Below are 72,089 nucleotides of genomic sequence, written 5' to 3'. Positions count from 1 at the left end.
AACTACTGCTCACTTGTTCACATGCAGACACACCCACTCTCTCTAGCATTGACTCCATGGCTAAAGCAGGGGAAACTCTAGCATTTAACCATGGCCCCATCCCAGGAAAATTTCCCAAGAAAGGGGAAAGACGCAGGGAGTGAGGAAAACACCGGGGCATGGAGTCCCTGTGCTTGTTTGCAGGGGGCAGAATTCAAGAGAACAACAACAAAAAAACCCTCAATAATTTTAAAAAAAAAAAAAAAAAAGTAAGATTTTCTTTCTCCCTCTACAACTTCTCCTTATTGTCCTTCTCCCACCCTCCAGAAGCCATCCCACCCCTTCCCCCACCCAGGGACTGGGAAATGAGAAGGTAGAGTAGGCACAGGGGAGGTAAAAGCAGAGGGAAAGGAATGGCCTAGAGAATGATTAACAGAGTTCTGGAGAGTTGTTTTCCTCTTTACTGGAAAAGGGAGGAAATTGTGTTCTACGGGCACTTCCGCAAAAGAGAACTGGAACACTCTAGCTTCTCCAGGCCCCGCGGAGCCCTTGCACAACTACCCTTCAGACCCTTTAAGTTTCACAATGGCTTCGCCTGGCCATGGGTCCTAGGACCTCCCTCCTGGTCTGGATAACTGCCTTGGGGGCTGCCAGGGATAGGGTACAGCGTCTTTGGGGGGGCAGGTATTGGAGGTCAAGGGGCAGTGCTGTGCTGGGTCTTAGGGATGCCAAGACGGGAAGGCAGGGTCTCTGCCTGCCGGTGCGGACTGTAGCAGAGAACCTGAGACTTGGAGGTTAAAGAGGGGTTTACAAGTACAAAAACAGGGAGGACCTTCCGCCAAAGGGAACAGCATGTGTGAAGGAGCCCTGAATGTTCTGTCCGCAGGAAGCAGTTAAGTGTTGCTGGATTGCGAGGCTCAAGGTGGGAAGGGGCAGGAAATAAGGCCAGGCTGAGAGCTTTGGACTGTGACCTGAGGATACAGAAGAGGGACTCGGTGAGCTGTGTAATCCAGGGAGAGCACTACTCAAGACGATGCAACCAGGAAGCTGCAAACCTAGAGTTTGAGTGTTTGTGTCTCCCCACCTGACCCCACCCTCAGAGGCATACGTGAATCCTAATGCCCAACGTGATGGTATTAGGAGGTCCTTAGGGCATGAGGGTGGAGCCCTCACAATTACTGCAAAAGAGGCCCCACAGGGCACTCTCGTCCCTTCCACCAAGTAACGATTCATGGAGAAATCTACAGCCTGGAAGAGGCCCCTCCCCTGATCATGCTGGTCCCCTGATCTAGGACTTCCAGCTTCCAGAACCGTGAGAAATAAATTTCTGCTGTGTATAAGTGACCCTGCCTATGGTATTTTATCATAGCAATCCAACTGGACTAAGACAGGAGTCAAGGAGAGAATGCAAATCTAGAAGCAGCCCAGGGAGGTGGAGGTCGGGGGTTGGCAGTCCAGGCCACTGGACAAGTTCCTCAATCTCTCTGGGTCTTCCCTGTGAAATGGGCATAAAAGAATCTGCACTTCATGGTGCTGTGATGCTGAGACATGGTGCCGGTGCCTGGCTGAGAGGAAGCCCTCGAACTATCTCTGCTCAGCATTCCCCCACCAAAAAAAAGTGCAAGAGGAAAAAAGGATTTCGTTTTACCTATTGTGCTGTTGTAAGGAGGGCCACCAACTCTCTGACATGCCTCCCATTGGTAGGTGGGTTCCATGTCCCCTCCCGGGAGTTCGGGCAGGCTCTATATAGCCACACAGTGGAACAGCGTTCATCCTCAAAGGGGTGAAACACGGACAGATGCTCCCCGTGGATGAACCTTGAAAATCCCATGTGAAGCAAGAGAAGCCAGACATCAGGGGTTTCATGTTGTCTGATTCCAGGGATGTGTCATACCCAGAATAAGAAAATCCACAAGGTCAGAAAGTGGGTTGGTGGCTGCCAGGGGCTGGAGGGAGAGGGAAATGGAGAAAACTGCTTGATGGGTCTGAGATTTCCTTCTGGGGTGATGGAAACTCTGTGGACCTCCACAGAGGTGGTATTTGTATGTCACTGTAAATATACTAAAAGCCACTGTGGTGTTCACCGTAAACACTGATCAGTTGGTTAAAAGTGACTCATTTTATGCTATGTGAATTTCACATCAATGGAAAAACAAATGTAGCTGCTTTTGTGGAGTGTGACAAAGTATTTATCACAATCTGGGGATCTTTTGTTTCCCCCTCCTATAGGGCTTCCAAAAACATTTTGCATTTGTCAAAAATGACACATGACACATGACTGAGTGCAGAATATGAGAATAAGCCATTTTGACAAATTCAATAGCTTTCTAAGTTTTATCAAAATGCTAAAATGATTTATATCATATTAATTATTGGGATGTACCCAGAATATTGGGATGTACCCTGTAGTTTTAAATATCTTATATGTAGAAAAAAATATCCCCTAAAAGTAAACCCTTATAATTTGGGGATTCCACTTAAAACCCTGCAGAGAACTGATCTCTTATTAGGAGCATATGGATTAAAGGAGAACATTTTAAGGAACAGACATCCCACACATTAATGCTTTCAGGGGGAAGGTGGCGAATGGGAGCAGGGAACGGGAGACGTTTGCTCCTAGAGCTTGTACATTGCATTCAGCCTTCTCAGCGGTGCTGAGAAATGATGCGTTGGGAGGGAGTCACCAGGAATGCTTTGGCGATGAACTGGGTGAGTTGAGGGGGAATTCGGGGAATGGGGACACCATGGAGATCTGAGGCCCGACTCTCATGGTTTTGTGAGGGGTTACAGCACCAGGGAGACAAGTGCTGGTGCAAAGCTTTGAGAGGACAGGGCTGCCCTAATTCCAGAGAGCCAATGTCCTTTAAAAACTTGCCCTAGATTCGCCGATCAGTCCCTAGAGCAAGGTTAGGGCTCTCAGAGGTGGGACTAAAAGATTTCTTTGAGGATTGCCTTGGTATTTTGGGGATCACACAACCTATTTCATAAAGGCGGAGGTAAATGCAAGGATACAGGCTATGGGTATAGGAATACTCCAGTTCAAGGGTCAGGGGACCTGACTTACAGTCCCAGGTATGTCACCAACTGTACACTGTCAAGCAAGTCACTGAACTTCTAAGAAATGCACAGTTAGGTTTTTTGCGTCATCTGTAAGCTAGAAGCCTGGGAATGAGCATGTTTTATAAACTATAAAGAGTATGCAAAGATAAGGAATTTTTACTGGAGCTTGAAAACACAGGTACATTTAATTCTCTTGGCCAGTAATCATGTATGGGCAAGAGATCTTGAGTCAGCTCCATGCTGTGTACTGAGGATACAAAGGAAGGAGGAGAAGCCCCTCTTTGGAGGGGTCTGGAACTGAGAGTGAGAGAGAGAGAGTGAGCGAGCCAAGTGCCATGACAGCCGGCGGCCATGTTGGGGTTGCACGTGCACAGAGCTGGGGGGTAAAGGGGGGCGGTCATCCATTCTGAGTCTCCAAGGAGAATATTCCAGCCAAGTTTCTTTTGGCTTCAAACAATAGAGATCTCTTCACTCTAGTTCCAGTGAAAAAGAAGCTTTTCCAGCAAGGATTGAGGAATGTCACAGAACCCCAAACTCAGGAGATGAGTTATGGAACCCTGGGTTCCTGAGCTGGAACAAGACACTGGAAAGACTAGAGGCCCAGTGGTTCCCCAACCCCCTCTTTCCTCTCCTTCCTCTCCTCTCTCTCTCTCTCCTCTCTCTCTCTCTCTCATTTCTCATTCCCTCCATGTCTCTTTGTCATTCTCTGTAGAGGCTTCTTCTGCCTGCTCCTCCGCTTGGAAATGACCCCGAAATGGTGGTCATAGACCTCAAGCCTAGAATCTAGATACACTTCTACATTTTTTTGTTCTTTGTCTTTGTGTGTTTTTTCACTACCTGGCCACAACTTACAGAATTAGTTCAAATGCTAGAAAGAAACAGCAATCTGATTGGTCCAGCTGAATTCTTCCATCCAGGACGCCGAAGTCACTAGCCAGCCAGTGGTTAGCTGTTCTGGGCTCTGGTGACCACTTCTAGTCCCATCGGTGGAGCGATGCAGTCTTTGGGGTTCCCTTTTCCAAGGGCCATGGGCCAGGCAACTTCCCCAGGAGTGATGGGTTGGTTTGCTGTTTAATCTAGCGGAGGTGGGACAAGAAAAGAGGTGGAAAGGGAGGGAGGGCATACCTGGCAAGGAAGTAGCACGTAGGAAAGCCTGGAGGCGGGACGGGTCATGGTGGCTGGAGGCTCCCGGAGAGGCTCAGTTAGGGCCACCTATGTCCCCAGGTGCTCTCTGCACTAACCACATGTCCCACCACTGGTGGGGTGGGGACACCAGTCAGTCAGAACAGGCAATGGGTGTGAACAGCCGGGATGGCAGAAATACCTGTAGGTCAGGCCAGCCTTTACCTGAAAACCTCCCTGTGTGCGTTCGGACAGGAGGCTGTGGCCCCCTCTTAGCCTTCCGTGGCCTCACTTCCTCCCCTAGGAGAGGTACTGTCCCAAGACAGGGGAGGAGGGTTGGCTCTGTGGGGCTCAGCCAGGGCTGTGGGTTCCCTGTGGACTGGGCAGGGCAGCTGGCCCTTCTGGGTGCCTCCTGGGTCCTAGGGGACTTGGTTTGCCCAAGGAAGTTTAGCAGCTGCTCTTGCCTTTCTCAGCCTTTCTGAGAATTAAGAGAAGGAGGAAGCGGAGTGTTTCAGCCCCACTGAAGGCTACGGAGAGTTCTACATAAGTACTACAAGCGTGGGAAGTTTCCAGAAAGGCTTCTCAGCCTCTAGACCGGGCTGGGGCGAGTCACCATGATTCTGTGTCCGGATGACTCATCTGAGTTCTTCTCTGCCTCGGTGGGGGAAGCCCGCCTAACCGCAGCTGTGTGAGGCGGGGTGGGGGCGAGGGGAGTGGCAACTGGACCTGATCCAGCATTTCCTAGGTTCCAGACGCTGTGTGTGAGAGCGGCCATCCCAAATTCCCGGTGAGGGCTCTGTCCTGACGCTCTGCCTCCACAGGCCGCATTCAGCCCCACTGCATGAACGTACCCATCCCGAACATCCCCAGAGCCCACCTAATGCATAGGAAGATCTGGGTACCTCAGGAAAACAAACGAACAAAAAACCACCATCCAATACTTGGAAATCAGGCAGGTGAGGTGGACGGCTGCCTTTCAATCCTTTGAGTACCCGAGCAGGTCAAAGACCATCTGAGGATTGTGTAGAATTGTGCTGTCCAGCACCAAGGCCATTTGCCAGGTGTGGGGAGGGAACTCCTCAAATGTGGCTGGTCTGAACTGAGATGTGCTGTTAGTGAAAAAACTCAACAACAGGTTTCGAAGACTTAGTTGGGGAAAAAAAATTGTAACATATTTGATTGCTAATTTTATGTTGATTACATGTGGAAATGATAATATTTTGAAGGTACTGGGTGAAATAAGATACATTATTACAATTCGTTTCACCTGTTTCTTTTTTATTTCTTTTTCGAAATGTGGCTACTAGAAAATTTAAAGTTAAATGTGGTTTGTATGGGGCACCTGGGTGGCTCAGTGGGTTAAAGCCTCTGCCTTCGGCTCAGGTCATGATCCCAGGATCCTGGGATCCAGCCAGCATTGGGATCTCTGCTCAGCAGGGAGCCTGCTTCCTCCCTCTCTCTCTGCCTGCGTCTCTGCCTACTTGTGATCTCTATCTGTCAAATAAATAAATAAAATCTTTTTTAAAAAATGTGGTTTGTAGGGGGCACCTGGGTGGCTCAGTGGGTTAAGCCTCTGCCTTCGGCTCGGGTCATGATCCCAGGGTCCTAGGATCAAGTCCCACATGGGGCTCTCTGCTCAGCAGGGGCCTGCTTCCCCTCCTCTCTCTCTGCCTGCCTCTCTGCCTACCTGTGATCTATCTCTGTCAAATAAATAAATAATTTTTTTAAAAATGTGGTTTGGATTACATCTCTTTTGGAAACATTGGTGCAGTGCAATGTAGTCCAACTCATTGTTTCCTTTTAATCAGTAGTCCCAGACTTAGAGTGAGGTCACCTGCTAATTTGTATATTTTTATCCCAGAGAGATGCAGGTAATTTCTATGGACTAGAACAGAAAATGCCTACCTAACATCAACCAGTCTTATATCTAACCAAGCAAATGTATCCTAATAGTCTATTGTTAATTTGCCTATAAATAGCTTAGCTTTTCATACGTCCTTTGTGCTGGTCATAGTATCTTATTGGTTCCTTCATTAATTAATGAGCCTTCAAAAATTCTTGATACATGTTCATTTTATATCTTCTGAGATTTGTGATTTTTTAATCTTTTAGAACAGCACCAATAGAAACAGAATGCAAGCTACACACGTAATTTAGAATTTCCTAGCAGTCACGTTAAAAAGTAAAACTAATCTTAAAAGTGTATGTTATCTAAGTTGATATGCCCCAAAGATGATCATTTCTATCTGTAATCAAGATTAAAACATTATCAATGAAATATTTTATATTCTTTTTCCATCCTTCAAAAATCTAGCCTGTCTCAGTTCGGACTAGCTACATTTCAAGTTCTCTCTCTCTCTCTCTCTCTTTTTTTTTTTAAATTTTTATTGTGTTATGTTAGTCACCATGAAATACATCATTAGTTTTTGATGCAGTGTTCCAAGATTCATCGTTTATGTACAACAACCAGTGCTCCATGCAAATATTTGTGCCCTCCTTAATACCCACATTTCAAGTTCTTAATAGTCGCACGTGGTGAGTGTCTGCCGCCGTACTGAACGGGGCAGGTTGTGACTCTCTCCTTAGAAGTAAAAGAATATGGCTAACCAATGAAGGCAGCTCCGGACATTCAGGGTTCGTGTGTGAGCGGGAAGCAGCTCTCTCTGCGCAGACAACATAGGTCCACTGGGAGTGGGAATGTACCTGGAACTATATTCCCGTCCTCAGGAAATCCTTATCTCACCTTTGGGTTCTTGCCTCTGCTCTGTCCCCTAGCTGCATGACCTTGAGCCAGTCACCTCCATTCTCTGGTTCTGTTTCCTCATTTGTAAAATGAAGGGATTGAACTTGAAGATCCCTGAGGGTCCCTCCTAGCACCCTTGTGAATATTCTCTGAAAGTGCTTGGGTAGCACATTCTGGGGAGGGAAGCTCTTGGAAGTTTTCAGGTACTTTTGAGTCTTCTTCCTGGTCTTGGGTTTGCGATCCACGATCTCTACAATACACGGTGTTAGAGAGGCTGGAAACTGGATCAGGGGCTGCCTGCTCAACCAAGAAGGGGCTGCTCCCTTTGGGCAGGTGGGGAGATCAGAGTTACCACATGTAGGGCTGGAGGTCTGCAGGCTGCCTGTGATCTTCCTCTGTGGCCTCAAAGTGTTATTTTGTGGGGCAGGGGATGGGGGATCTCTTGCTTCGTGGAGTTCTACAGTTAGTCTTAAGCAATAGAAGATAACGGAAGTTAATTCCCTTCTGAGGATCCCCAAGAGAGTGTGCAGGAAATTAGAAGCGAGTGTGTAACAAAGAAGAAAGAGAAACTGCATAGTGATTGCTCCCTTAAGGAGCTGTAACTAAGTCTTGACTTGTGTAGGTGAAAGTCACTGGAGCCTTCGATTAAGACAATGGATTAGTCTGCAGATGTTCCTTTTGAATAAATCACCGAGGGGAAACCACACTGGATATGCCATCCCCAGCCTAACAAAATGTGTGTCCCACGGGGACTCCACAATGAGATAACGGACAGAGCTTCCCGGGAGTACTGGGAGCCTGGCCCCACACATGGACGCACGGATGGTAGAGAGATGCAAGAGACGAGGCCGGCCTCCGCAGATGGGGCCATGGCAGGTCTGATAAGCGACAGAACTTACCTTGGGCTTGTTTTGGGTGGGGACCGATGAGTAAACCTCTGCACCAGCCGGCCAGATCTTCAACATTGATCTAGAGGACTTATCTGGGTTCAGTCAGGGGTATCTGTGGGTGTTCTCACCATCACAGCGCTATCTTAAGGCCATGTCCGTGCAGCAGCCTCTGGGAGCAGGACAGGCAGGAGGAGCCCACATTGCAAGGTCATGGGAGGGGGTGAGGAGCCTCTGATGGTGGGGGTCCCACTCATGGGTCAACCAGAGGTCGTGTCCTCTCCAGGACCCCTCACGACAGCAAGAGAAGTACAAAGTGAGTGGCATGATCTGTGAGCTGCTGGGTGAGTCACAATATTTCTCCTCCACCGCTGCCTGAGATCCCACCATTGGGGGGTGCATTCAGAGCCCCTTTGTGTCTGGAAGGAGAGTCTCATTTTAGGAGTTCTCTATCACAGATATAAATCTGGGGGCACAGGCCCCCTTGGGCTTCTCAGCTTGTGCATGGAGGCAGAGGGCAGTGGAAGCAGATGCCTGAAATAAAGAGCTGTCTTTCTGCCCTGAAAGTTCCAGAAAATGCTCCCTGGAGCTTAAGGGATATTTGTGACTCCCCCTTGGAAAGTCCAATGCCCTCCACATCTTTTAGGGTCCCGGCCTGCCTCTCCATGCCCATTGCCTGCCCTCTGCTTCCATGCAGGGACCCTGGTTTCTCCAGATATGCCTCCCACATTCCCCTCCCTGACTGTCCCGTCATCCGTTCCCCTTCACCTGCTCTCCCCCTTCAAACACAGGCTCCAGCTCTGCTTGGCCAGCGGGGATATCTGGTTTGGAACAAGCCAGTTAATTATCTAAACAGTTTTTTTCAGTGTCAAGATGGGGAAACTATTATCAGCCCCATTAGGCTCATAAGGTGGTAGTGAGAAGTTCCCGATTGTCAAAATAGTTTCAAATTTCAAAGCCCCCGCGCAAGTGTAAAGGATTACGGTAATACTGATGTTGAAGGACCAGCAAACACAGGCACATCCGGTAATCCTGAATTTTTAAAGTCTGTTGTGAGGGCTTAGAAGGAATTTGATTTGTGGGATTGCTAATTCTGTGCTGGTGTAAGAGGCATCTGGTCGCTTTCTCACAAGGCAGGTGTGTTAAATGTGAGACGATGTGAAGGGCCTTTGGTACTTTTTCCCTGTTCCATTTTTATCATGAAAATCTAATACTAGTTCCTCTGGACTTTGGAGGATAAATCCACAGTGGGTTGTTTTTCTCCTTCTTCCAGCCTAAGAGTCTTTGATGTGGAAAACATCACACGCTGCAGTTCTAGAGAGATGACATGAATAAGCAATGACTTTTTTTTCTCTTTTTATTTATGTCTTCAGCTCCTACACCTGAAGGACAACAGAGGCTCCAAACAGCGGTACTGGAAGCCATCAGCTGCCTGAGCCCTCCCAGCCACGTCTGCGCGATCCCAGCTTCTTAAAAATCCCCTTCCTCTTCTGGAATTTTAACGGATAAGGAGACTGAGCTCAGAAGCGAGGAAGTTGTCACTCGTGCAAACGCACAAGCAAGCAGTGGAAGGTGGGCTGAGGCCTGATCTCCCCAGTGGCCCAGGACGAATGTTCAACACCAGATAGATTCTTTCCAAAGGCTGTTTGATTCACGTATGATTTATACACATGGGAGCTTAAAAGAATGATACCTAGGTCCTACCCCAGATACTGATAAGTAGTAGGTCTTGGGTGCTACTGGGATGATTCTAATGGGCAGCCAAGTTTAGGAAGCACCGTTCTAGAGTGTTAATTCCTTAAGACTCTAAGACTCGGGCGCCTGGGTGGCTCAGTGGGTTAAGCCTCTGCCTTCGGCTCAGGTCATGATCTCAGGGTCCTAGGATCGAGTCCCACGTCGGGCTCTCTGCTGGGCAGGGAGCCTGCTTCCCCCTCTATCTCTGCCTGCCTTTCTGCCTACTTGTGATCTCTCTCTGTGTGTGTCAAATAAATAAATAAAATCTTTAAAAAAAAAAAAAGACTCTAAGACTCATTGCCAGTGTGGGAACAGTTGGATATTGCTTCTCTCCACACATGAAACTACTTTTTCCAAATCAGAGCTGGCAAACTTCTGCTGGGTCTAGCATCTCCTTCCCTCTGTCTGTCTCTGTCTCACACACACACACACACACACATGCACACACACACACACACGGACCCTAGAAGTTTCATTTGTATTTCTGCGTGTCACCAGGTAAATGTGGCTCTGGTCCCAGCCTGACCCGGTCATACCTAGAGATGAGCTCTACATTCTCAAAGAGGACTAAGTCCCAACAGAATCCTGCGACCACAAATGAGCATCAGAACTACTGCAAGCACGTGAAAGTAGATATAACACGCTAGTTGTAGGTTAAAAAGAGCAAAACAGATGCTGGTGGAGGTCAGGGAGCAGAAAAGGCCACAATTCCATGCCTCCATGTGAACAAGAGCAGCCCCCACCAACCCCAAGGACGGACATGTACAGTAAAACTGACCTTGGACTAGAAGCCAAGTGCATTTATCTCTGAAGTCCTCTCCAAATTAACCAATAACTCAAAGGGATGCTACCGTTATCAATATCCCTATGACATTTTTTTAAATATTAAAAATGAATTAGCTGTAAAATACAAAGCAAACGATTCTAGAAATAAGGTTTTGGGAACAGATCACCACACGTGAGATTCCTTCTCTCTAATCCAACATTTTTTTTTTTTTTTTAGCACCTATTCTGAGTAAGTCACTATATGAGCTATTTACAAATTCAGAAAGGGAAATCTTTGTTAGCACAGGTGTTAGAAGGGAGTCAGGGCTTATGCACACACGTTTACTAGCTTATCTGTTCTGGGCCAGGTTGTATGCGGAGAGCTGAGAGCAGAATGATCAACAGGGCACAGTGGTGCTCTCTAGAAGCTTTGACGGCAGTCTGTAGTACGTATAGGATTTGGCTGGAGGGTCTCCGGAATGCCTCCCCGCAGTAGGCACAGCATACTTCATCCCCGCGTCCTCTTGTGCATGCAGGTTCTGGCTGAGGACGGTTTTTCCCATCAGGAGTTTCTGCTGGAGATCAGGATAGTTGCGGCTGGTGGAAGAGGTCTGTTAACAAGGGGAGTGTGGTGGTTTAGCAGTGTGTGTTACTTGTATAATTTTAAACCAATGAAAGTGTTGCATAATATGTCCTCCATTTTCTTGAGAAACTATTTTTTTTAGTAGCATCAGTTACGGGACAAAGAGATGTCATGTGCCTTCTTTTGCAAGGGCCTAAGGACCTGGCGTCACGTCAGGAGGATGCCTGGAAGAAGGGCATAACCTGAAACTAATGGGAAGACATCAGGATAAAACAAAACAAAACAAAACAGAGGGACATTCTACAGAGTCTACAAATTAATGAAAGTCAAAACTGAGAAATTGTTCCAGATTAATGGAGACTGAGGAGACATTGCAACTACATGCAGCCAAAGATCCCGGACTAGAACTTAGACCCAGGGGAAGTTTTCTTTCTTCTGCCACAAACGGCACTAGTAGGACAATCGCGGGTTGAATAAGGTCTGTAGATTAGATACTAGAATCCCATCAGTGTAAATTTTCTGGTTTTGATAATTATATAGTTTTATATGAAACTATCTTTTTAAGAAACACCAAAATACACACAGGTAAAGAGGACTCATAGCTGCAATTTACTCTCAAACGATTCTGGAAAAGATACTTGTATATAAACAGTAATAGGGTGTGCATATATTAGGAAATCTGGATAAATTTCAAAATTTATAAATAAATTTCCAATAAATTTGGAAATTTATCCAGATTTGGATATCTGGATAATTTTGGAAAATCTGGGTAAAATGGTATATATAATTCCTTGTACTATTTCTGCAACTTTTCTGTAGGCCTAAAAAAATTTTTTTTAAAGATTTTATTTATTTGACAGAGAGAGAGATCACAAGTAGGCAGAGAGACAGGCAGACAGGCAGAGAGAGGGGGAAGCAGGCTTCCTGCTGAGCAGAGAGCCCAATGTGGGGCTCGATCCCAGGGATCCTGGGATCATGACCCTGGGATCATGACCTGAGCCAAAGGCAGAAGCTCTAACCCACTGAGCCACCCAGGCGCCCCAGGCCTAAAATTTTTTAAAATAAAAAAGCTTACTGTTTGCTACCATAGTTTAGAATATGCAACCAAAGAAGGCCTTTAACTGCAAATCACCTGAAATTCCACGACGTTGAACAGCCTTCTTTTGAAGAGAAGCCGCTCTCAAGTATTTGCTATATGATCCAATCAAGTTATGTGTGTTATAAGACACACAGATTATATTAGATGTTAAAATATGAATTTTTATTTCTTAATTAGAGAATGATGAGACTGTATTCTCAGGATAAAGCTGTTTTGTATCATGTCCCTGGGACAGGTAGACTTCCGCATGGTTAGGGCTTTGCCATAGAGCACCTTGAAAGAAAAACCGACCAACCAACAAGTAGGGAGTAGGAGTATGTTTTCTTAGTTTACAGAACTGGGTTTCAGTTTTAAATTGGATTACCTGCCAGATTATTCAGTTACCTAGTGTCACCTTGCTTTTGTTTTTGTTTTTTAGTGTCTTATTTTTTTCATTTTGGCTTCCATTCTTTCTTCCAGGCTCTTCATCCTATCAGACGTCTCTGTGTTACGGTTTCTCTCAGGAGGCTCTTTCACTCGAGTTCCCAGTGTGTTACTCCTTCGGTTTATCACCTGCAGACCGGCTGCGGTCACTTTCCACTGGGAGCTGAGATTGTTGACAAGTGAGCAGGGCTTCCTGTGACAACCTCTCCTCTCCGTGGTCCAGGGGCTGGGTGCCGGTGGTGTCAGCCTCCTTCTCCACTGCCTCACCTCCTCCAGTGGCTGACGGCATGGCTCTGACCGAGTTGCATTCTGTGGGGGCTGGAAAGGTCTAACTTGACTGGAAGGGAACTGGGCCGTTGTTCTCTCTGCCCTGGACAGATGTTAAAACCAACTTTCTCAGTCACTCACCGATCCTGGGAGGCCAGTCACCAATTCTCTCTCTCTCTGCCAGCTGCTGCTTGACTGCCCCGTAGACTCCAGTGTCCAGGCAGCCCTTTGAAGCCAAGTTTCTGGTCTTGCCCCTTGCCGGCTAGAAACTTGTCTACATTCTTTGCCTCCACAAACCTTGAGAGGGCAGGCCATTTCTAATGAAGTTACTTCTCCCTGCTCTGCTGTCAGCAAAGTCAGCTGGACAACAGCTCTTGACTAGAGAATGTCCGATGAGCCTAACTAGTGTCACTCTGGGCCACATGGGTTAGATTCTGGAATAGTCTGTGAAGTGTCCCCATTGGAACAGCATCCCCTCCTTCACTGAGCAGTCAGGTGATGGTGCAGAGGATCTCCAAAGCCCAGCACTCCAAAGCTTTCTCTAAATTCTTCCACTTCTAAATTTTTGGGCTCAACTTTGACCCCTTATAAAGTTCTCTAAGAATGGACTAAGGTCTCTAAAAATGACTTTCTGAACAGCTCCCTTGCAAATCCTGGGAAAGAAAAAAAAAAAAAAAGAACCAACAACCATATTATTTATATTTTATCTAGTACTATTTAAGGATTATAAATAGATTCTGTACTTTCAACTCTCATCGTCAGTAGACTTTTCCTACAGAAACCAGTTAAACTCTTGAAGAATCCCAGAGGAATGGGAGAAAAAATAGTGAGAATCTTGACTTGGTTATTCAGGAGGTGGGATAGTTATCTCAGCAATTCAGGACTGAATGCAGTGCATTTCCTCTAAAGGTTTTCCTCTAAAGGTTGAGAAGCATGGAATCTTCAGTCTGAATTCGCTGACGTGTTTTGGCTGCTGGACATAAAATTCTTTAGGCCCTACAAAGATAGGCTATGTGCTACCCGAAGTTCTTACAGACTCCCTGCTCCTTCACTTTGGAGACCTATACTTTTTTCACTTGTTTCAGTGTTTCCTGATAAAGCCTTCCCGGCTGTCCTCCTCTGACCAAATCTCCAGTTCTTGCTCCCTGCTTCTCCAGAGTCAAATGGAAGGGACAGTAGGACAATTTCAGGGTGTAATGAATAGGACAGCAATTAACCATCTTGTGTGCTGTTACCAAACTTGGTGACTACTTTTCGTATTTTCTCTCCTGATCTTATTACCATCAAGCAAGCCTTTGACTACTGAATTTATTGGCCCCCTGTACTGTTCCCCTTTAGTTCTTTTCCTTTCTTTGTGACCTCTAGTGCCCCGAGCTGGATTAAACATAATCCTTGTATTATCCCTGTGCTTGAAAGGATTGCTTCCTAACAAGTATTTGTGAACTTACCATCCCATTCCCACGATGGTCACATTACCTAAAAACTACATTTACTGATGTCATCCTGCCCTAGCCTGTCTCCCTGCTTCTCCATAGGTAACCTCTAAATTTTCTCAGGAATATCCATGGAAAAGAGAAAGTTTTATCATGTGTATGTATGCCTAAGCTTCTTGTTCATTTTTTAACCTAGTAAGGACATCATACTGTATTTTCACTACATATTGATTCATTTCCACTAATGAAGATTATGTCATTGGGTAAAATAACTATCTGTTCTTTCAATGGACATTTGGATTGAGTCATTTTTTGCTTAAATAGAACAGCTGTAAATTTCCTGGTGTATGGTGGCAAGTGTTCCAGGAGATACATTCAGGAGAGAATTGCTCAACTATAGGGATGTGAATGTCAACTTTATGATAATGCCAAAATTATTTCCCAAAGGGATGTAGTAATTAAAACTCCCATCAGTACTGGGAGGTCTCAAACCACATCTCCCAACATTTGGGTAAGACCAGACTTTCAAGCAGTATTACGTGGGGGTAAAATGGTGGTATCTGTGGTCCTGGTTTGCATTTCCCTGGTTAAACCTCTCTTCACATATCTACTGGCCATATATTTCCTCCTCCCCAAAAATGCCTGTTCAAAAGCTTTGCCCACTTTCCTATTTTTTTGTTTACGTATGTACACCAATTTTTTAAATTATGTGTCTGTTACTTTTCCACTTCCAGTTATCTGAATTTTTATGTAGTTGTATTTATATTGAGGTTCATACATGGAGTCTGAGTTTACATACATTTTTCCTAGTTAGGCTGTGTCCATTTTGAGAGATGTTTTCTCACAAACTTCTTATCACCTACATCTTCTGAACATTCTAGTTTTAACTCATTCTTCTGGATTTGATTTTTGTGCATGGCACGATTTAGAAGTGCAAACAGCATTTTCTTAAAGCACACACAAACTTGTTACTTTCTCCTCTTGACACAGTTGAAGTTATATGGTACCTGCTTCCAAACTAAATCAGTCATTAACAAGAAGAACCTGTTAGGACAGGTAAACTTTATCCTTAATTTCCTTGCTTTGGAATCATCTGCCGAGCAGAACCATGAACTTGTCTTGCAGACCAATAGTTGTTTTAGAAATAGCCTTGACTCAAAATGTAATGTTACACTACTTCGTTTTGCCAAATATTGGTTCCCAACCCCCTATAGGCTTTGGCAGCAAGGACACTCAATCTTACAGCACACTGGGAGCCTATTTCTTCTTTCTACAGAGTCCCTCACTTGTGAGTGCATGCAAGTTGTCAAGTTCTCATAACTTGATGCCTTTGCACATGCTGGAACCTCCGTCTGGATCCTATTCAGTCTTGACTCAAACATAAATCCGAGAAGCCCTTCTTAAACATTCAGAAAAGCGGCTGGCCCAAACCAACATTCATTAACAAAAAATGTCAAGCACCTACTTAAAATACTGATGGGTTCTAAGGTCTGGAAATTCATACTTAAGTCTTTTAAGAACATTTGACAGGTTAAGCTTGGGCTTTCAGAAATTTCATAGAATGAGCTCAAATACGGAAAAAAGGTATTATCAACTGAATCTCTGGCATTACCTTGGGTTGGTAATAGCTGTGCCTAAATATATCCACTTTCAATTTGGTTTCTATATCCAATTTGGTTTCTATATCCATACGCTTGCTTGTCCAGATTGACAGTTAGACATCCTTATAAACTGAGTAATTATGGTAATGATACGGAGCAGGTGCAGATGTCTTCCAGAAAGTTAGCGTATCAAGTCTTGCTATTTCAGTGACTTTCAAGTTCTGAAACACTTGGGGGTTGACAATCATAAATAAAGAAGACTTGAAAGAATCCAGGTTGGTAGAGTTTAATGTACTCAGCAACATTTTTATTTTTCAAGTTTTCGAAGTCGATCTATCGTGGTGAGATCTTGAATACCATTTTGTGAAGAGTACCGTTTTCCTAGAGGCCTGTTGTGAAGTTTCTTAAAACAAGTACCTACACAGACCCAGCAGTATCTTTGTTTTTAGGCCTTTAGTCTAAAAGGAGAGCTACAATTAATCAGTAAGACTGTGACTGCTGTTAAGCCACACTACAGAGAATGGAAGAGCAATTTATTGACATTAATTTCACATTCAGAAAAAGACCCAAGTCTAGCCATCTTCCAAGTGCCATTTCAGTGACCACCTTAAAACTATAGATGTTTCAATTCCACCGCTTATTTTCCCACATACAAGAAAATAAAGCCATTTGTGGTTCCTCGATCTTTCTCTGCAGGAATGGGTAAGACTCTGAGCACACAGCACCAGTTAGGAAGTTCCTAACACACTGTAGGCTCTCATGCAGTGATGATGATGTACTTGCATCCAAATGAAGTGCCATTCTCCCCTAATGTAGACCTAAAACTGTTTCAATGATACTGCCACTGCTGGGAAGTCTCCAAAATTCTTGGATTTGCACCCCATGGCTTTTCACTGTTGGTAAGAGTTCCTCAATTACCCAATCAAGGTTTCACTCTCAAACTGAGGTTTAACCACAAATAATCCAAGACTGCAGATTCCAAATAGGCCATTACTAGCTCCAAGTATGTTTTGGGCCAAGGCAGAATTACTATTTTGTAGGGAAGACAGGAAGGAAAAAAAATTGTAAGTTAAACTACTTGACATTCTTTTTAATTCTCTTATACTCCCCCATCACCCCACCCATATCTATGATCTTTGTGGCGTGTAGTAGCAGCAAAATAATTAAATGGAAAAGCTAGGACCGTAAGTCAGAGCTGCAGCCAAGTCCATACTTTCAACTGACCTCAACGGTGGCTCCTCTCTCAAAGGACAACTGTGAAGTGGACATCTTTTTTTTTTTTTTTAAACAATCCCAATACTCCACACGAAGAAAATACATTATTATATTCTCCAAATTCCTGGAAATATCGTTATATTGACAAAAACAGACATGAAGCCTGGATTTGGGACAATTAAAGAAATGTTATAAAAATTTATTATTCAAATCCCAAGGCAAGAATCTTCCTTCAATCTATTGGGCACTAGTACGTAGAAACATTAACAGCTAATATTAATGAAGTATTATCACAATTTATTTCAGAATCAAACTAGAAGACTAATGCACATAAATAGGCAAATATGACAAGCTTTAGGTTTTATTTATAATTTATACTTGAATGAGATCCATCTCCTCAAGTTTAGCTTAATGCGCCTTAGCTATAAATGATTACTTCATGTCCTTGGCCTGGGGGTCAGGAGAAATGAGTAAAAAAAGAGCCATGAAGAGGATTATTTTGCCCTAATGCATTAAGAGATTTTTTTTCTCCTTGAAAGAAAGACCCCAAGGCCTCCATTGCACTTTTATTTGAATGTAGTATCTAGGGGACAACTGTGCCAAAGGCCTGATAGTTCCCAATTTAATCTGAGGTCATAATAAAACAAGCAACAAAACAGTTATTTGGGATTTCCGTTTCTCACCCTTATCATTAAGACTCACTGCCTCCCATCATCAATATTTATTGAGCATTTACAGTGTACTAGGCACAATAGAACATACAGAAAACATTGTCCCTGCTCTTGAGGAGCTTACATTCTAAAAGAAAAAAAAAATACACCTCTTTTAAAATGGTATTTTTGTTTGGTGTTTTCTGCAAGGTACTGAGGAAATAGTTTGGGGGTGAGCTTTGGGTATAACTTAGCCCCATCATTATTTAAAGAGAGGAAGAGGAAGGATTTTAAAGGCAGACAATGACAGACCATTCAGGTAGGTAGGGTTTACAAGGAGATAAACACAATCTCATCAACTAAGGAGAGATTTGCTGCAGTAAATAGGATGAGGGAAATAGTTTGTGGGATGCAAGCAAAGGAAGCAAGGTATCATTAGACATTGAGTGGAGCCAGAAAGATCATGCGGCCTTTTTTTCCAAGTACACACGGCCACCAAGTAGGAATGGTTGGTGACAAGACAGAAGGCTAAAAAAGGTAATCCTGTGCACCTGACAAATAGAATAAAGGATCAAAATTGAAGGCAGGCTATAACAATATCAAGAAATTCTTAAAAACAAAAGTGATTTGGAAGCACAAAACTTAGTTAATGCTACCCAATATCATGATGGGTCAAGAACATTGTGGCTTCCTAAGTTAGAAAATGCCATATACCAAAACTTTAAATGGAACATATTACTTTTTTCCAATCAATCCCGTCTCTGAAACAAACAAACAAACAAAAAAGACAAAAACAAAACAAAACAAAACTATTTTTTTTTTTTTAGAGGAGAGGAAGAATAATGGGACATGGTTGGGAACAGTAGTAGTTATATTAGTAGTATTTTGTTACGATAAACTTTGTATTTAAACTTGGTAAAAGCCCATTAGCTGCCAAGAGGGAATAAGGAATAAATTTCCAAAAATGTACAATTTCCTTTAGAGAAGTTTCAGAACCAAAAGACTAATTTACATGAAAAGCTGTAGAGAAAGTAGTTGAAAAGTCCATTCATAAAACTTTTATTCCACTTACATGAACTTAATACACGTGTTCTTAACAATTATGCTTGGATTGTTCATGAAAATTTCTTAAGACATTAAACAAAGCTAGCCATCATCTGAAGTTATTTCCCTGTTAACTATTTTTTACAGCACATGCATGTTATTAGGCAAGTATCAAAAAAAAAAAAAAATCACAAAAGCAAAACCAAAAAATACCCCAAAACAAAAAACAACAAAAAAACCACCCAAACCAAAAAACCCCAAACCAAACCAAAAAACCCTAAAAAAAAAAAAAAAAAAGAAAAAGAAAAAGAAAGAAAAAGAAAAGTTAAATACATGGGATTTTTATTTTGCTGCTGTGCTTGATACACATAAAGTAATGGATACCAAGCAATTCATTTTTACTGCATCTTTACTTGTACATTTGTTCTTAGGTTGCCTAAAACATTTAAATACAAATAAAAGGAGTGTAGCAAAAATAATGAAAGCAAACAGCAGGTAACTTTACAAATAATGGAATGTGAACCGTTTCTGCCCTTATCCAGAGTAAATTGGGTCACAACTAAAGGAACACTTCTGCAACTGTAATCAAAGGTGTGCACACTGAGAGTTGAGTATTCCACAGATTCTCATGGTTCCATACACGGTATCTACAGAATACCCATTTCTACTACAGCCTCTTAAGTGCTCCAAACCTTAAAGTACCCACAAAAACTACACCTGTATCTGGAACCAAGTATCCCTTTTATTCCCCACCAGGACAAACCAATATGTAGGCAGTTTTCTTTGCTTAGACATGGAAGCAGTTTTAACACTGGCCCTTGTGAAGCCACAATGTACCAAAAGTACTATGCCAAACATTTATAACTAGTATAAAAATTCCACATCCCCATATTGGCCACCTCAAGATGAAAACAGATAATTCCCTAAATGTTAACTGGCTCTACTCCCCTAATATTCAACATAAAAACCACATGGGAAATATAGAAATTCAAATAGAAGTAACATAAACCTGTCATAAATCGTAAACAAAAAACTATTTGTGGGACAGCATGGATGACAAATGGTCTACTGTGTAAATTTTAGAATGAGGCAGACAAAAGTTGGAAGGCCGGTTAATTTTCCCCTCCTTCTCCTGCTTCAGCTTCATCTCCTTGGGTGTCCGATGTCCACAACTGGTAAAAGAAGGAAAGATTTTTCAGCATGTTTCAGTTTGAAAAAAATCTTAATAAATTTGTCATGGTACCAGAATGTAAACACAGCTTTTGCTGAAAGCTTTCTTTAAAAGATTACAGCAATGAAGACAGCTTCAAGATACAGAACACCCTCATTTTCTCCCTAACCTTTGTGTGGTAAACACTGTTAAGTACAAAACAAGTGTTTTCAACCAAGTTGGATACAAGAAACTTTGTTACCATAGAAAAGAAAGCAAAATAAAAAATACCAAAGTGCTACAAAATACTAAGCATTAATAAACTATGGGAATATCAAAATGCTCCGAATAGCCCCAACACAAGAGATGGATGTGTAAGTTTAGTGTACCCAAACTAGAATCATCTTAATTTAACCCAAGCTCAAGCTCAAGGTAACTACTTTCCTTTCATAAAACATTAAGACTCCTACTCCAAAGACAATCTCACATTCCATGAAATTCGGGAGTGAGGATATCAATCCTGAATTAAATTGCAAATTTAGCTTTTCTAATGTTTTTAGCTTAGGAAAACATACCTTTGTGAAACTGCAGGACAGATGAACAGAAAACAGTATGGTCAAAACCCAATCTTGTAAGAGGTAAAAACTGAATTGTCCAACAGTGGTAAGACTATGGATTCTATTATATTTTTTCACTAATGTTAATTTATTGGCAGTAAAAAAACAAAAAAAAACCACCTCAAAATTATTTCAGCTTCTTCAAAAATTAATTTTTTTTACAAGTCTTTTAACACAGTCCATTAATGACTTTCAGATGTAATTATAAAAGGATTACTGCTTATATAATGAAAAATGAAGGGGGAAAAAAAACACAGTAATATTTTTCTAACTCCCAAATCACCCATTAGCTTTATTTATTAACCAAAGAGATCTCTGCCCTGGAAGCAAGACTTCATCCAAGGTCATACATTTAAGCTAAATGACCTTTGCAAGTCTGTGTTCCTGTTGAACAGGGGTTTTGTAAGATGAAACTGTCTTTCAACATCTCTTCCCAGTTTTAACCTTCAAGGATTCTTGAATTTTCCATAAATACCTGAAAATACTTGACACATTTTTCTACTAGAGTTGTATGTTGGCAATATTAGTCAACCAGATTCAATCTCAAATACTAGGTAGTTATGGCAAAATTTCTTAACAGATAAATGATCCCGGGCACCTGAGTGGCTCAGTGGGTTAAGCCTCTGCCTTTGGCTCAGGTCATGGTCTCAGGGTCCTGGGACTGAGCCCCGCATCGGGCTCTCTGCTCAACAGGGAGCCTACTTCTCCTTCTCTCTCTGCCTGCCTCTCTGCCTACTTGTGATCTCTGTCAAATGAATAAATAAAATCTTAAAAAAAAAAAAAAAACCACAGATAAATGATCCAATCCACCTATAATAACAGGTGGTATTACCAAGGCTTGGAGAAGACACACAGTAACTAGTGATAGAATCAGAATGCAATCCTTGGTTTCCTTTTCACCCAGTTGTTGGGAGTATCCTTTTTCATGCTATACTAACCAAAATCAGCTGTAAGTATTTATTTCAGGTCAGGCCCTCTCAAAAAGTGATGACAATGTTAACAGTAAGCAGGCCTCAATTTCTACCTTTTAGGAATGACAACTATCTCATCACTTCAAACCAGAAAATATGAAAATTTATATTAAAAACAGCTAACAAAGTGAAGTGCTTCTTTCATTTGACATAAAAATTCATTCTTTAAGAAACTACAAGGTTATTCTCTTGACTAAAATAAAAATCCCCCAAGGTTGTAAGTAGCCTCCAGTTACACGTCCTAAAATAATTTTAGGTGTTTAATAATAACCAAGTACACAATGTGGTTCAAAAAACTCTTTGATGATAACTCAACACTAGAATACAGACCTGGTTCAGAAAATTGGCAGTGAATTAGAATAAAGCTGGAAGCGAAATATATAAAATGATTTACAGTTCTCAAGCTCTACACTGCAAGTCTTCACTCCTAGCTCATTACCTGGCATAGAAGGCACTTGATAATTTTTATACCTTAAGACTCAAAAACTTCAATTATTTATCTGAAGGAGAATGGGAAAACCTATGGGACTAAAGAGACACAACCACTTTGCAAGGTGCAGACTTTATTTGGATCCCAATTCACATAAAAAAAACTTTAAAAAAAAATTTTTTTTAAGATTTTATTTTTTTGACAGAGAGAGTGATCACAAGTAGGCAGAGAGGCAGGCAGAGACAGAGAGAGAGGGAAGGAGGCTCCCCGCCGAGTAGACAGCCTGATGCGGGGCTCCATCCCAGGACTCTGGGATCATGACCTGAGCCGAAGGCAGAGGCTTTAACCCACTGAGCCACCCAGGCGCCCCAAATAAAAAAAACTTAAAAAAAAAAATAGACAATTAAAAAAAACCTAGGGTCTGAGTACTATTTAGATATTAAACATTATTAAGAATTACTGCCAATTTTTTCCATGTGTTAATGGCATTCTGGTTCTTTTTCTCAGTCTGGAGAATGTTCAGGATAAGCATGAGATTCCGTAACAAGGCTTTTTTTTTACTAAGAGGCTAACTAGGCAAAACATTTTCATTTGAATTCCACAGAGTATCTGAAATCTTGTAACTGAAGTTACTGATGGGAGTACTACAGCTATCTAAATATGGAAGCAAATTTGTGATCAAGAAAACCACTTTTTAAAAAAAGGTGTTATTTATTTGAGACAGAAAATGAGCAAGAGACAGAGAGCATGAGCTGGGAGGAATGGGAGGAGAAGCAGGCTATCTGCTGAGAAGGAACGTGACATGGACTTGACCCCAGGGATCACGACCTGAGTGAGCTAAAGGCAGATGCTTAACTGACTGAGCCACCCATGTGCCCCAAGAAAACCATTTTTAATGGAAATTAAACATGAAGAGAACTTGCATAGTTTTGATAATAAAAACTATTCTGTGACTAAAATGGAACAAATGGAAATAACCAAATTGAAATGGAAAATGAAAGAGCCTATGTGATTGGAAGTCCAAAATCATAGCTTACAAAATTATTTTAAGACTAAAACTCTAACAATAGATATGCAACTAATTAAAGTACACATTTTTGGTCCTTGATCTAATATTTCAGTTTCTATAAGGTGGTTTTTCTTCACAATTTTAATAGCAAATACAATTTTATATTTAACACAGAGTCCAGAAATATTCTTAGTAATAATCTATAAAAGAACATAATTTCAACCACACTGGCCATTCATGATGCTGTTATGTACTTACTGTCAAGTTGTCTCTCAGTAATTGCATTATTAGCGTGCTGTCTTTGTATGACTCTTCACTTAATGTATCAAGTTCAGCAATGGCTTCATCAAAAGCCTATGATACAAAAAAGGACATGTCAGTGCTCAAATAATAAGGATTACTAAATTTCCAGAAAACAGGTAAAATACATACTGTCTTTGCAAGAGAGCAAGCTTTCTCCGGGGAGTTCAGAATTTCGTAATAGAACACAGAGAAGTTAAGGGCCAGACCCAATCTGATAGGATGTGTTGGTTGCATTTCCTTTTTGCTGATTTCAAAAGCTTCTTGGTATGCTTGTTGTGACTGATCTACAATCCCTGGAAAATAAAATGTGCCAAAACATATTGAAAGTCTGCACTTCATCTTCACTCCTCAAGCCAGACCTTTAATATCCAATGTATGCTCTGAAGTATTAAGCTGTAGCAACCTTGACTGAATGAGAATCTTAAAGATAAAAAACCTTCTCAAAGGAACACCACACTAACCATTAGTCAATGTCAATACAAAAACAACTCTTGCGATCTCAGAATTATTATATTTTTAATAACTAGTTCACACTGCTCTACAGTTATGCTGTCATCATGATCTCTTAAAATTGTGAGGAAACATTCCTATGCACAAAATTGGTTTTTCAGCAAGCAAGCATTTTAGAATACCAGTATTAGGCAGTAGACACACATTTGCAGGACTTTAAAAAAAGTTAATTACTGGAGCATGTGGGTGACTTTGGCTCAGGTCATGATCTCAGAGTTGTAAGATCAAGCCCAGCGTGGAGCCTGCTTAGGATTCTCTCTCCCTCGCCTTCTGCCCCTACCTCTCTAAATAAGAGAAAAGTTAATTATTGCTCTTCTTAGAACTAGTGTTCTAAGCAATTAAACAAACAAAAAACTACAACTGTTTACATTTCAGAGAGACTACTTCCATACTACTATTTTACAAAAGTTCAACAAACATGTTGAAAAACAGTTTACCTTTCTTGTCATCACCAGCAGCAACCTCCGCCAAGTAACGGTAGTAGTCTCCTTTCATTTTCAAATAGAAGACTTTGCTCTCTGCTTGTGAAGCATTGGGGATCAAAAACTTTTCCAAAAGAGACTTTGGAAGAAAAGAAACAGTCACAGTAAGAAGAAAATACTTACAAGACTGAAGGAAAAAAAAAAATCATTTCTTAACAACATATTGTAATATAGCCTAAGTTATAAAATTCTAATACCCAATTATTGCCAGTAATACAATAGCTGACTGCAGTAGGCTCATGAATTTGTGGTTTAAAAGCAGAATGCTTTGGATAGCAATACTTAAAAAGTGAAGTTAAGGTTGAGTTCATTACTTAAGGACACATTTTGAGTGTGTGACTACCCTGCACAGTGCTATCTATCTACATCCTGATAACGACCACATGCTTCAGTGAATGTGAAACAATGAGAGCTCCTGACAAGCTTTTTCTAACAAGATGACAAACTTTCCATTTTCAAGGTAGTCATTAGAATGGAAAGCACACAAGAGATGAAACTTCTGGGACTCTGGAGGATTATGCCTCAAGCAAAAACCAATAATGTTAAGAGACACTACCAGGGTCCCAAACCGAGAGAGCAGAATAAAATTAACTTTATTTAGAAGAACACAATTCAAGCAAAACCTCAAGAGGTAAAAAGTTGTTTGAAGTTTCACTGTTCCTAATTAAAGTAAGACGGTGGTATGGGGCACCTGGGTGACTCAGCTTAAGCACTGCACTCCTGGTTTTGGCTCAGGTCCTGATCTCAGGGTTCTGAGATTCAGCCTTGCACCAGGCTCCCCACTTAGCAGGGGGCCTGCTGGAGATTCTCTCCCTCACCCTATCCCTGCTCACTCTCTCCCTCTCTCTCAAATAAATCTGGGGGCAGGGGGTGGGGAGAGAAAACAGTGGTAGATAGGTTTATGAGAATTACAGATCTGAAGAGAGAACCTTTAATTTCCTTAAAGTGATTTTTAGCTAATAAAATGCATATTTACATCCTGTATAATTAATTCTGTTTGAAACTATTAACAATCTAAACTAATTTAAATCCTAACATGCTAGTTAATAATAATTACATTCTACAACTGATTTAAAGCAAAAAAATCAGATCATTGTATTAAGGGGAGAAGGTACAATAAACTAGTGGGTTTTTTTTTAAGACGGAAAAAGAATTCCAGTAGTACAATTAGGCAAATATTAATAAAAATACTCAAATAACAAAACCATTCTCACCACCCCCAATTTTCCTCCTAGTTAAACACACCCCAGGAATCAAGGTAAAAATCAGTTTTCAACTGGGCTTAGTCCCAAACTAGTCCATTTTTACAAGAAGAGTTATCGAATTCTTGGTTTCTATCTTTCTGGCAGTTACGCAGCAGTTTTAGTCTACTTTTATGCAAAACAGTTTGAAGCTACAGATACCACATGAAATGGGTAGGGGCCAACATGGCAGTAAGGCCAAGCTGCACTGCATTACTGGAAGGGGTTCAAGGTAAGAAGTCAAAGTACTATGTTTCCTGTGGTTACTAACCAATATCTGAAACTAGTGGCCTAAAATCAGATGAACACTTTGGTTAGGATAACAAAAACTTTATATTACACCACACCCATACCTTCTTATTCAAAGACCTATCAGCTGCAAGTGTTTTGTCCTTTGAACACTACACTCTTTAGGATATAAGCAGTTTGAACACTGACTATGGCGGCTCTTTTGGGATCTGCCTCAAAAACAAAACACAGTGGGGCACCTGGGTGGCTCAGTCATTAAGCACCTGCTTTTAGCTCAGGTCATGATCCCAGGGTCCTGGGACCGAGCCCCACATCGAGCTCCCTGCTCAGCAGGAAGTCTGCTTCTCCCTCTCCCACTACCCCTGCTCTTGTTCCCTCTTGCTGTCTCTCTCTCTGTCAAATAAATAATTAAGTCTTAAAAATTAATAATAATAAAAAAGAGAACATAGTTCCATTTAATATAAGTGGATTTTTCACTTAAGTGAGTATTAATTTTTCACTTAAGAAACAAATGAGTAGGCCTTTTCAAGTTTTTTTTTTTTTTAATTTTATTTATTTATTTGACAGACAGATCACAAGTAGGCAGAGAGGCAGGCAGAGAGAGAAGGGAGGAAGCAGGCTCCCTGCTGAGCAGAGAGCCTGATGCGGGGCTCGATCCCAGGACGTTGGGATCATGACCTGAGCCGAAGGCAGCGGCTTTAACCCACTGAGCCACCCAGGGGCCCCTTCAAGTTTTATATCCTAATACAAATACACTATTCAGGGGTGCCTGGGTGGCTCAGTGGGTTAAGCCTCTGCCTTCGGCTCAGGTCATGATCCCAACGTCCTGGGATCGAGCCCCGCATCGGGCTCTCTGCTCAGCAGGGAGCCTGCTTACCCCCCACCTCTGCCTACTTGTGATCTCTGTCAAATAAATAAAAAAATCTTAAAAAAAAATGCCTTTAAAAAAAAAAACAACAAATACATTATTCATTCAACTATGGAAAATGGTATAGCCTAATGGCTTTGGAGTCAGTCTAGGTTTAAATGGTGGCATTCCATAAGCCAAAGGGTAAATTCTATTTCTGACTAGCTAAGGTAAAGGTTAGACTACAAAGTCTAACTAAAGAAAAAGTATAATGTGATTAACCAGAATTCACAAATAACTTCAAACAGCAAGAGAAAAATACATAAATTTAAAGAAGGTTCCATATACAAGTCTCTGGCTCATTCACATATGTAAGATTATATACTAAAATATCTTCAAATAAAACAACTAACAATAACTAAGCCCAACCATGAAAGTTATTTTTCACCTATGTATTCCTATTTCATATTTTACTACTTCAATGTATTTTCCACATTCACTTAATTCTCTAAATACTTAAATGCCTATGCTAGACACTGAGAATATAATGGTGGATAAGATAGTCTCTAACTTTGTCCATAAGTGGTCTAGCAAGCAAGAAAAATGAGACTGAGAATAACATTGCCTAGTCACGTCCTTCACTTTTCAATGACTTTAACCCATTTTATGTCAAGAGGAAGACCACAAACACGTGCGGTCAAGAGTGAATCACTTAAGATGTAAAACTTTAAAGTACATCAACTTGTAGAAGTTACTAAGGCAAGGTGACAAGAAATGTTACAACCCATCCTTGGTAACCCATCTTTTTTTTTTTTAGTAACCCATCTTTTATGAGAACGAATTCTGTATCCCCAGTAACACTGTTTTACACTACAGTAACTCAAAAGGAAAATTTTTTAAACAGTAGTTAAGCACCTCACCCCCCAAAGTGAACACTGCATAAGCCGTAACACCAAAAACAGTAACAAAAACAACTCTAAAAAATATTAACCAGAAACTATAAGTAACAGGAAGGCAAGACAACAGTAACCAAGCAGCTTACTGCCCCAACAATAGACCAAAAGGACCAAGAATTAAGTATCAACAGAGGCAAATAAATGTTTCTAGTGAATGCTGACTGCAAGATGAGAAAGCAAGTTCATTAAACTGTAACACCACAAATACGTGAAATTCTTAGTATGTTAGTTACACCTCAATAAAGCTGTTCAAGTAAAAAGCTGAGAACAGGATAAATGGCAAACTTTTGTCTATCACATCTTCTGATGACACACCACTAAGAACCATTAAAACTTAAACACAAGAAGACAAACTAGATATTCAAGATTAAATAAAGGGCTAACACTTGGTTCAATAGGCTAGGAAAGAAACAGCCTCCAAAGATAGGCTCCACTAATTCCCTTGCCATTCCTGTCCACATATGCCATTCCTCCTCCTGTCAAGATATGGAATTTACTTCCTTTCTCCTGAGTTGGGGCTAACTTTGATGATTTGCTTTGACCAAGAGAATGCAGTGGAAGGGACTGAGTTCCATTTCTGAGCCTAAACCTTAAGAGGACAGGCAGCCTCCCCTTTTGCTTTTGGAACTCTAGGCCAGCATATAAAAAGTCAAACTACCCTGCTGGAGAGAAAGGCCAGGCTAGCCCCAGGAATGTGACGTGTCAGGTAACACCATTAGGATATTTCAGCTCCAGCCAAATGCAGCAATGAGTGACTCCAGCCAATACCATGTGTAGAGCTGCAGTTGAGGCAAACCACAGGATCATAAGAAAGAATAAATCATCATTTTAAGTTACTATGTTTTGAATGGTCATGCAGCAACAGACAAAAGTTTACAAAGCTATTTCAATAATAAAGATGACACTTCCAATATTTAAATTATTTAATTTGATCCTTTCATAATCCCACCCATGAGATAAACTAAATTACCCTACAGAAGAAAATGAGGCCCAGCTACGTTATGCAATGTGCTCAAAACCACAACTAATGTGTGAAGGTACAACTCCAACTAGGCAATCTGACCTGTACTACTATAATTATGCAGCATTTTTTTCTGCCCCAATAGGGTGCCATGCCTACTAAAAAGGATAATGTGATTCTAAGATATTACTAATACAATTAGGAATCAAAATTAAGGAAAATGATTCAGTTCTATAATGTACTAATGAGACCAAATCTACAGTATATTCCTTCTTCAAAAAAATGTATCAAGACAGGCATTCACAAACTGGAGAAGAGCCAGGAAAGCAAGCAAGAATGGTAGAGAAACTAGAAACTTGTCATGATGATTTAAAGGATGGCTCTAGACAAGACTAGTTAAGTTTAGCAAGAGGCAGACTTCTGCTCAATAAGAAGAGATTTGTATGAGTGGTCCAAACTTGGAATAAGCCACCTAGTCAAATAGTTCCATCTACTCTTACAGAGATTTTAAGGAAAAATAAGGTGATCACTTGGGGTATTTTATAGAGATTCACACATCAGATGTCATTTCATTCAACTCTAACATAAGATATGGAAGAGATGGAGTTTATTCAAGTAAGTTAGTTTTAGTACTAAAGAGGTGATTAGGGGCGCCTGGTTGGCTCAGTGATATAAGCCTCTGCCTTCGGCTTGGGTTGTGATCTGAGTGTCCTGGGATTGAGCCCCGCATCGGGCTCTCTGCTCAGCAGGAAGCCACCTCCTCTCTCTCTGCTTGCCTCTCTGCCTACTTGTGATCTCTGTCAAATAAATAAATAAAATCTTAAAAAAAAAAAAAGAGGTGATTAAGTATGTTAATTTGTCAAACTGACCAAAGAGAAATAAAAGCTACATTTTCCAGATTTAGAAGCCACAGGAAAGACCCAAATGTAGGGAAAAGACCAAGATGGAAAGAATAAGAACAAAATGAAAAAAGGAAGCAGCACTTACCAGAAAGCAGCAGTTGACAAGGAAAAAACTGGAGGTGAACAAACTTAAAAGTGAAATGGAAGACAGGACCAGTAGTAGCTATTTTCAAAACATACAGAAGCTTAAAAGAATATCCTACTTAAATACATAATGCAACCTTCTAATAAGTTTCATTCATCTATTATAGTATACTGAAAGTGATGATTACTCTGGGGCAACATAGGATTATGTAAGTGGTAGATGAGACATTACAACTTCAACCATGAAAGAAAGGGCAAGCTGACCACTGATGTACTTCCACTTACAAAATTCTTCATATAACACAGTACATTAACTTTCTAATACAAATGTAATTAAAATGGAAAAGGATATTTAAGTCAAACACAAAATTAAAGAACATCTTACACTCAAACACTGAGGCTACATAATCTGTATGAATCTTGCTAAAATATAATTTGATTTAAAAATTCACAGTATTGCCTCGGTAATTTAAAAAATCTGCTTTTGATGACAACCACTGTATTTTAAAGATGCCAGGGCCAACATCTGCAAAAATATCTATGATTAATTTGCAGAATTAGAGTTAACACATATTCTGACTTTATAAAGTAGTCAACCTAGTAAAGTGGGACAGGAAGCAGAAAGATGCTACCAGAAGCCCACATCCAGTATCTTTCTGTAAATGGTTCATAATCCAATGCTAAATGATATGTTCCTGAGAAGGCACTGAAATTTAATCTAATCAATGAATAAATTATGTGACCCTTAAGATCTTAAGAGATAAAGAGTTTTCTCTTTACAGATACAATTAACCTCTTAGGTTGTAAAAACACTTAAGATATATGGGGTCAACTTATGATCCCCCCTCAACCTGTCAATTTACCAAAGCAGAATATATAAGCAAGTTTCTAACACATGCTTTGATCAAAGGATGAGCTACATACCATCAATGCTTTGACTGTGGAATATGACTGCCCTTCCTGGGGTAGCTTCAACCTGCCTTCATTAACAAGAACTTAAACATTCAATCCTGACTGTGGTCAAATATTTCTAATAAAAGGTTTATAAACTGAAAAAACTATCTCTATTCTACTGATACACCGTTATTACTGGTCCTTTAGTATGATTACCTTCTGAAATTAAGAGGAAGAGTAAAACATCAAAACTTCAGGCAACAAATGGACTAGAAGCCACCCAGATCATCAAAACTACTACCTGAACTGGTGCAAGACCCTAACCTCTGGGTATCCAAGCACTTCCTAGAACATCAGCTTGGTGTAATAAAGCATAAACTCTAAAATCAGACAGATTCTGAATGCCTCGCTCATCATTAATTTTGAGATACTGGGCAAATTTATATCTCAGAGCTAATCTATAAAACTAAATGAAAATTTATATAAAATGATCTACATGAAAATCTACTTCAAAAGGCTGCTATGAGGTTTAAATGACAGTGTAAACAAAAAAGCACCAATCACAGTTCCTGAGAGCAGGCACTCTATTCAGATACAACATATGAGATTTTGACATTCAAATAATCTCATTTTCGGGGCGCCTGGGTGGCTCAGTGGGTTAAGCCTCTGCCTTCAGCTCAGGTCATGATCTCAGGGTCCTGGGATCGAGCCCTGCATCGGGCTCTCTGCTCAGCAGGGAGCCTGCTTTCCCCTCTCTCTGCCTGCCTCTCTGCCTACTTGTGATCTATCCCTCTGTCAAATAAATAAATAAAATCTTAAAAAAACAAAAACAAAAACAATCTCATTTTCAACACTCTTGAGTTCAATAATCTAAATTTGTGTAACTATTAAGGGGGTGAAATAATACGCAAAAAGCTTTCATTTTAAAGCAGTACTGTCATATCAAAGGAAAGGGATCGGGGCACCTGGGTGGCTCAATGGGTTAAAGCCTCTGCCTTCCGCTCGGGTCATGGTCCTGGGGTCCTGGGATTGAGCCCCGCATCAGGCTCTCTGCTCAGCGGGGAGTCTGCTTCCCTGTCTCTGCCTGCATCTTTGCCTACTTGTGGTCTCTATCAAATAAATAAATAAAATCTTTTTTTTTTTTTTTAAAGGAAAGGTATCATTTTCCTTAATTATTCTTTTTACAGCAGACTTGTGAACTATGGAGACAGACTGCTTACTGCCTGAAGTCAAATCCCAGTTCATGGCTTACTAGCTGCATCACCTTGACAAAGTTCTGAAATCTCCCTGGGCCTCAGATTTCTCAACTGTAAAACTATTAGTAGATATAATATACAAAGGTGTTGAGAGGATTAAATGAGTTAATATATAGAAAGCATTTAGAACAGAGCAAGAAGGGATACCCTTTGGAGGACAGAACAGTATAATCTGATCCAGCATTCTCCAACTATTTTCTTTCAAGTACTGTCTAAACTAATCAAGTGTAAGTTATCAAAGGAAATACTTGGGACTATAGATAATTAACTTTAAAATGACACCTTAACCAGCCAACCCACCAACATCCCAGAAACCCACCTTAGTTCCAGACTCCCCTCCTCTCAGGTGCTCTAATTTCCTTATGTTTCAAAAATGCTAACTTACTCCTTCCCAAAACAGTACTTACTATTGCTCTCTAAACTTACACTTTCGGGGTACCTGGGTAGCTCAGTTGGTTAGGCATCTGCCTTCAGCTCAAGTCACGATCCCAGGCTCCTGGGATTGAGCTCCGCATTGGGATCCCCGCTCCTCCCTCTCCCTCTGCCTGCTGCTCCCCCTGCTTGGGCTTTCTCTCTCGAAATAAATAAATAAAATCTTTAAAAAAAAATTAAAAAACAAACAGATACATGTTCTAGGAAAAAAACTAAGTAATAACAATAAATGCCCCCTAATTTAATGTTTAAAGACTTTTGGTTTTAGGACTGCTTTATACTCATTAAGAAAATTAGGAAGGCTGTCAAGATCATAGAAGTGGATAGGAGTTTTCCAAAATTCTTATTTATGCTTCAAAGCTTAACTTTTATCACTGGTCACAGATATCATTTGTTTTCATTAAAGTGACAAGCTCACTCCTTCATTTTCAAGATGTCTGCCAAATACTCAAGTATGCATAACCATAGCTTGCCTGTCTGTCGTTCTTTGAAGAGTATTCTGTGGGGGAAAATAAGGGAGCAGCTAGTTTAGCTCATGATTCAAATAATCACAAAAACTTTTCCTTGGGGCACCTGGGTGGCTCGGTGGGTTGAAGCAGAGGCCTTCAGCTCAAGTCATGACCCCGGGGTCCTGGGGTCAAGCCCCACATCGGGCTTTCCGCTCAGCAGGGAGCCTGCTTCCCCCTCTCTCTCTGCCTGCCTCTCTGCCTACTTGTGATCTCTGTCAAATAAGTAAATAAAATCTTTAAAAAAAAGCAAAACAAAAAAACCCCAACTTTTCCTGGAAATAACTGCTAGACTTCCCATTATGCCTCAGAATATTAAAAAGATATCTACATAAGGGCTAGTAATGATTTTATAGCTTCAAGAACAGTAAGTAAAGCCAGTATCTACCCCCCTCAAACTAGATGGGTGGTGGTGAGGGATACATAAATTATTAATACAATATGGTGCCACTATCTTTATTAGTATTGGGACTGGCACTTTTTCCATCAGTCCTAATATCCACACAGTGGAGTCAATGGTGACTCAGTATTATCATGAAGATAATTGTGACCTCACAGACCCCCTCTACAAGGAGCCTATGCATCACTCTAAAGAACTATTGATTTAAAGTTATCTGTGTTAAAATACCATCCACCTTTCAATATCCAGCTCTAATTCAATGTTCTCCCTAAAGCTAATTCTCAAAAACTATCCAGTTAAGGCCTATGTTTTCTATACCTCTAGTGTTTAGTGAAGTTTTTTGCTGTTGTTGTTTTTTAAAGATTTTATTTAAAGATAGAGCAAGCAAGCAAATGAGCAAGTGAGCACAAGCAGAGACTGGAGCAGAGGGAGAGGGACAAGGAGAGACTGCACCGAGCAGAGCCCAACATGGGGCTCAATCCCACAACCCTAAGATCATGATCTGAGCTGAAATTCAGAGTTTGATGCTTAACCAAATGAGCCATCTAGGTGCCCCAAGAGCTTTTAATTAAAGAAAAAAAGGAAATATCCTACTTCTGTCAATAATAGACTAGTTAAATAAATTATATGACACCCACATATAATACTATGAAACATCCACAAAAAAACGAGGTGTGTCAGTATGGAATGAAGCATAAGACACACACCAAAGTGCATGTATGTGTGCAAGTCTGTGTATGCACAACTTACAGAATTATTTTCGAGGGGGGGGGAGGTTCCTTGGTTTTGCTTGTTTCTTATTTTTAAGCAATCCCCACACCCAACATGGGGCTTGAGCTTACAACTCTAAAATCAAGAGTCCCATACTCCACTGAGTCAGCCAGGTGCCCTCAGAATACTTTGTGTATAATACTAGCTCATGAGTCTTCTTCAAGGATAGAATTGTTTGCATAGGAACAATAAATTCCCAGAAGGATAAAAATAGGACTAGGACTAATATAGATTACCTCTGAGCAGGTAGGACAAAAATCAGAAAATCTTTATTTTTTTACTTCGTATCCTATGTGCTCTGTAACACCTAAATTATTATCCAGAGTAATTATAATTTAAAATAAAAAAAATTTAACTTTATACCTTCGACTTTTCACATACATATCTATTCTTAACCTACTTATAGGCTCTTTAAAGACTCAAGTTTTATACATATTAGGCACTTAAATATTAAATCCCCTGGCTGAATTACATATGCATAGTTCAAACAGCTTCACTTTGATAAAACAGAAGAAACCTAGAATAATCTTGAGTAAAGGAGGAAATAAACTTAGTTTAGCAACCTGAAAACTATCAAGAGTTCATCATCTTACTGAACTTCTAGTTAAAATATGAAAGACATATTTTATATGTCTATCGTTGGTATAATACCAATTCTTAAGGTTGCTATTATACATTAGATAATGATTACTCTGCAAAAAACAACAACAACAAAAAAAAAACCTATATTGTTCTCTCTGAAGACTTAAGACATTGCTCAAAAATGACGTTTCTGGGGCGACTGGATGGCTCAGTGGGTTAAGCCCCTGCCTTCAGCACACATCATGATCTTCAGGTCCTGGGAGTGAGCCCCGCACTGGGTTTTCTGCTCAGCAGGGACCCTGCTTCCCCCGCCCCCCGCTGCCCTGCCTACTTGTGATCTCTGCCAAATAAATAAATAAAATCTTTAAAAAAAAAAAAAAAGACATGTTTCTCTTTCTTATGATTTTCTTAATAACACTGTATTTTCTCTAGTTTAAGAATACATTGTATGAAACATATAGCATACTAAATATGTGTTAAAAGACTGTTTATGTTACTGGTAAAGCTTCCAATCAACAGCAGGCTGTTAAGTTTTGGGGGAGTCAATAGTTACACAACTTTCAACTGTATTGGGAGGTGGTCTGCACCTCAACCCCCACATCATTCATTCAAGGGCCAACTATATTCAGAAATAGCAGCCAAGGGGCAGGCTAGGTACATATATATCCTAATATGCTTGCGGGACCCCTGGATAAGCTCCAGGGTTCTATGTAATAATCCTGAAGGACACTAAGGGGGACAAAAATCCAGAGAGAAAGTCTTCCTGCTTTTCACTCTAACATTAATTTCAAAACCAATTTTATTCCAGGGAAACTTCTCTAACGCACTTCCTTTCCCACCACTATTCCTTAGTTTTTCTTTAAATTCAATTTTACTTTTTCTTCCTTTCTTTCCTAAATGAGAACCAGAATTTATAGACAAAGGGTCCTTAGACTAAACTCTAAAAATCAATGAACACCCGTTATCAAGTATTTATACATTTATTCAGCCCTAAAGAACAGTGACTATGCACTTCAATTAAATCACTGGCCTATATGCTGTGATCTGGGCTTGCCAATTAGAATACATGAAGCCAGCTAGCTAATGAACTATGTATTTCAAAGTAAAATTACAAGTTATAGAACAGAGGTATCTTCCCCCTCTTCAAAGAGGAATCCATCAGAAAATGACACCATCCATTCAGAAAGTACTTTGGCAAAATACATTCAGTTCATAACCTTTGACAGAACAATCATACAACAGGGCATGTATCTTTAAAAAACTCAACTGAGGGGCACCTGGGTGGCTCAGTGGGTTAAAGCCTCTGCCTTCAGCTCAGGTCATGATCCCAGGGTCCTGGGGTCAAGCCCTACATTGGGCTTTCTGCTCAGCAGGGAGCCTGCTTCCCCCCCTCTCTCTGCCTGCCTCTCTGCCTACTTGTGATCTCTGTCTGTCAAATAAATAAATAAAATATTTAAAAAAAAAAAAAAACAACTCAACTGATTTCTACAAGTCCTCAGTGGTTTAAATTAGTATCCTATCTAGATGCACTGGTTAACTAACAGGACAGTATCATATGCCTCCTAGAGGGCACAATATCACTTCTAGGAAATGGAATTCTTCCGCAAATGCACAATCTGAATTATAAAAACTCACCAGAGAAATCCAAATTGAGGGAGAGTCAACAAAATTAAGACCAGTACAGTGAATTAGGAGGTTATAAGTGGTTATTATCTGTGAATAAACTGTGTAAGTTATAGAGTTTATTTCATCAGTTATTTTACAAAATGCTAATTTTGACAATTATACTGCGGTTATATAGCACATGCTAATATTTAGGGAGTCAGGTAAAGGGTATATTTTTTTCCCCTAAGTTTGAAATTATTTCAAAATTGAAAGTTCAAAATAGGGTAACTGGTTAGAAAGAATTTAACTACCACAGGTTAAAAAAAAGTTCTTTTTCCTTCTGGTTATTTAATATTATATAAAAGTAAGTTTTTTTAAAAAATTCTTTTTAAGAGTGACTACTTTTAGAACATGACAATACCAGTGAGTTTGTTCTCCACCTTTATATCCTTTTTTGCTAAATTGTGTTTTTCAAACTTCCTTATTGGATTGGTAAAAAATTGTATTTAGGAGAGAAAAAGCATGAAAACAAGTGCTGATACATTTGTAAACAAAAATATGAGGGACAGAAAGCAGGCTCCCACTTTTTCTTAAAGAGTATTCCCCTAATAATGCTAAATTTAATTTCTATTAAGATAAATATACATAAAGTGTCTTTAGCAAATACTAAATAGCCCCTGAATATCAAAGCAAAAGAACCCCTAGTGAGACATTTATAGACGGCAATTTGAAAATATACCTAGAGTATGTCTCTTTTGACTTAACCTCACCAAATATGTGAATGGGAAAGATCAAGCTTTCATAACCCATTCCTGTTTTAGACTGTACTACCATGGCCCTCTTCCATGAAAACAAATAAAGAGAGGTTAGGATACAGATATTCTACTTCATACAAATCATGCATGAAAAATGCCAGTGGTTAAAAGAAAAAAGGGGGCAGGAAGCTGAGGCACAAAGGCTTTCACAAATGAAATTCTCATTACTTTCATTTAGGTACAGAATCCTAAAATACAGCCTAAAACTGAAGCCATTGTTTTTAATTAAATTGAAGTTGTTAATTTTATCCAGTTATTCACACAATCCTCAATCCCTCCTAAAAGCTTATGCATTTACCCAGAGTAAACATCATGTCTCAATCTACAAGTAAGGTGATACAGGAAAAGACAAAATACTATGTTTATGGTATGACCTAATGTAAGTCACTGAACCTCTGAGCTTCAGTTTCTTACCTGTGAAAATAAAAAAATCTAGAGTGGATGCAGCTTCAAGCCTAAAATCAGTGACTCTATAAAGCTCAACTCCCAATTTATTTTACTAATTACAAAACTCGTAACATCCTAAAGTCATTTTTAATAACACCTTCAGTAAGAATTTTAATTCCAATTTTAAGCACATCGTGTAAGTTCAAATTTCTAGTCTTGCACAAGTTCTTTGTGCAGAGAATTTTACCAGAATTTTCACTTTATTCTGCAGAGCCACTGAGCCTTTTATCATTCCTACATCTAAAATTCTAAAAAGCAAGCAGGCTTTTTGTTGCATTTGGGGCCCACCAACTTGGAAATTAGTCTCTTGCTCCCCCTTGTGGCTGGAATGGCCTCTTTCAACTGCAACTTCATTTAGTTGCTTCCAAACCACCAATGAGAAAAATGCTCCACCAGAAATGCTAATGAATCAGGCCACTGCCAAAAATTAATTTGCAGACATTTTGACTTAAACTCATCCTTCTATGCAATGTTGGCCTACAAGAGTAAAATTTTAGGTGTCCTATAAATACGGTCATCTAGAATGAAAAGACAGAGCCGCTTAACTTCAAGGATGGGATCACAGAGGAGTGTAACCACTTAGCTGAATGCATTTTCCATTAATAAATAAATGGCAATCTTCGCCATTTAGTCTCTAAAAAAAATCAACACCGAATTTGAGAAAACCAAGATATATTAACCCTGGTGTTAAGGAATGTTAAAGCAAGCCTAAAATATTCATCCTAATTCCTGTTGAAAGCTAGAGTAGCTGCTCCTTAAATTTTCCCTAAAATGAATCAAAAGGTACCTGCAGAAAACTTAAAGCTGATAAAAAGCCTGTTGTTCTAAAACATTTTGTACGTATGTCTTAAAAAAAAAAAAAAAAAACTGGGTGAAAGGACTCAGTAAGTGGGATGAAAAACTGCTAAATTAAATCAGGTTCAGAGAACTGCCTACCTTTGGATCCTTAATACTAGGCAAAATAATCCCAAGGTAATCTATATTTTACCTCACATTCAAAATGTAGCTCCTAATGATAAAATGGTAAATTGTAGAAAGTACCAAAAAGAATTTATAGAGCACCAAAGGATAACTGTTAAAATTGTTCTACCATTCTCAGGGGCTCTCCTCCTCCTTCCCTGACACAGAACCCTTTTTATAGTTGGCATCAACCAACCAAGGCCCCATTTCTCAGTATTTCCACCACAAAACACTTTTTGTTTAAAACACGTCATTTTTAGTGTTTTTTTTAATTTGCATATGCACACTATTATTATAAACTTCCTAGTGGGACTAGATTTATCAGTTGCCCTTTTTTTTTTTTAAAGATTTTATTCATTCATTTGACAGAGATCACAAGTAGCTGGAGAGGCAGGCAGAGAGAGAAGAGGAAGCAGGATCCCTGCTGAGCAGAGAGCCCAATGCGGGGCTCGATCCGAGCACCCTGGGATCATGACCTGAGCCGAAGGCAGAGGCTTTAACCCACTGAGCCACCCAGGTGTCCCGTTCCTTTTTAAAAAAAAGGTGAAGACCAGCTCTTTCATAGTCAACCAAACGTGAAGTCTTTCTGTTACATTATTTGTATATGTGCCCACTTCCCTAAGTTACCAAGATTTTTTTTTTTAAAGATTTTATTTATTTATTTGACAGACAGAGATCACAAGTAGGCAGAGAGGCAGGCAGAGAGAGAGAGAGAGAGAGAGAGAGGAGGACGCAGGCTCCCAAATAAGCAGAGAGCCCGATGCAGGGCTCGATTCCAGGACCCTGGGATCATGACCTGAGCCGAGGGCAGAGACTTAACCGGCTGAGCCACCCAGGCGCCCCTATCAAGATTTTTTTAAGAGCAGGGGCTTTTAATATTTTACTAAATATATATTTCTTTTATTTCTATACATGTATATTACACATCATATATATTTTTCAAAAGCACAGGGAGCTTATGAAATAAATATTAATAAAAGGAATTTAAGCAGTTAATTAAAATTCTTATGTTTAACCTCAAAATTAATAAATCAAACCACAATGAAACAATTATCAGGTACAAAGAAAGGTAAGCCGTATATTCACTATTTAACATCACCATGGGTGTGTGTTAACTCATTAATTCTCAAAACATCCTTGAGGTAGGGACACCTGGGTGGCTCAGTGGGTTAAGCCTCTGCCTTTGGCTCGGGTCATGACCTTGCAGTCCTGGGATCGAGCCCCACATAGGGCTCTCTGCTCAACAGGGAGCCTGCCTCCCCCCCCCACCCCCCGCCTGCCTCTCTGCCTACTTGTGATCTCTGTCAAATAAATAAATAAAACCTTTAAAAACAAAACAAAAAACATCCTTGAGGTAGATACTATCAGCATTCCCATTTTGAAGATGTGGAAACAGTCACAGAGATGGAATAACTTACCCCAAGTCATAAAATGAGTAAAAATTTCAAACCCCGAAAGTTTGCATAGCCTGTGCTAGATTTAGATTCTATCATCCCTTTAAAGGTAGTACACACTTTAGCTTCCTTTTAGAAAATTACACAAGATTATTCTTTAAGTCTTATCCCTGTGATCTTACAAGTTTGTCTGATGAAAAGCCCCTCTATCAGATGAAAACAACCAAAGGGGAAACTGGAGGGAAAATTCATTACTCATAACAAAGAACAGGATCACTTTAGGAAGTCCTATTTCTGAACATTTTTCCAAACACAGTAGTAAAATACTCAAATTACTGAATTGAGAATTTGTTCTAAGTATACTACAGCCTGCCTATATGTAATACTGCCCTCAACTGTCAATTTCACAGCGTCACATTTTACAAATAAATCATTTGGGGTAGGATTTCACCGAATGTCCCTGGGTTAAATGTTAAAATGTGGTCCAATTTTATGTCTATGTCCTCCCTAAATCTGGGCAATGGTGTTTATTATATGTTTAAAGAAGCAAAAAAGTTATAAGCAGACAGTTCATGAGTCTTGGATCAACAAGTAGGTTTTTCTCAGAAAAGCATTTGTAATTAATCCATTAAGATGAGACCCACTCAACTCAGACTAGGTTCCTTGGTAATACTGCTAATTTAAAAAACGAACAAAATCCTCTTAGATCCCAAAATTTGTTTTCTAAGATAGGAATTAACTTCCACTAAAAAACATTTTTAACTACTTATTAAACAATTCAAGTAAATGAAATCCCAATAAAACAAAATTGAGTACTCCTTGCAAATTAAATGCAATAGGGTCTTTCCTACATTTAAAAGAAATGAACAGGCATACAGGTCAACCCACTGAACAAAGTCTTACTTTTGGTCTATTCAACTCTACATATTAACATCTGACAGACTGTCCTTACAGTCTTACCTTGCCATCCTACCTGTGGCTAACACCACTGTAAGCGTATTTTTATTTGGGGGAGAAGGGAAAAATGCTCATAACAAATTCTATCAAAAGAAAGTCGCAGAAGTTTATATGCTGTAACCTTTTAGTATAATCTATTCGAGTGTAAACAAATGTGCATGTCTACATCATAGGATCATACTGATACCAAATCAGCTATATATCCATGCTTTGTTGCCTCAGGAGCCACACTGTAGCAATAAATAAATAAGCCAACAGAAAACAAAAGTGAACTGTGGCAAGATATAAGACTATTCTATAGAACGCCTGAATGGTTCAGTTGGTTAAACAACTGCATCTGGCTCAGGTCATGATCCCTCTTCTCCCTCTCCCTGTCTGCAGCTCCCCTTGCTTGTATTCTCTCTGTCAAATACATAAATAAAATATTTAAAAAAAAAGACTATTCTATAACACGTTATTACTTATGTCACATTAAATGCATAACTAAATCAATGACAAATGACAACTGGTACTACATTTTTGCAGATACACATTTCCGATTCAGAAAGAACAAATTAAGAATGACCTGTTGCACAGAAATGTGCTAATACCATGGAAACTGCTGTGATACAGTGGCTAAACACTCCATTCCTCCCAAGCCAAATTAAAATCTGTGTTACCTAAAAAATACGAATATGCTTAATATCAAAATTAAATACCACAAACATCAAAGTTCCCTTCTGTTTTCAAGGAGGATGAAGGGATGGAGTCAATCCCCTGAAGTTGGGGGGGGGGGGTAATGAACAAGATTAAAGTAAATTTTAAGTCAGAGGAATGAAGCAGAAACCCTCAGGCCATAAAGACAGGAATTAGCAGTTGCTTGTCTCAGGGACGGCGGTAAGACCAAACTACAGCCAAAGGCTCTGTATATGGGATTCTGGCAAAGCTCGAACAGAAGGACAAGGGAATCAGTGCTTTACAGAAATAATTAAGAGCTGTATGCAGCACAGAATTGCCAAAATTAAGTCGACCGAAAGGACAGGTAACTTCAAAAGAAAGATGAACTCTGGCTTTTAGCATACTGAACTTACAGCAATTCTAAATCCCCTAAAGTGCACTGTTTATTCTCAATGTAAAACTATCATACTAAGGAAAGTACAAGAACCAGAATGAAATCACAACAGGGACCTTCATAATTCTAGGGGGAAAAAAATTCTAATATATATTGTAATTTCAATAAACAAGTTTTTTTTTAATGTGGCTGACATTAGAACATCTATAATTTTAACTTTTAGAAGAGAATTTCTCATATCCATATGCATTCTTCACTATGAATGTGCCAAAGATTATTTACTTTCGGATCAAAAATGTATAGTCAAATGAATCTCAATAGCCCAATAACATTTAACTCAATATTATAATGGCAAAACTATGTCATATACTGGGCTCCCTTTATATGCTAGAACCACTCACCAGATATGAAAAGATACTATATATTCATGGGGGGGAAAACCCTAAGTCTTTCATAGGTTAAACCCCAAGTAAAAAAACAAGATTAGTATATAAACACTGATTAATATATATATCTATTATACAGGCACTGAGAATCTATTCTGATATTAGTAAAAGAAAATGAGTCCAAAGAACCAGATTGAATCTTTAAAAAATTTGTAAAATTCTAAAAGCAGATTTTCCTTATAAAAACAACTATTTTTGCATGTCTACCAATCAGCTTCTAAGAGGCAAAATTTGGTGTCACCTTCCAGGGCCTGCAAGTTTTTCCATGGCCTCTGAAGTCCACCACTCCTTAGTTGTTATACCATTATAAAAGGTATGTCTAACAGTGTAGTATGATCTAGCCAGTACCCAGCTCTCCTAGTCCCATCTCTTGCAAAAATTGAGAAAAAGCCTTTTACAGGAAGCAATGCCCCCCCCCCACGTTCAAACAGAATGATCTAGAATGCAACAACTCTTCTACAAAACCCTTAATATGCTAGATTAACCAAATTTCACTTAATTGATAACCTGGATTACATTGCATTCTCCACTCCTAGGTAAGCAAACCCAACAATACCCATGACTTAGACTAAATGCTTGAGGATACACTTTTCAGTTACTCTCTGGAATCCCCCTCAGCTTCTAACAGCAGTTACTGATTATTTATTAAGATACCCGATTAAGAGTCCGATATTTATTTCCCAAACCATGCCACTATATTGGCTGTAATTACTTAAAGTGTTATGTTAAATGTTAGAATATACAAGGGCGAAAAAATATGTTACTATGAAAACTAAATGGAGTGCTTTGGAAGAACTAAGGTTTTTTTGGGGGGGGCAACTAGTTTTTAAAGGGAGTTACCTACAGAAAAACAGCTTGGGTTGAACAATGAAAAAAATTACACTTTTCTAGAAGGATTCTGAAGCAAATGCTTACCACACATTTAAGTTCTCACTCTACTATGCAGACTCAAACTATATTTTGTAAAGGATACATTGATAAGGGTAGTTAAGCAAATTATTTGAAAAGGCTTGGCCTCACATTAGAAATGGACAAATGAACATATACATGAATTTTTTTTTAATTTAAAGCAAATATTTAAAACAAGTTGATCATATAAACTACTTTTCAATTAGCCAATTAGGATGCTTCTATTGTACCACTATTGAGGTGTTACCACTAGGATTTCTTTACTAGTAAAGTTGAGTGTTCTTAAAAGAAAAAATGAAAAGCAAAATTACTCTTGGTGAGATACTATAACTCAGCGGTAGCTTATTTTCCACCTTTCTAATTCAAAATGCCTCTGTGGGGGCCACATACAATGTCCTCCTTTTTCTCGGGTAGATTAGGAGTTGAACCATTATTTTCTATGTGTGTCTATACTTCATATTCTTGAGATTTTAACTCAGGTTTTGTCACTCTAATTCTAATTTCAAATCCTTTCAACTCTTCCTCTTAGTTCACTTTTACCACATTAATCCCATTTTCATCATCATCACCATCACAAGCTCATCACTAAAACTAAACATCTCCTATCATCTCTATCTCTTACTGTAATAGGCAGAAAGAGATTCTTAGTGAAGTACTGCTATACTGAAAAGGGATAGGGTAGCCTGTTGCTCTTCGGTTGTTGGTTATTCTTCCCCTTCCCACCAAAGAGCAAACACCTACCTTTCTATTTTCATTCCTCTATTTCCTTTCATTTCCACATCATACACCTTAGACTTTCTAACTGTATAAAATTGCTCACCAGGTGCAATATTTACTGCTTATCATGACAACTCCTCAAAAATAATGAATTTTATTGTCAAAAAGACTCTGTCCAATGTATTCCTCCCTGGAAGACTGGAGGTATCTACTATGCAACAAAAGGACTTTGTATTTTCAAACATACCAAAATCCATTTGACAAAAACATGTAAATATATTAAGTTAAGATGAGTATAACACTGTAGAATTCTTTTGAGAAACCGTATTCCAATAAATAAACTGTCTAGTGACTGTCAGCTTACAATTCCATATAGCGGTTTTTAAAGTCCAAGGCACGTAATATATTCAGGCCAGCAAAGCTCCCAAAGCTACCTGGTTTCCTAGCCTGTTCCTGCTGAACAACAGTTCTGTAGGCTACAGATAAAAATGAGTGCCCAGCAACCACACCTTAAAACTGCCTTGGGCAAATAAAAATGTAGAGAAGCATATAAAATGGGACCCAGGTTAACTAAGTAAGTATTACTATTATTACTCAACTACTGCTGCCAACTATTAGATGCTAGATACAAGATTTTACTGCTTCACCTCTTGTAAGCTGTTTTTTGCCTTATACCAGTGGCTTTCAAATTTTTTAATGACACTTTGGAAAATTCACTGGTCAGTATGGACCCTCTGCCCCACAAAAATAGTTTTTAAGGCTTCCTAGATCTTTTAAATCCCATTCCCAGACTCAAGTTAAGAAACTCCTCATTTTCATTCTCTGTAACAATCCTATGGAGTAGACATTACTGTCATTTAATTGAACTCAGTTTTCTCAGAGAACTGAATAATTTCCTTAAGCCTTGCAATTATTAGATGGTAAAAGCTGGTCTGACTCAGAACGTGGTGTTCTTTTTACACCACTACATTCTTCTTTGAGCTGGAATTGGGTTTTCTAGTATGTATTTTGTCATTTCACGTTCAAGACAAAACTATCCAGTTTTTGGCTGCTTCTTGTCTATTTATGCAGAGCAAGTAGTAGACATCACTACTGTTTACTCCCTACCCCACTACCAAGAGATTTTGGTTCACATATGGCAAACTTCAAATTAACAACATAAGGACGAACCAAGTTCTCTTGCAAAAAGAGAAGTCCATGTTGTGAATGCCTATGACAATTTCCCACAGTAATGTTCTACAACTCTTGCACAAAGTAACATGACTATCCTTTCTTTGTTTAGTAAATGATATTAATTAAACACTTGATAAATGCTTATAACAAGAATGGCAGTAACCACTTAATAAAAGACTAAAGAGCTATTCAGAAAAACTGAGCTCCTTTTTATGGAAAGAGGTCTTTGGCCATATGATACAGATGCTCAAAAACTCAACAGAATAATTAAGTCTGGTTCATCACTGATGCAACTGATCAGTAACTTTAATTCCGAAAAGGGACTACCTGCTTATTTTTCTCAAATGGCCAGCGGGATGATATCAACGCTTAGGAAAAAACTATACTAAAAATTGTATTTTTCTTTCTTTCTTTCTTTTTTTTTTTTTAACCATGTAAGACCTTAAAATATTATTAAGGCAGACTTTCACTAATCATCAAGTACATCAAAAAGATTTTTCTCTAGGAGAAATTTCAGTTCTGCTGTATTTTATTCTTCCATTTTACTCAAAGGGGGAAAAGGGATTTTACGTGATATTTTTCCAGAGCCAACATGACCTGTTTGAAAAATGATGATAGGTCTACTTGAAGAACCACAATATCTGTAAATACCGAATTTTCCCAAGATGAAACAGAAAAGGCCTTAGAAAATTAGCAGTGCTGCTGGACCAGTTCTATTATCCTCTTTTCCAAAAGAAGACTTTTTGTTCATTTACTCAGCAAATACTTGAGTAGATACTTTATGTCAGGAAGCATGAACTACGCAAAGATCACTAACAGAGCAAGAACTAAAAGATCAGCTTTTAGATCACTAAAAGACCAAGGGTGGAAGCAAAAATCTGTTTAGCTTTGGTATAGCAAAGGAATTAAACTTTCATTTATCAATACGCTCAAGGTGGAAATTTCATTTAGACTTAGCAAGAGGCCAGTTCTATTCTGAAGAACATGGAAAGTCACCAATATCAAATCCCCTTAATAATCATATCAACAAAGAAGCTATTTAGAGATTATCTAGTTATTACCATCCACTCATTTTATGCAGTAATTTTTTTTTTTTGATAAGGAAATCAAATGGAAACAAAGTAAAAACTGCTACAATCTTTGTATTTTGTGTAGGAAAAACATGCAAATACCTACCTGGAATAGCAAAGAAAGTTGTTAGTAAGTAATCCCCTTTTATTCCTAAGGTTGGCTTTTGTCTTAAATTATAACTCAAAACAAACTCTTTTAAACCAAAATAAAAATTATCTGACCTATCAAGTGTAATAATTGGGAGGAAAAACACCGGAGTGAACAAAATTCAGTAACATGTACACAGGTATTAGTCCGTAAAGAGAGCAAGAGAGAAAAATCCAACACATTTTATTATAGAAAGACATATTTTTGAATTTTAAATATTCTTATTACCTTAGCAAATCACAAGATAAACATTTGTTATTTAGCCTTAATAAAAACACAGAAAATCCTTTCCCACCTTAGAAATTACTCCTATTCATGATAAAAAACAAAAACAAAAACCACAAACAGATCCCACCCAAGACAGACACTACAAGAGAAGATTTTGTAAGCCCATGTAAAGATAAAAAATATTTTTCTTTAAAATACAGCTTATAGAAATTATCATTTGAGGATAATTCAGGACTTAAAGCTATCCCATTAGTAATTAAAAACTTGTGTAAAGGAATCTTATTACCAGCATAACTTAAACAAAAGCCCTAAACCTAAAACCACATCAGAAATAATCTTATATTGCTCGTTAGAGTAGCCCTTCCATGAACAAGTTTCAAGGAAGTGTGCACCTGGATTTTATTCTGAAGCCCAGAATCAGTAACCTGTCCAGAGAAAATGAGATACTCAATACTGCCATACTGAGACCCAATGTACAACTTGGAAGTCCTACAGGTAATCATTTAGTAAAATCATTCCTGGATCATTAAAAAGGAAAAGTATTAATGTATCTATGTTATATGCTAAATGACTGAATCTCCTACCAATTTATCCTAAGATTTAAACTTTTCCGAATAAAAAAGCTATCATTTAAAGAAGGTTGATTACAATTAGCTAAAATGCAATGTTCTGTTCTTTTAAGCTTCTTAGAGAAGCAGGGCTTCGACACAGTAGGTACTAACTTCTTAAAAATATTGCCTGATTGAACCTAGAAAAATCAAGTTTGAGTTATTCATAATCTTTGTCTATGTACAAAGTTAACTTCTAACATTTAATGCAGGAAGAGGCAAAAGGCAACTCTGAAGCCAGTCTTCTGCATAGCTAAGTGGCTAAACCAGGGAGGATATTATGTCTATAATGAGTCTCCTATTACATCTTTCTTACATAAAACAAGGTACCTAAAATTCCTGTATCCACAAATGTACCCTTAAGAAAATGAGCTCTATAACTACTATAAATACCTTAACCACAACTGAAATTGTAATAGTTTTTCAATTAGTACAAAATACACTACCAGTCTTTCTTCGTCTACCTGAACTGATAATCAGTACTGCATTTATTTTATACCAATTTAACTACAACTGTTTAATACCTTTTAGTAATGACACCCTGAAGACTTCAAAATTTAGAACATTCAATTTTTTAAAGGAAAAGAAAAACCAAAGAAGTTGAAAGTAACACTTGATATTCATTATAGGAGCCCTATTTTATAATGAAGCTAGTCTGAATGATTCTCACCAGTACATCATTGCAGATATCTCTTAGCTCGGTCTCAATTTTCTCTCTGTATTCTCGAGCCATCTGCTGTTTTTTCTCAGCACCTTCCGTCTTTTGCTCAATACTCGAGACGACCCTCCAAGATGACCTACGGGCTCCTACAACATTTTTATAAGCAACTGAGAGAAGATTCCTCTCCTCATTGGATAATTCAGCTCCTTGCTCAGTTACAGACTTCATGCAGGCTGCCATGTCATCATATCGCTCAGCCTGCTCGGCCAGTTTGGCCTTCTGCACCAGCTCATTTTTATCCATGACTGGATGTTCTGCAGGGAAAAAAAGCAGCATTTAGATTTTTCCATCGAAATAAATAGACTCAAAATTATACCTTTTGTAAATAAGTTATATTAACACCTCAAACTTAAATGCCCAATGAAGCATCTTCGCATGAGGAACTGACTGCAGCCTCACAAAAGGATGGCCAGAATGGGGGGGGGGGGAGGGGGGAGAGGGCATACTCAGCATTCAGGGGACAAATTTAAATACATTAATATAAAACAAATGAGAAGCAAAACTAAAATTGCACTACACCATCTTTGTTCACAAGATCCTCGTTTCACATAAAGACAAAGCACATTTAGTAACGAGGCTACCTTAAAATCCAACCCTTACCTTTCTTGGCCAAAATCTCAATTCCAATATCGTAAGTGATCCAAAATTAAGGAGTTTTTTTGTTTTGTTTTGTTTTACTGAGAAAGCACTGTCGGCGAACAACATTACAACCTCTACCATACTTCCAGAATCATGATTCAGGTCAGTTTAATGTGATTCAGGTCAGTTTAATGTAATTCATGTATTTTTACTTTAACAATACCTGCTATTTTTGTCAGAAGTTTAAATTTTATCCGTATTACCTCCACCCCAAACCCACTGATCTCTGAAACACTTGCCAGCTGATGACAATTTTCTGGGAGAACAGATCAAATAGCTTGATTTAAGGCATCCTGAATATAAAACAAGCACCCACAATCGCTAACAGATCCTAAAGCCTCATTACCTGTATCTTGTTATATGCATACATGCGTAATACATGCCTGAGTCCTACAATTTACCATAATAAACACTAAAATGTATAATATATGAAGTGCATCTAGTGTGACCAGTGTTTTCTGTCATTGCTCCAGTTTAAATATAGAATTACACTGTTTCTAGTAGTCAAAATTTAATTATCACTCAAGCTGCCTTTACCATTAACTTATCACCTAATCCTTTCTCTCATTTTTAAGCTCCCTAGACCTTTCTAATTTAAACGTTATGCTTTTCCTTAAAGATACCCTTTTGGATGGTGCTAAAACAGCACAGAATGATACTAAGCCATACACTGATCCAACAGAATAAGTGATTTTAAAGGTAAATATACAGTCTGAAGTGCTCTAATAAAAGGTGAACAGAAGAGCCACTGCCACTGTCTAAGAACTGACTCCCCAGTATCACATCCTTTACCTTCCTAGGGAAATCCCAGAACACTTTTTTTTAAAAGCCAAATCGAACAGGGTAAAGACGTAATCAGCTAGCTTATTTGTGAGGTATACCGTGTCAATGCAAAACTATTTAAAATTTATGATCTCATACCCTCCCCCCAACACACCCCTGAAATGACTGATTTTTCCCTTAGAAACTCAAAACGCTCTCAGGCTAATGCTGCTTCTAACGAAAAATTATCAAACATCAGTACAAAGGTTTCCCTCCGCAACCCTTCGGGTACGAGGGGAAGTGCATTTCTCACAGAGTAGTACTCCAAGACCTCGCCTCTGTATTGCGGAGAGAACTCGCCGCACCCATTTTAACCCTTAACCGACGAGACGTAGACTGAGGTGAAACGAACACGAACAGACCTTGACTTTTAAAGTGCAAATCCTAGCATGCGCGCTATCCGCAACCACCCCTCCTTGGCTCCGCCCAAGTCCCCGATTCTCCCTCTTTGTCATGGCGGATCTGTGTCAAGGAGCCCAACCTACTGCCGAGTGTTAATTCCCCCCACCAGAGCAAGAGGGAGGAGCAGCGCGCCCCCGCCCGAGCCGGGGGAAGGGGGGGAGCCGCTCGCCCGCCCCGGGGGCAGAGACGCCAGCGCCGCCCGCAGAAGCGGAACCACGACCCGCGGGGCGGCGGACACACCCCACTCTCCCACCCGCGTCTCCTCCGCCACCGGACACCGCTGGTGCTCATTTAGGCTGTAAGGACCCGACAGCTGCAGCAGGTGGGGGAGGGGGCAAGAGCCACACCCAGGCGAGCTGGGCCACCGCCGGCTGTTAGGCTCAGCCTCACCCGCTCCGAGAGGGGGACACCGTCTAAAAAGCCAGCACGGCGACCCTCCCGTTCAAGCCCACCGGGCAGGCGAGCCACACGCCGGTCCACCGCCTTCCCCCATTCTCTTCTCTATCACCACCAGGACTCGGAGCCCCCCACTCACCATGAGGTGAGAAAAAAAAAAAAAAAAAAGAAAGAAAAAAACCTGAGCCCCATCCCCCACCCCGCCAAGGAACCCAGGAAATTCGGCCCCAGGTCCCAGGCCCAGCCCCACCCCAGAGCCGGCTCCCCCTCGTGCCAGAAACGAGGCCTCGCCCTAGAGTACCTGGCGGGCGCCTCCGGGCCAGCCTCGGCTCGCGGCCCGGTCCCCAGGCCCGGCCCTGCTGCCGCGCCGCCGCCCGGGTGGGGGAGGGCTGGGTGCCGTCGCCGCAGCGCGGGGCGCGGAGGCTGCGCGGAGCAGCGAGCGGGAGAGGCAGGGGGAGGGGAGGGCCGCGAGGGGAGGGGGCGGCCTCACCTGCGCCACTGCAATGCCCGCAGTCGCCAAGTCATTATCTCGGGCGGGAGCGGGGCGGCGACGAGGAGGGGGCGCGGGTGGGAACCGAGCGCGCCCAGAGGAGCCTCGGTCACCCCCGGGAGCCGGCGACCGGGCGGGTCCCCGGGGATCTCGCGTGTGGGCGCCCTTTCCAGCCCGGGGACGGGGACCGGGAACCGGCGCTTATCGGGGCCAAGACATCGGTCCGGAAGCAAGTAGCCCTAGGCAGCCGCGAGCCGCCCGCCCGAACCCAGCGGAAAAGCCGCCGCCCGTCTCCGCCTGAGGAGACTCCGCCTCAGCCCAGCGCCGCTACCGCCGGGCGAGTGGGGCTGAGGGGCTGTGGAGCGGGGACGGCCCTCAGGCTTTTGGAAGGTTGGTCTGGGAAAGGAAGGAATGGGACTAGGCGGTGGCGGCCGGGTCCCTTACCTGTGTCCCGAGTGGGTGGCGGCAGACGGACGGGGGCTCAGCAGTCTCTGGACGGCAGCGGCGAGGCTGAGACTCTGTCCGTAGATCTCGCTGCTCACAGGCTACAGCGGCTCCGCAGACACGGGGTTTCCTCCAATCACCAGCTCCGACAGCAGGGGCACCACACGCACGATGACGTCAAACGCTGCTATGGCAACCGTTGATTGGTGCCCACAGCTCTGGGGGCCCAGTGCAACCGCCGCTCCCTAGCGCGCGCGTCCTGCCCGCCCGCGCTAGAGGGCGAGCGGAGGAGCGTACCACTTCTCCCGCTACCAACGCTCCTCCCCACCCGCTCAGCTCCCAACTTCTCTGCTCTTGGGAGAGTGAGCCTGGGCAGGAAGCGCCTTCCCTTTTTTTTTTCTCCTTCCTACCAGTACCTTCCTACCTCGCCTTCTCGAATCCCCCGCAACCTCTACAGGCTCACTCTTCCTCTATACCAGCAAGGAAATTCCTCCCCACCCCCACCTTAGCTTTCCGTGCGGCCCTCCTGCGCCTGCGCCAGTCACTCCCTCTAAAGGGGCTCCGGTTCAGCAACATCCGGGACCTTTCACATCCCCCCCACTCCCTCCCCGCGCCCTGGCCCGCCCCGCCCTCCGTGCTTCGCGGTGGTAACAGCCTCCTGGGCCGTCCCGGGGCTGCATTACGCGAGTGGCTCCGCCGCTCTGGCATTGTGATCAGGATTTGGGGGTGGCGGGGGAGGGCGCGGTCAGACGGTCGAGGAGGGGCGGTGTGGCGCGCTACCCCCAGTCTGCCTCACCCCGTCGCCAGGCGGGGCCAACCTGAGCGCGCGGCCCCTCCCTTCCTCCCTTCCTCCCTTCCTCCCTTCCGCGGCGGCTTTACCTGCTGGCTCGAGGAAAGCGGCCTTAGACCTTTTAAGGCTCGGAATAGAGAGTGAGGAGTCTGGCCCCGGAGTATGGGCTGAGTGACGGGAAAGTTTTCCAATCGGGGACTCCGGATCCGTGCGCAGTGACAGCTGCGAGGGGGACAATGGGGGCGCGAAGTGGGGGTGAGGTGGGTCGGCTGGGGCGGAGCTGGTGGGAGGTGAGGCCTGGAAGGAGAGGCCGCCGCTTTCAGCTCCCGCGGGGAAACGGCAGCCTTCTTAGACGGAGGGCTCCGGGGGTGATGGAGACCTGAGCAAAGAACAGGTTGGACTGTACCGACTCGTTTCTCGTAGATTAGATTTTTCTATCCAAATAAAGCATCCACTGGAAGAGTTCATGTTGCAGTGATTTAAAACATAAAGATCATTACCTGTTTTCTCCTGAAGCAAGGTTTGAGGGGTGTGGTATTTCCTAGGGCCCCCGTTGACCCAGCTGGCAGTGGAGCCAGGAAGAGGGGGAAAGAGAGGAGCGGAAATTGCAGGTGCCTACCAACGGGCCAGCCTAAAACGGTAGAGCCTCCACCCAGTCAACTTAAGGAAGTTCAGAGAGAAACATGCACAGTGTAAAATGCCTCTGCCTCTTCTCCCTTTGAACGTTAGAGCTACGAAAAGATTAGTGACCTGCGAAACCAGTTGCAAAAGTCACCTAGAGTTTACATAGTCAGCAATGAAAACTCAGAACTGTTCCTACTACCTCTTTGCAAACGCCATTTTGGCCTGAGTTTTCCAACAAATCCTTTTTAAAAATCATTTCCCCCTTATCTCGGTAAGTGTACTCTTTAATGCCCATTCCCTCTTTCCCCCATCTCCCCATCTACCTCCCCTATGGTATGTATCAGTTTGTTGTTCTCTGTAGTCAAGAGTATGTTTCTTGGTTTGTCTATTTCTCCCAACATACCTTTATTGAGCACCTACTAGGGGGCCTGCCTAAAGCACAGCTGACAAAGGAGCCTCACTAAAGAGTTCAGCCTCAAGTTGTGCAGAGGACTGAATTCATCAGTAGCAGACACATAAAATCCGTCCCCACTTTTCCAGCACCTTGTCTGTTCTGTATGTTCTGTTCTGTTGGATACAGTATTTCTGCCCCAGACCATTCTGCAAATTATGAGGTTCCAGCTGGCATTTAGATAGTAAAGTATAAACCAGGAAGAGAGTTTTCCAGTGACCAGTTCAGTTTCAGGGTGTTTTATTTTTTTCCCAACTTCACATTAAAACAGACTCATACTAGACTTAATTGATCAGGGTTTTATTTCTGAGATGTTAAAGTCACCGTTCTTTGAGTCCCAAATAAAGTTTTTTCGAGAGTGACTCATTTAAAATAATATTTCAACCCCCCGCCCTTTTTTTAAGTTGTCTTTGGCTTTGTGCTAGACATGGCAGCAGAAATTTGACGGAAGATACTAAGTTAGGGCTGGCTCAGTTGGAAGAGCCTATAGCTCTTGATCTCCGAATCATGAGTTCAAGTCCCACATGGGGTGTACCAATTACTTAAATAAATAAAATAAAAAAGATAGTAAGTTAAATCTTACTTAAAATGGAAATCGGTGTTTCTCTAATCTCAACTATGTGTCTAGATAGAATATATTCCCTTTCCTTTTAGAGGAAGTGTAGGGATTTCTCTGCATCAATAAATAAATTGTGGATTTACTTTAGGAAACAGCTAAATTAGGTGTTTACCTCGTGTTTTAAATGGAAAGGCATGTGTGTGTGAAACAATAGGAATTATTAGGTTTACATACTCAAGGAATTTGAGCTCATAGAATAAAAGTGTAATGCAGTTGCAGGGAAGCAAGAATACAGAGAGTCACGAAAGCCTCAAGTGGTAAGTATTTTGAGGAATAGGAATACATATGGCAAGGATAATGACAAAAAATAAAGAAGAACTATGAACTTGAACTTGGGAAAAATTACTGGGAGAATTTCATGTAGCCTGACCTGTTCTATTTTCTTCACTGCTCAACTTTGTTGCCTGAGTCAATTTACTCAACTTTCTATGCCTTAACTGCCACATCAATAAAATACTGGTAATAAAAACACTTAATTTATTAAGTGGTATTGAGGATTAAATGAAGTTTTATATATATATAATATATAAGATGTAAGTATCTTATATAATAACTATTATATATAAGATATGTCTTTCATAATTATAAGAGATATGTAAGTAATAATCATGTATATTGCTTAGCATCATTCGTTGCACAAAGTAATAGAACTATTATTCATTAATAAGTGGACATATCTGATGTCTCTACTGTTCAAAAGGTTATGAAGATAAAATGAATGATATATTTAAGTTGTCTTTTAAAAAGTGAGATAAGGGGCACCTGGGTGGTGCTTTCAGTTAAGTGCCAGATTCTTAGTTTTGGCTCGGGTCGTGATTTCAGGGTACTGAGACTGAGCCCCGTATTGGGCTCCGCTCAGCATGCAGCCTGCTTGAGATTCTCTCTCCCTCTCCCTCTGCCCCTCCTGGTTGTGCTTTCTCTCTCTCTCTCTCTCAAATAAATAAAAATCTTTAAAAAGGAAAAATAAGGTATAAGGATGTTCCCTCTGGAAACAAATCTGTATTAGTTTGTTAGCACTAATGAGAATTAAGGGATGAGACAGTGAATAGGCTCCACTCATGTACAAGGGACTCTTGTGACCTCTTCATATGTAAGCTATATATTAAAATAAGAGTTCAGGGGAATTTGCACAGGTGCATGATTCAAATTGGAAAAACCGCAAAAGATGGACTGTACTGATGAAGCAACAGTTAGGTGATCTTTTAAGTTTAATCGTCAGGTTATAGTCTCACTTTAACATTATGATTTAATTGGAGAAATGCAGCATAGTGCAGTGGGCTTTGGAATCAGAATTGGGTACAAATCTTGGTTTGTCTATCAGAGCTATGTGACCTTAGGCTACTAAACTGCACATACTAATACTCAATTCCATCAGATTATTGCAAGCATTAAGTAAGAAAGTAAGGAGAGAGCTGCACATAGTGCTCTAGATTATGATTATCTATTGTTGGAATAATCTGGAGTTTGTGCCAGAGACAGACTCATCAGCTCTTGACCAAACCCATTGTGCTCTCTCAGAGCCACAGCTGGACTCCATTGCCTGGGTCTCTCTTGCTGTTTGGTGTGGCCATGTGAGTGAGCACTAACTAATGGCATATGACCAAAGCGACACGCTGCACTTGTGGGCCTGTCCCATAAAATCTTCCCATTTGAACCTCTGTTCAGTCCCTGAATAGACCTCTTTCTGCCAACTGAATGGAGAGGATTGCAAGGCTTTAAAGGAGAGTGGGAACATATATATATTATATATATATATTATATATATAATACATGTATTACATATATATGGTCAATATATAGATCATTTTAGACTTTATTGAGGGGTAACACTTATTTTATCTTTTTAATTAAATTTTTTTAGTAATCTCTATGTCTAGTGTGGGAATCAAACTCATGATCCCGAGATTAAGAGTCATGTGCCCCTACTGACTGAGCCAGCTGGGTGCCCCAAGAGTACACTTATCTTAATGAGCACTAGTACTATATAGAATTGCTCAATCACTATATTGTACACCTGAAACTAATTTAATACCACATATTAATTATACTGGAATGAAAATAAAATTTAAAACAATTTACTCTTGATGCCATCCTCATTCCTTTGTCACTTTAGCTTTGTTTTTCTAAAAAAAAAAAAAAAAAATTGTATTTTTTTCAGCCCATACCTTTTAAATTCTAGCCTCACAGCCCAGACTCTGGCTCTATGTTCTATGATACTTTGGTCATAGATAGGGTTTTTTGCACAATGATTTAAAAATCAAAGACGTAAGCAAAACCAAGCCAACTGTGACCTCTCATTTCATAAATTCATTAAGCACTTAAAGAGGTCCCACTGGTTAGGGGTTATGTTGCTCACTGGGGATAAGAATGTGTAGCTCATGGTCCCTCCCTGAAAGAGCTCACAGTCTTGGACAAGACACAGACACTAAATGCAATTACAGTGAAGGACGGTGAAGTAACAGCTATGTGTGGGGGCGGGGGGGATCTGAGCTGTAAGCACTAACTGTCCATAGAAAGGTGAGGAAGATTCCCTGAAAAAACTCACACTAATTCCTATGAATTACTGACTTGATTATCAACAGAGTCTATTTTGCTTTCTGGCTTCCAATGAAATTTTTAATTCCCCAGTGAAATTTTTAGTTTCTTTGCATTCTTAATTGATGGGTCACTATTTGATAGACATCATGACTCCTCGTATTCTATTAAGGACACAGATATTTTCTAGAGTATTCTTTACCTACAGTAAGTCATTTTCAAATACGTGCCCTTCATTGGAATCTTCAGATAGCGTTCTGTTTCCTTGAACTGTAGAATTTTTGGTCGTTCTTATGTTGTGGTGATGGTTGTTTTCCTATTACATGTCAAGGAGGGAAGTTTCTTCCAGTCTGAGTTGGCCAACAGATAGATGAAATTTCCTCTGCTTCTCTTTACCATCCTCTTGAAAACTGTTGGGTCTGAAGCTGTAGGAGCGTGCCAGTACATGCTCCCTTGGCCAAATTCTGGAATCCAGCAGGCGTTTACATTTATCGCCTGCTGAGCAGCCACTGTGACAAGATCTTGTCCTGACTCACCGTCCATTTGCCCACGATGAGAATTTGCATTGTCAAGATCTCCGTGGTTCTTTTTTAATCAGCTGTGATAAATGTAAAAACTGCAAAGATGAATACTGTGGGCTCTCAGTGTGTTTCCACAGGCTGCTTTATCTGCAGCTCCTTATTTCTGGGGCCTAGCCATCACATTCTGTAACCTGCCTCCCCTGCCTCCCTAGCCCTCTGTCCTTTCTTGGCTCCACCTTTGGGGGGTTGTAGACTCCGACAGAGTAACAGTTTGAAGGCTTAATTTCTACCTAACAACTTCGCTCTCCTTTTTTCAAAAAATTTTTTTGAATTTAAGTAAGCTTCACACCCAATGTGGGGCATGAACTCACAACCCTGAGATGAAGCGCCCCATGCTCTACCTATTGAGTTAGCCAGGAACCCTTACTCTTCTTTTTCAAAGGATAAATTATCCATGATAAAGTTTCTAGATTTAGCCTCCTCCAAACTGTAAGTGGAAACTCCTCTTATAAATAGTTGACTCTTATTTTTCAGAAACTCCTTCATGATATTTTAATGGGAAGATGAATTTAGCTTGACACCATTTTTACTATCTTAACCCTCACGTCTCCAGTCAATTGTGTGTACACACACACACACACACACACACACATACACACACATATATATATATATATTTTTTTTTAAAGAGACAACAGGCCCCAAATGGAGTCACTTGTACTAAGCCCACGTTGCTAAACCAAGACTTAATCCCTAATGTAATTGCATTTTCAGCTTTTCCCAGGAATGCAATCTTAACCTGTGAGTCTGGAATTTCCTGGTCAGTACTCCAGAGGTAATCCACCTGATAGACCCCAGCCATCCCCCAAAAGAAGGTGACCTTGCCTGAAACAACCCACTCTTTGCTTCTAACCCCCTTTTGTTTTGTCCTGCCCCCTCTGCCTATAAAAGTCTTTCATTTTGTAGGGTTCTTTCTATATGCCAGATAGGATGCTACCCAATTCATGAATTATTGAATAAAGCCAATTGGATCTTTAAAATTTATTCAGTTAAATTGTGTTTCTAAATATATGTATATTTTTTAACATATATTTTATAGAACTTATTTTTTATTGCAGTTTTACATTCACAGCACTATTGAGAGGAAGGTACAGAGATTTCCCATATACTCACCCATAGCCCAACTCATACACAGCCTCCCCTGTTTTCATTTTGCATCAGAGTAGTATATCTGTTAAAATTCCTAGAATTGATTTGTTAAAATTGAATGGTTTATTTTGTCAAAATAAATTCACAAATCATTATGAACCTGAAGTCCAAATTTTACATTAAGGTTCACTTTTGGCGTTGTACTTTCTATGGGTTTGGACAAAGGTATGATGACATGTATCCACCATTACAGTATCATGCAAATCATTTCATACATACATACACACATACCATATAGTATCATACAAAAATCTTCTGTTCCACCTGTTCACCTCTCCTTTGTATCCATGTCAGCCACTGATCTTTATATTGTCTCTATAGTTTTGTCTTTTCCAGGGTGTCATAGAGTTGCAGTCGTGGAGTATCTAACCTTTTCTCATTGACTTCTTCACTTAGTAATATGCATTTAAGATTCCTCCATGTCTTTTCATAGCTTTCCTTCATAGCTTTTTATTTCTTTTTAGTGCTGAATAATGTTCCATTGTCTGGATTACCAGTTTATTTATCTATTTGTTTCTAGGTTTTGCCAATTATAAATAAAACTCATCTTCTTTGGAGACATACTAAAGAACACCATTGCTGGATCGTATAATGAAAGTATGTTTTGGTTTCATATGAAACTGCCAAACTGTCCTCCACAGAGGCTGTACTATCTTGCATTCCCACCAGCAGTGAATGAGAGTCCCTGTTGCTCCACATCCTTGCCAGCATTTGGTGTTGTCAGGGTTCTGGATTTTGGCCATTCTAATAGGTATGTAGTGGTAGCTCCTCGTTGTTATTGGTGTTATTTTTCTCACCATTTGAATTTGCATTTCCCCGATGAGATATGATATGGAACATCTTATATGCTTATTTGTCATCTGTAGATCTTCTTTGGTGAGGTGTCTGTGAAGTCTTTGGTCCACTTTTCAACCTGGTTTTTTGTTTTCTCATTGTTGAGTTTTAAGAGCTCTTTGTATATTTTTGGATAAGTCCTTTATCATATATGTCTTTTGTAAATATTTTCTCTTGTATGTGGCTTATCTTCTAATTCTCTTGACCTGTTAAATTTTTTAAGGTATCATAGTTTTATACTTTGTAAAAGCAAAGGTAAAGACTTTAATTTGATGTTAAGTATTAGAACAGCTTTTGGAAGTCACCACTGAGATTAGTGGTAATCTGAGATGAAAGTACTGGTTTATAATACATACCAGGAATTTTGTCTAAATCCAGGAGTCATTTCATATGAGAGGTACTCATATGTACAAAAAAAAAAAAGAAAGAAAGAAGAAAGAAAAAAATACAGGTACTACCATACCTGCTTGTTCAGTTGAGCCTGTCACCAGGTGACAATGACTTGAGGAAGGTAAAGGCAGCTGGGAGCTCACAGTTTCAAAAGTGCATAATTTACAATTCAGAAGTGATCAGTGGCAATCATGGAGTAAGAGGTCAGAAAAAGAATTTGTTTCTTTCTGGCATGTATTTCAGTCCCGGAGTACCCAAGAATAAGCAAAGGGAACATTTGGAATTCATTAAGGATTTAAAATACAATAAGAATGCATACATATCAGAAGGCACTTAAAAAAAAAAAATCCCCCCTCTAGTAAAACAGGCATCTGGAAAAGGAATCAAGGGCAAAGTGAATTTCTGGCAGTTTTCCCAGGCCCTGATATAAAATTTTTCCTGGACCTAAGAGCAGAATTTCTGTTTTCTAGTTTTCCTGGTCTTCCTCTGGACAACTGCTCTCAACTTGAAATTATTTTTAGGAGTTCACACACTTTCTTGGCCATGAAATCCTCAGGAATCCCTGAAATATTTCAATATTTCAGCAACTTGATAAGAAATTTACATCAAACCCCCTCTCTAGGACATAAGATGGTTATTCTGGGTGAGTCAGATGTGTGTTTTTGACATGACTAACTTTCATACAGTTAATGCCTCACTTATTTGTTAAACATTGATTTTTTTCAGTTAGGCTAATACATAGTTGTAAGCTTCAGGCTTGAACAATTAAAAAAAGAATAAATAACAACTAGAGGCACATTTGAATTGGTAAGTGATCAGTGAAAGGAAAGGACACAGGCGTACAACTATTTCTCTAAACCACCATTTGTTAAAAGATCTATCTAAGCAGTTTATAAGAAGAGGTCACCTTCCTTTGGTGACTTTTCCTATCACAGCAGCACAGGAAGCAAGAGCTAATGCATACGAGCAGCATAAATAAGTTAAAATATATAAATATATCAGTTAGGCAGCATCTGTGACTACAAGAGGGTAGGGATTAAAAACAGTACGAAGGTCAAACTTTAGAAAGAACAATTAACCCTGAGCTGCTGACAAAAAAAAAAAAAAAAAAAGCTTGATTGTTTTATTTGAGTAAATTGAGAGTCAGAGGTCAGGGAGAAGTGGGTGTTACACTTGACCAAGAATAAAGGGAATGTTAAACACAGGGAAAGCACCTGATATCTTCTGCACAGCCAGAAAGAAGAGCATGTTCTATCATGAGGCCTTGATTATGATATCCTACTGTTCTCCTTTGCTGAAAATTCTCAAAGGACTTTCTAGAAGGGCAAGTAAATATTATCGGAACCAGGGGATTCTGGAATATCAGTGAAATGTGCAAGATGACCATGGATCACTTTCATCATCTTTGGGAAAACAGAACACCACTGATGGATCTGGGTTCTGGAAAGACCACATTTATTCTTTTTATTCTTCCATTGATTTTTTTTTTTTTTTTGGTCACAAAGCAATGATCTTTTTTTAAAAATTTATTAACATATAATGTATTATTTGCCCCAAGGGTACAGGTCTGTGAATCATCAGGCTTACACATTTCACAGCACTCACCATAGCACATACCCTCCCCAATGTCCATCACCCAGACACCCCATCCCTTCCACCCCCCTGCACTCCAGCAACCCTCAATTTGTTTCCTGAGATTAAGAGTCTCTTATGGTTTGTCTCCCTCTCTGGTTTCATCTTGTTTCATTTTTTTCTCTCTTCCCCTATGATCCTCTGCCTTGTTTCTCAAATTCCACATAACAGCGAGATTATATGATAATTATCTTTCTCTGATTGACTTATTTTGCTTAGCATAATACCCTCTAGTTCCAACCACATCATTGCAAATGGCAAGATTTCATTTTTTGATGGATGCATAATATTCCATTGTAGACATATACCACATCTTCTTTTTCCATTAATCTGTTGATGAACATCTAGGCTCTTTACATAATTTGGCTACAAGAAGGTAGGGATTAAACACAGTAGCTATTGTGGCTATTGGCTATTGACTATTGTGGACATTGCTGCTATAAATATTGGGGTGCATGTGCCCCTTTCAATCACTATATTTGTATCTTTCGGGTAAATACCCAGTAGTGCAATTGCTGGGTCGTAGGGTAGCTCTATTTACAACTTTATGGGGAACTTCCATACTGTTTTCCAGAGTGGCTGCACCAGCCTGGGTTCCCACCAACAGTGTAGGAGGGTTCTCCTTTCTCTGCATCCTCGCCAACATTTGTCATTTCCTGACCTGTTAATTTTAGCCATTCTGGTTGGTGTGAGGTGGTATCTCATTGAAGTTTTGATCTGTATTTCCTTGATGCCGAGTGATGTTGAGCACTTTTTCATGTGTCTGTTTGGCCATCTGGATGTCTTCTTTGCAGAAAATGTCTGTTCATGTCCTCTGCCTATTTCTTGATTGGATTATTTGTTCTTTGGGTATTGAGTTTGATAAGTTCTTTATAGATTTTGGATACTAGCCCTTTATGTCGTTTGCATATGCCGTTTGCAAATATCTTCTCCCATTCTGTTGGTTGTCTTTTGGTTTTGTGGACTGTTCCCTTTGCTGTGCAGAACCTTTTTATCTTGATGAAGTCCCAAAAGTTCATTTTTGCCCTTCTCCCCTTGCCTTTGGTGATGTGTCTAGGAAGAAGTTGCTGTGGCTGAGGTCAAAGAGGTTGCTGTCTATGTTCTCCTCAAGGATTTTGATGGATTCCTGTCTCACATCGAGGTCTTTCATCCATTTTGCATCTATTTTTGTGTGTGGTGTAAGGAAATGGTCCAGTTTAATTCTTTTGCATGTGGCTGTCCAATTTTCCCCAGCACCATTTGTTGAAGAGACTCTTTTTCCCATAGGACATTCTTTCCTATTTTGTTGAAGACTAGTTGAGCATAGAGTTGAGGGTCCACTTCTGGGCTCTCTATTCTGTTCCATTGATCTATGTGTCTGTTTTTGTATCAGTACCATACTGTCTTGATGATTACAGCTTTGTAATAGAGCTTGAAGTCTGGAATTGTGATGCCTCCACCTTTGTTTTTCAACATTCCTCAGGCTATTCAGGGTCTTTTCTGGTTCCATATAAATTTTAGGATTATTTGTTCCATTTCTTTGAAAAAAGGTGATGGTATTTTGATAAGGATTGCATTAAATGTGTAGATTGCTCTAGGTATCATAGACATTTTCACAGTATTTGTTCTTCCAATCCATGAGCATGGAACGTTTTTCCATTTCTTTGCCTTCCTTAATTTCTTTCATGAATAGTCTATAGTGTTCTGGGTACAGATTTTTTGCCTCTTTGGTTAGGTTTATCCCTAGGTATCTTAGGGTTTTGGGTGCAGTTGTAAATGGGATTGACTCCTTAATTTCTCTTTCTTCTGTCTTGTGTTGGTGTATAGAAATGCACCAATTTCTGTGCATTGATTTTATATCCTGCCACTTTACTGAATTCTTATATGAGTTATAGCAGTTTTGGTGTGAAACCTTTTTGGTTTTCCACATAAAGTATCATATCATCTGCCAAGAGTGAGAGTTTGACTTCTTTGCCAATTCGGATGACTTTTGTTTCTTTTTGTTGTCTGATTGCTGAGGCTAGGACTTCTAGTACTCTGTTGAATAGCAGTGGTGATAGTGGACATCCCTGCCATGTTCCTGACCTTAGGAGAAAAGCTCTCAGTTTTTCCCCATTGAGAATGATATTCGCTGTGTGTTTTCATAGATGACTTTTATGATATTGAGGTATGTACCCTCTATGCCTACACTGTGAAGAGTTTTAATCAAGAAAGGATGCTATTTAAAATCTAATTGGTCTGATATAAGAATTGCCACCCCAGCTTTCTTTTGATGTCCATTAGCATGGTAAATGGTTTTCCACTCCCTCACTTTGGGTCCAAAATGAGTCTCTTACAGACAGCATATCGATGGGTCTTGTTTTTTTTTTTATCCAATCTGATACCCTGTGTCTTTTGATTGGGGCATTTAGCCCATTTACATTCAGGGTGACTATTGAAAGATATGAATTTAGTGCCATTGTATTGCCTGTAAGGTGACTGTTACTGTATATTTTGTCTCTGTTCCTTTCTGATCTATGTTACTTTTAGGCTCTCTCTTTGCTTAGAGGACCCCTTTCAATATTTCTTGTAGGGTTGGTTTGGTGATCACAAATTCTTAGTTTTTGTTGGTCCTGGACTAGCACAGTTTCTTGAAAAAGGAAAGTATTTGTGTTATTTCTATGTTTATTGAATGAATGATACTTCAGTTAGTAAGTGTTGGGTTTAGATTTTTATAGAAAAAGTGTATTTCTTGTTCAGAGCTTTCAAGATGATAGAGGCTTGAGAACCTTTGAAAAAGAAAATGTAAATGTAGCCTGTGGGAGAGTCTGAAAGTTTTCTCCAATATACCTTCCTCCTTTTTTCTTAGTAATAGCAATGCAATTTCTAATATACATCTGGGCACAGTGTTACCTGGAATAAAGATCATATTTCCCACAGCCCACTCACCAAGGTGGGCCTTGTAAATTAATTGATGGCCTAGAAGTGAAAGGAGAGATTTCACATGAGACTCTTGGCAAGTGTCCATAAAGGAAAAGGATGACCACTGCTTTGTCCCTCCTCTTTCCTAATGGTTAGAATGTAAACCCAAGAATGGTTCAGGCAGCCAACCTGGACCAAGCTGGAATTCTAAGGAAAGTGAACATCAAAGCACAAGTGGCTTGGGCCTCTCACAACTTATGGGAATTGGGGTACTAGCCCTAATCCACATTTTAGTTATTAATGACTAGACCCTTATGTCATTAAGTCCCTGTTAATTTGGGGTTTATATCATTTAAGTCATACCTAGTCCTTACCAATAATGGTATAAATAGCCCTAAAATGGTTATCTATTCTGTATACTTGTCATGGATACTATGACTCAAGGTTGAGGTCTTTTTTTTTTTTTACTATAGCTATCCAGTTGATCTAGAACCATTTTTTGGAAAGTCTATCCTTCTTCCATTGAATTTCCTTAGCAATTTTGCCAAAAATCAGTTGGGCATTATTAGCGCTGGTCTATATAGTTCATTCTTTTTATTACTGAATAGTATCCCATGTATGGACATACTAAAGGTCTTTATCCATTCACCGGATATTGGACATTCAGCTCTTTTTTGTTTGTTTGTTTTTGCTTTTGTTTTTGGCTATTATGAATAAAGCTGCTGGGAACACATACTAGTTTTTACATGGACATATGCTTTTTTTTCTCTTGGATAAATATCTAGGAGTGGGATTGAGGGATTGTATGGTAAGTATATGTTTGATCTTATAAGAAACTACCATACTGGGGCACCTGGGTGGCTCAGTGGGTTAAAGCCTCTGCCTTCGGCTCAGGTCATGATCTCAGGGTCCTGGGATGGAGTCCCGCATTGGGCTCTCTGCTCAGCAGGGAGCCTGCTTCCTCCTCTCTCTCTGTCTGCCTCTCTGCCTCCTTGTGATCTCTGTTTGTCAAATGAATAAATAAAATCTTAAAAAAAATAGAAAAGAAAAGAAACTGCCATACTGTTTTCCAAAGTGGCTGTACTATTTTATATCCCCACAAGCAATATATAAGAGCTCCAATTGTTCTACATCCTGTCAGCACTTAATACTATGGGTCTCTGATAATAGCCACTCTACTGGGTGTGTAGTGCTATCTCCTTGTGGTTTTAAAATGCATTTCCCTAATGACAAATGATGTTGGGCATTTTTTCATGTATTTACTTGCCATTTGTGTATCTTCTTATTTTTCCTCATTTTAAATTTTTTTTTTTTTTTGGTCTTACTGGTTATGGGTCTAAAAAACACCAAGTAAGTGTTTTGAGGAAGCTTACCTTCAAAGGAATCTTGAAGTAGTTCTTCCCAGGTTCTAAAGATCTTAGGTCTTTCACAAAACAAAATTTTGCCCCTCCTTTAAAAAAAGAGAGAGAGAGAAAAGTATTGTAATTTATCTGGTATATATATTTGGATTTCCATGTACAGTACTAAGTTGTTTAAAGAAGGGTATATAATCGAATAACTGAAAAACATATAGTGCTTACTGCTCATTCTTTGGTGACTTAAAATAAACATGACATTTTGGTGGTCAAACTGCTAGCTACATGTTGAAGGAATTAACTTATTTAAGCCAGTGTTTTAGGATTTTAGTGAGTAACTCTTCTTAGTAATTTTTCCAACCCCTCCCAAAGGTAATCATTCCTTCTTCTAACTTTGAAAAGCTTCTCTATTTTGCAAAAAATGTGTCTTGATGCATGCCTCTTCTAGAAAGGGCAGTAAGTGCCACAAATCCAGAAAGTAAAGCACTAGAGAGGGAGGGAGGACAGTGGAATCTCCCATCTTGCTTTTCATTTCAATCCAGTAGATTAAAAACTGGCAGTAGACTTGAGACCAGGGTCCACCAGGCATTACAAGATCTATGATGCCAACCCAGGAGTACAAGTTAATCACACTGTAAAATGTGTTAACATACTGACTACAGCAGAGGGCAATTCCTCTATTTTCACTGCTATCAATCAACCATTACAGCATATTTCACTAAAATAAAGGAGAATTCTGTAGGCATCAAGCCCTTTGGTAGCAAAATGTGCCACCTCAAAGACAGTAAGCTTCCCACCATTGGAAATATTCCCACAAATGTTGTGTGACATCTGACGGGAATGATGTGGAAGTCTGCAATTGGTTACGTTGTTTAAAATATCATAATTTGGGGTCCCTGGGTGGCTCAGTGGGTTAAAGCCTCTGTCTTCGGCTCAGGTCATGATCTCAGGGTCCTGGGATCAAGCCCTGCATCGGGCTCTCCGCTCCTCTCTCTCTGCCTGCCTCTCTGCCTACTTGTGATCTCTCTCTGTCTGTCAAATAAATAAATAAAAATCTTTTTAGAAATTTCATGATTTTATTTATAGATTGATTTGATTGCATCACAATTTTTAGAGGCAGTTGGCATAGTAGGGAGATTGGGGTGTAGAGGACCTTGCCCCCTCTCTGAACTTCTGATCCTTGGTTTCTTCATATATAAAATGGAGATAATCATATCAGAATAACATGAAAATTAGTATTTTGTAAACAAAATATCTGCTAATATGCTTGGCTCACAGTAGAGGGTCAATCAGTAATAACTATTATTTTCATATTTCAGTCTTCTTAGTCTATAGCTTAAGTTAACTACTTAAACATTAGAAGTCATCATTGTGATAAGGTTTTTATTTTAATGTTACATTTTTTATAGGTCATTTTCATTAATTGGCCACTTACCATGTGCCAAGCTATGTGCTAAGTGCTTTATAACTAATATGAAATAGGTTTCTTTATTCTCATTTCACAGAAAACAGAGACACACAAAATTAAAGTAACTCCCTCAAGATTCTTCAATTAGGAAAAGGCAGAGCAGGAATCCAAACAAAGCCAGATTCTGACACTGGTTTTTTAAGCACTAGGATTTTAGGCAGTACGGTCTCCTGCCTCCCATCTTTATTTGTACTTCTAAGCTTGAACTATCCTAGAACTCACCTTGCCTTAAACCTGCCTTCAACTATGTTTGCAGATATCAACATATATATTATCCTATACATTTTTTGGAAACTCACATGTATAAACTTGAACAATATGTGATCTGGTAAGCATACCTAGGTTTTCTCCCCTATAGGCCTAAGATCTAGAAGCTGATTTCTTCCAATTGATATTCCATTCAACTAAAAAATATCAAAAAATTCCCAAGGATTAGTGTAAAGGATGAATATTGCTATTTACCAATATTAATTTTTAATTAGCATATTGAAAAGCAACAAACGAGTTTAAGTATTATCTTATAACTTTTGCTTATCTCTTTTCTTTTTCACCTTTGCACTTCTTAAAATTTTAATTTTGAACTACAATTTTTTTCAAAATTATTTTATTTTATTTCAAAATTAAAATCCCCTGCAACACAACCTCTTGATGGTTCCCCTTTTCCATTTTAGTCTGGCTCCTACCAAGACAAAAGCTCAAAGAAATAGATGGTTCTTATTCCATGACCTGAAGGTCAAAGTTCCAAACCTGTAGGAGAAGGAGGAAATTACAGGAGCAAGGGGTCTCTGCTTCTAATATGTGTGTGTGTGGTTGTGTGTAGCTCAATTCTAGTTTTTAAGTATGTTTTTATGACTTTACATATTGGTGGAGTACACAGATTTGGTATAGAATGGATGGTATTGTAAACAGTTCTATTTATATAGGATAATTTTAAATGAGATCTGCTTGAGACAGGGTCCTGCTAATTAGATTGTGAACTATTAGAGTCAAGGACAGTTTTCTTTTTTGTGTCACCTGCAGCAGGTGAAGAAAGTTGAATTCTCATTAGAATCATTGAACCTAGACTTTAGAATTCATGTGGCCCAATCGCTCACTCAAAAATATAGCCTTTTGAATAGCCCAGTGCTAGGAGTTTCCCATCTCAGGCAGCCACTAGTTTGCTGCTGAATATTTCTGCTATTTTTTTTTTAAGTGAAAGAAAGAAAAGAAAAAAGAAAAAAATTCTGACATGGAACCCAAACCTGGTGATTTGTACCCATTTTTCATTGTTTTCACATGATGATTATTCAAGTTTTGAACATATCAGTTGTATTTTCCTTGACACCCGTCCTCTCAAGGAAAAAGTCAGCAGTACTTTCCACGGTTCCCAGTTGGAAATATGAGAATCACTGGGACGGGTGCAGGATCTTGGGAGACTTTTTCAAATGACACCACAACCTGCTGTGGGATCTGACAAACCCTCAGGGTTGAGGGAAGAGAGCCACTGTCGCAGCCTAGGTTCTCCAGGAAGTAGAGGCTGAGAAAGAGATGCACCTACAAAAGGTTTACTGAGAGGAAAGACCTACCAAGGAGAAGGGGAGGAAGCAGAGTTGGGCAGGCAGGGCAGTCAGAAGGCCATCAGATTTGACCACGTTGGCTAGCCCCATGAGGAGCCCCGTCACAGCAATAGCTTGCTAGAGGAATCTTGTGCTGAGGGGAAATGGCTATGTGTTTGTTTGCATCACCATCTCGTTCAGTTACTGGCTTGGGAGCCTCCCAAGAAGAGTGTACTTTGACCTGAGAAGCCGAGGCAGAGCCTGCAGCAGCCGACTGCGGGAGGCTATTGGACAGTCATACTCCCCACAGCCGGACAGCAAGTCATTTCCTGCACCAGGCTCTGAGCAAGGCACGTCTGTCTGCTCTGAGAGGGGAAGAATGGAACAATCTGACAGAGAAGTCCTGAGAAGTCTTGATGATTGGTCAGATATACAAGGCAAGAGGTTGCAGATAACCCTGATGGCTAGGACAGCCCTACCATCAAGAGACACAGTTTGCTTGGGAAATAACCTCTTCCCAGCGTAAGCACAACTGCCTTTTACTCAAAGTAGCGTAATCATTTTCTGCATAAGTTGTCATGGCTTGTGCCTTCTATGTTGAGTGACTAACCATGCTCTTTTGCTGCAGCTGATGGGGCTGGCCAGGGGATGGGTCCACAGCCCAAGCCAGCCATATGTAGACTAAAGGCAGCTTGATGTGAAACTGTCCATTTTAAATGGGGACAAACCAATTCAACACTGTCATTTTGGAAGGCTCAAACATTAAGTGTGCAAGGAGAAGTTGAAGGAGGTGCTCGGGCTGTATCCTGAAGGACACTAAGCTATTGTCCTCCTTCTCTCCTGCCGCACTGAGCTGCCCAGAGAGCAGAGGGACTTAGAAGCTCCGAAGAAGCAACAAGTCCTTTGCCACCCAATATCCTTGTATCATCACAGGTGATCTGGGCTTGTTACTTCCTTAAAGAGTCTGTTTTTGAATTTCAAAATGACAGTGCTGATGGTTATTTCTTCTTTGTAAAAGCAGGTGAAAAGGTTGCTTGGCCCTGAGGCTCTCAGTATTACCCCTTAGCTCTCGGTTTGGGAAAATTCGGATGCCTTGAGCATACCCAGCTTGCCTCATCACCTCCCGAGGTTATTTTGGCCACAGCAGGAGCTGTCACTTCTCTAAATTTTGAATGTCAGGCTGGTCTGTCTTCTGCACACTTACGGAACTCCAGAAAAACTATCAGGCTGCCCAAAAGTTGCCTAAAGTGATTATTTTCTGCATAAATTACTTTCCACATTATTTTGCTCCCTTGCACTGAGTTCCAAAAAGATGCAATGACTTGTGCAAAAACTTCTGCTTTTGTTTTGCCATAAAGCAGTCCTACTATCTGTTTGTCACTCATTCATTTATATGTTTATTCATTTTTGCACACCCCCACCCTGACCATTCCATGTACCCTGCCCACCAGAGCTCAAATGCATTGAGCAGGCAGATGCGTTTTAGGATCTTTGTAATTCTACTCTGCCCTTTGTATTTTCATTCGTGCCACTCAAGAAGCCAGATATGATGTTTGCGTGAAGCTTGGGTCTGATAAGAATGGGCCAGGATAGAATAAGGGATTACAGTTCCACATCCACTTCTAATGTGTGTGGAGCTTTCTCCCTCACACCACCAAGCAATTCTCAGCCACCAGCTGGGTGTCCTACAATTCAACTGAATTCTGACACTGTGTACCTGAAGATAGCATCAGCTTCCACATGTCAAGGGCTCCCTATTACAAGACTGCTCCCTCCACCCCATCTTCAGGCTCCAGCCACAAGTCCAGGTTATCACCTGTGCTTCTGACCAATGGGTTGTAGATCAGAGGTTCCATGACACCCTTCTTAGGTTTCAATTAACTTGCAGGAGTGGCTCACAGAAGTCAGAGAAACCTTTACTTACTAGATCACCAGTTTATTATAAAAGGAGGCTAACTCAGGAACGGACAGATGGCAGAAATGCGTAGGGCAGGGTATGGGGAAGGGACCAGGGGCTTCCACACCCTCTGGGAGGGTGCCACTTTCCCCAAACCTCCACGTGTTCACCATGTGCTCTCTGAATCCTGTCCTTTTAGATTTTTCCAGAATGGACACCGGCATGATTGATTAAATCATTGGCCACTCCAGCCCCTCTTCCCTTCGCTGGAAGTCAGGGGGATGGGACTGAGAGTTCCAACCCTCTAAACACTAGGTTGGTTCCCCTGGCAACCAGCCCCCATCCTTAGGTGCGGTCCAAAAGTCACTTTATTAACATAACAAAAGGCACGTGTGTCACTCACATCTTTTTGGAAATCCCAAGGGTTTTAGGAGCTCTGCAGGGGAAACCTGGGACAAAGACCAAATATATATTTCATATTATAAATCACAATACCCCAGGAGTAGTTACTTGCGTCATACAAGGATTTTTGTTCCATATTTTGAAAAATAAAAATATTCACCACAGGATCATCTTAGAATGTCTCCATGATGCATTTAAACTCTTTGATTTACAAAATTTGAATTTGCACTTCACTTTTCTCAGAAAGCAGCTATCAAGTTAAGTGGATATAATACGCTTCAAATAATTGCTCTTCATAATTGTAGATGACACATAGTGATAGTTTTGCTATCTTTTTTTTTTTTTTTGCTTTTATAAGGCTGAAAATATTTAAAAAACTGAAGAAACACTGATGCACGACTTAAAAGAGGCCAAAAGGCTCTCAAAATGAGGAACGAGGATCTAAAACAATCCGTCATTTTAGGTTATGCAAACAATAAACACAAGCCAGTTTTACACCAAGGGTACATGAGACATGTCTGAAAACACCTCTGATGTACCACACTCCTACACAGTAATGTGGAGGTGGTGGGGTGGGAGTGATTGGCCCTCTTTGGTGAAAGGAAGAACTGAACCATGTTTTTCTTTTACATTTCGATTGTTTTAAGTAGCTACTGTTTTTACAGGATTCAAAACTCAAAAGGCATCCTATAATACTCAGTGAAAAGTCTCCCTCCTGCCCCAGCCCAGCGGACTACTTTTGAGACTTCCTTGGATCTGACAGGCATCTCCTTGCCCACCACTCTACCTCCATTGCAAATATTTACTAAGAACTCTCTAGTGTCAGGCACTGCTCGCAGGGGCAAGGAGACAGCGGAGAAGAAAACAAAAACCCTGATCACCTGGTACTGACATTTTAGGGGCGCAGAAGGCAGACAACAAGGAGAAATGAAATTGACAGTATATCTGCTAGTGAGAGGCGCCTTCCCGGAAAAGGAGTGCCAGACTGGGGAAGGTGCCATTTTCAAAGGTTGGTCTTGGAAGGCCTTTCCGATAGGGACATATTTAAACAGATACCTGAATGAAGTAAGCAAGCGAGACGCATAGCTCTTTGGAAAAAGTCTACTGGCCAGAGGGAACAGGAAACGCGAAGACATATTCTAGGAGACTTGTTCCTTGGACTGCTCTACTGTAAGACTAACTTCTGTTCCTGTTCCAAAGGGAGGCTCATAGGAGAAATCACCTTCTCAACATTTTATTTAAATCCTAAGGTTGAAGTTGAGTTGGTCGTGGTGGTGCCTTTTTTTCTAACCTAGCAATAGTATGTATTAATTGGGCCATCTTAAAAACAAAAGGATGTACTTATTTATGAGAGTGAGAGTGAGTGCAAGAGCACAATTGGGGGAGGGGCAGAGGGAGACAATCTCAACCGGGACTCCCTGCTGCCTGTGGAGGCCAGACTGTGGGGCTCAGTCTCACAACCCTGAGATCATGACCTGAACCAAAATCAAGAGTCTGTCGCTTAACCAAGTGAGCCACCCAGGCAGCCCTGTGCCATTTATTTTTAAGAAAGGATTGTGGTGGTGGTCTGTTTTTTTAAGCAAGCTCTACACCAAATGTGGGACTTAAACTCAGGACCCAGAGATCAAGAATCACCCTCTACTGACTGAGCCGGCCAGGCTCCCCAAGAAAGGATTGTATTTATATAGGTGTACTTTGCTTAACTAAGCACTTTTTTTTGGTGGTGGAGAGAAATAAGATATGTGTTGATTAGACTTTTGTAAATCAAATATTTTCAAAACATTATACAATTTTGTACCATCCCCGAACCCAGCAAATATTGTGCCTACTTCTAATCTCTCTTCAATGATAACTTTAGAGCAGTGCTTCTTAAATGGGGGCAATTTTGTACCCCAGGGCACATTTGGTAATGTCTGGAAGCATTTTTAGTTGTGACAGTTGCATTGGAGGGGGAGTTGCTGCTGGCACCTAATGGGTGAAGAGTAGGGATTCTGCCAATCACCTTATAGCCATGAACAGGACTGCTCCTCAAAAATATCTGGTTCCAAATAACAACAGTGCCAAGGCTGACAAACTCTGCTTGAGGATAACAAGTTTAGCGCTAAAACTTTCAGGAGAGAAGAGAGCTTTACCTTATGAGGCCAAAATTTCATCTAGTGCCCAAGTAGTCCAAGCAGGAAAAGGAAGACTCAGAGGCCAAGCCTGACCTTGAGAACTCCCCCTTTTTTTCAGAAATCAAACACAAATTTACAAAGCCATTCAATCCCAGAAAGTCAGCCCCCAGGAAGGTTAGCCAGGCCCAGAGGACCCGCTGGCTTTCCTGCTTTCTAGCGCCTTCCTTCTTTCT

The 72,089-nt window shown here is 40.4% G+C and overlaps 1 protein-coding gene across 1 annotated transcript; it reads right to left on the bottom strand.

The window, feature by feature from the left end:
• Nucleotides 1-17,617: 17,617 nt before the first annotated feature.
• On the bottom strand, nucleotides 17,618-51,769 carry YWHAZ (tyrosine 3-monooxygenase/tryptophan 5-monooxygenase activation protein zeta). Its single transcript, XM_080801459.1, has 7 exons — nucleotides 51,480-51,769; nucleotides 50,601-50,784; nucleotides 47,357-47,661; nucleotides 24,033-24,156; nucleotides 23,215-23,378; nucleotides 23,041-23,136; nucleotides 17,618-19,777 (listed from the first exon to the last, which is right to left on the bottom strand). Exons 3-7 carry the CDS (start codon nucleotides 47,648-47,650, stop codon nucleotides 19,718-19,720), a joined length of 738 nt encoding a protein of 245 aa, XP_080657585.1. The 5' UTR covers nucleotides 47,651-47,661; nucleotides 50,601-50,784; nucleotides 51,480-51,769; the 3' UTR covers nucleotides 17,618-19,717.
• Between the last annotated feature and the right edge of the window lie 20,320 nt (nucleotides 51,770-72,089).

The sequence above is a fragment of the Martes martes genome (assembly GCF_963455335.1).
Source record: "Martes martes genome assembly, chromosome: 4".
NCBI lineage: Eukaryota > Metazoa > Chordata > Mammalia > Carnivora > Mustelidae > Martes > Martes martes.
This window is presented reverse-complemented; position numbering and strand designations above follow the sequence as displayed.

What these genes read in the sequence shown, in the direction of transcription:
- YWHAZ (XM_080801459.1), bottom strand. Translation starts at nt 47,650, where the DNA reads ATGGATAAAAATGAGCTGGTGCAGAAGGCCAAACTGGCCGAGCAGGCT. An exon ending in ATATCTGCAATGATGTACTG is followed by an intron (nt 24,157 to 47,356) that starts GTGAGAATCATT and finishes TTTCTTCCAAAG; the next exon opens with TCTCTTTTGGAAAAGTTTTT. An exon ending in TACTGAGAGACAACTTGACA is followed by an intron (nt 19,778 to 23,040) that starts GTAAGTACATAA and finishes TTCTTTTACCAG; the next exon opens with TTGTGGACATCGGACACCCA.